Source organism: Triticum aestivum, chromosome 2A (assembly GCF_018294505.1).
Source record: "Triticum aestivum cultivar Chinese Spring chromosome 2A, IWGSC CS RefSeq v2.1, whole genome shotgun sequence".
Lineage (NCBI taxonomy): Eukaryota > Viridiplantae > Streptophyta > Magnoliopsida > Poales > Poaceae > Triticum > Triticum aestivum.
This window is the reverse complement of record NC_057797.1, coordinates 592,160,947-592,233,035: the sequence shown is the minus strand read 5'-3', so window position 1 is coordinate 592,233,035 and position 72,089 is coordinate 592,160,947. Positions and strand designations below refer to the sequence as shown.

The window sequence follows — 72,089 nt, the reverse complement described above, 5'->3', positions numbered from 1 at the left end:
ACTTGCAAACCATGCCTCATGGGCAAGATGACTAAAACGCCGTTCTCCGGAACAATGGAGCGAGCAACAGACTTGTTGGAAATCATACATACTGATGTATGTGGTCCGATGAATATTGAGGCTCGCGGCGAGTATCGTTATTTTCTCACCTTCACAGATGATTTGAGCAGACATGGGTATATCTACTTAATGAAACATAAGTCTGAAACATTTGAAAAGTTCGAAGAATTTCAGAGTGAAGTGGAAAATCATCGTAACAAGAAAATAAAGTTTCTACGATCTGATCGTGGAGGAGAATATTTGAGTTACGAGTTTGGTCTACATTTGAAACAATGCGGAATAGTTTCGCAACTCACGCCACCCGGAACACCACTACGTAATGGTGTGTCCAAACTTCGTAATCGTACTTTACTAGATATGGTGTGATCTATGATGTCTCTTACTGATTTACCGCTATCGTTTTGGGGTTATGCTTTAGAGACGGCTGCATTCACGTTAAATTGGGCACCATCTAAATCCGTTGAGACGACTCCTTATGAACCGTGGTTTGGCAAGAAACCAAAGTTGTCATTTCTTAAAGTTTGGGGCTACGATGCTTATGTGAAAAAGCTTCAACCTGATAAGCTCGAACCCAAGTCAAAAAAATGTGTCTTCATAGGATACCCAAAAGAAACAGTTGGGTACACCTTCTATCATAGATCCGAAGGCAAGACTTTTGTTGCTAAGAATGGATCCTTTCTAGAGAAGGAGTTTCTCTAGAAATAAGTGAGTGGGAGGAAAGTAGAACTTGATGAGGTAATAGTACCTGCTCCCTTATTGGAAAGTAGTTCATCACAGAAACCGGTTCCTGTGACACCTACACCAATAGTGAGGAAGCTAATGATGATGATCATGAAACTTTTGACCAAGTTACTACTGAACCTCGTAGGTCAACCAGAGTAAGATCCGCACCAGAGTGGTACGGCAATCCTATTCTGGAAGTCATGTTACTTGACCATGACGAACCTATGAACTATGAGGAAGTGATGATGAGCCCAGATTCCGCAAAATGGCTTGAGGCCATGAAATCTGAGATGGGATCCATGTATGAGAACAAAGTGTGGACTTTGGTTGACTTGCCCGATGATCGGCAAGCCATCAAGAATAAATGGATCTTCAAGAAGAAGACAGGCGTTGATGGTAATGTTACTGTCTACAAAGCTCGACTTGTTGCGAAAGGTTTTTGACAAGTTCAAGGAGTTGACTACGATGAGACCTTCTCACCCGTAGCGATGCTTAAGTCCGTCCAAACCATGTTAGCTATTGCCGCATTTTATGATTATGAAAATTGGCAAATGGATGTAAAGACTGCATTCCTGAATGGATTTTTGGAAGAAGAGTTGTATATGATGCAACCTGAAGGTTTTATCAATCCAAAAGGTGCTAACAAAGTGTGCAAGCTCCAGCGATCCATTTATGGACTGGTGCAAGCCTCTTGGAGTTGGAATAAACATTTTGATAGTGTGATCAAAGCATATGGTTTTATACAGACTTTTGGAGAAGCCTGTATTTACAAGAAAGTGAGTGGGAGCTCTATAGCATTTCTAATATTATATGTGGATGACATATTGTTGATTGGAAATGTTATAGAATTTTTGGATAGCATAAAAGGATACTTGAATAAGAGTTTTTCAATGAAAGACCTCGGTGAAGCTGCTTACATATTGGGCATCAAGATCTATAGAGATAGATCAAGACATTTAATTGGACTTTCACAAAGCACATACCTTGACAAAGTTTTAAAGAAGTTCAAAATGGATCAGGCAAAGAAAGGGTTCTTGCCTGTGTTACAAGGTGTGAAGTTGAGTAAGACTCAATGCCCGACCACTGTAGAAGATAGAGAGAAAATTAAAGATGTTCCCTATGCTTCAGCCATAGGCTCTATCATGTATGCAATGTTGTGTACCAAACCTGATGTGTGCCTTGCTATTAGTTTAGCAGGGAGGTACCAAAGTAATCCAGGAGTGGATCACTGGACAGCGGTCAAGAACATCCTGAAGTACCTGAAAAGGACTAAGGATATGTTTCTCATTTATGGAGGTGACAAAGAGCTCATTGTAAATGGTTACGTTGATGCAAGCTTTGACACTGATCCGGTCGATTCTAAATCGCAAACTGGATACATGTTTATATTGAACAGTGGAGCTCTCAGTTGGAGCAGTCCTAAACAGAGCTTCGTGGCGGGATCTACATGTGAAGCAGAGTACATTGCTGCTTCAGAAGTAGCAAATGAAGGAGTCTGGATGAAGGAGTTCATATCCGATCTAGGTGTCATACCTAGTGCATCGGGTCCAATGAAAATCTTTTGTGACAATACTGGTGCAATTGCCTTGGCAAAGGAATCCAGATTTCACGAGAGAACCAAGCACATCAAGAGACGCTTCAACTCCATCCGGTATCAAGTCCAGGTGGGAGACATAGAGATTTGCAAGATACATACGGATCTGAATGTTGCAGACCTGTTGACTAAGCCTCTTCCACGAGCAAAACATGATCAGCACCAAGGCTCCATGGGTGTTAGAATCATTACTGTGTAATCTAGATTATTGGCTCTAGTGCAAGTGGGAGACTGAAGGAAACATGCCCTAGAGGCAATAATAAAGTTATTATTTATTTCCTTATATCATGATAAATGTTTATTATTCATGCTAGAATTGTATTAACTGGAAACATAATACATGTGTGAATACATAGACAAACAGAGTGTCACTAGTATGCCTCTACTTGACTAGCTCGTTGATCAAATATGGTTATGTTTCCTAACCATAGACATGAGTTGTCATTTGATTAACGGGATCACATCAATAGGAGAATGATGTGATTGACTTGACTCATTCCGTTAGCTTAGCACTTGATCGTTTAGTATGTTGCTATTGCTTTCTTCATAACTTATACATGTTCCCATGACTATGAGATTATGCAACTCCCGTTTACCAGAGGAACACTTTGTGTGCTATCAAATGTCACAACGTAACTGGGTGATTATAAAGGTGCTCTACAGGTGTCCCTGAAGGTACTTGTTGAGTTGGCGTATTTCGAGATTAGGATTTGTCACTCCGAATGTCAGAGAGGTATCTCTGGGTCCACTCAGTAATGCACATCACTATAAGCCTTGCAAGCATTGCGACTAATGAGTTAGTTGCGGGATGATGTATTACGGAACGAGTAAAGAGACTTGCCGGTAAGGAGATTGAACTAGGTATTGAGATACCGACGATCAAATCTCAGGCAAGTAACATACAAATGACAAAGGGAACAACATATGTTGTTATGCGGTTTGACCGATAAAGATCTTCGTAGAATATGTGGAAGCCAATATGAGCATCCAGGTTCCGCTATTGGTTATTGACCGGAGACGTGTCTCGGTCATGTCTACATAGTTCTCGAACCCGTAGGGTCCGCACGCTTAAAGTTCAGTGACGATCGGTATTATGGGTTTTTATGTTTTGATGTACCGAAGGTAGTTTGGAGTCCCGGATATGATCACAGACATGACGAGGAGTCTCAAAATGGTCGAGATGTAAAGATCGTTATATTGGATGACTATGTTCGGACACCGGAAAGGTTCCAAAAGGTTTTGGACATATATCGGAGTACCGGGGGTTACCGGAACCCCCGGGGGGGCTTAATGGGCCTACATGGGCCTTAGTGGAAATAGAGGGCAGCAAGGGGAGTGTGGGGCACGCCCCCCAAGGCCCAAACCGAATTGGTTTAGGGCAAGGGGGCCATCCCCCTCTTTCCTTCTCCTCCTCTCCCTTTCCTTCCCCCTCTCCTACTCCTACTAGGAAAAGGAGGAGTCCTACTCCTAGTGGGAGTAGGACTCCCCCTCTTGGTGCGCCTCTCCCTGGCCGGCCGCCTCCTCCCCCTTGCTCCTTTATATACGGGGGGAGGGGGCACCCCATAGACACAACAATTGATCATTGATCTCTTAGCTGTGTGCGGTGCCCCCCTCCACCATAATCCACCTCGATCATATCGTAGCGGTGCTTAGGCGAAGCCCTGCGTCGGTAGCATCATCATCACCGCCACCACACCGTCGTGCTGACGAAACTCTCATGTGAAGCTTTGTTGGATCGGAGCTCGCGGGACGTCATCGAGTTGAACGTGTGCAGAACTCGGAGGTGCCGTGCGTTTGGTACTTGGATCGGTCGGATCGTGAAGACGTACGACTACATCAACCGTGTTGTGCTAACGCTTCCGCATTCGGTCTACGAGGGTACGTGGACACACTCTCCCCTCGTGTTGTTATGCATCACCATGATCCTGTGCGTGCGTAGGAATTTTTTTGAAATTACTACGTTCCCCAACACCCCTCCCCCGTATATAAAGGAGTGGAGGAGGGGGAGGAGTCCGACCTCCTAGGCGTGCCCAAAGGGGAGTCCTACTCCCACCGGGAGTAGGATTCCACCCCTTCCATGAGTAGGAGTAGGAGGGAAGGAAGGAGAAGAGAGGGGGAAGGAAAAAGGGGGATCACCTTTATAATCACCCAGTTACATTATGACGTTTGGTAGCACACAAAGTGATAAAATCACATCATTCTTTATGTCAATCTTTATGTCTCAACCATTTCGAGACTCGTCGTCATGCCCGTGATAAAATCCGGGACTCCGAACTATCTTCGGTACATCAAAACACATAAACTTGTAATACTGATCGTCACCGAACGTTAAGCGTGCGGACCCTACGGGTTCGAGAACTATGTAGACATGACCGAGACATGTCTCTGGTCAATAACCAATAGCGGAACCTGGATGCTCATATTGGCTCCTACATATTCTACGAAGATCTTTATCGGTCAACCCGCACAACGATATACGTTGTTCCCTTTGTCATCGGTATGTTACTTGCCCGAGATTCGATCGTCGGTATCTCAATACCTAGTTCAATCTCGTTACTGGCAAGTCTCTTTACTCGTTCCGTAATGCTACATCCCATAGCTAACTCATTAGCTACATTGCTTGCAAGGCTTATTGTGATGTACATTACTGAGAGGGCCCAGAGATACCTCTCCGACAATCGGAGTGACAAATCCTAATCTTGATCCATGCCAACTCAACAAACACCATCGGAGACACCTGTAGATCACCTTTATAATCACCCAGTTACATTGTGACGTTTGGTAGCACACAAAGTGTTCCTCCGGTATTCGAGAGTTGCATGATCTCATAGCCATAGGAACATGTATAGTTATGGAGAAAGCAATAGCAACAAACTAAACGATCAACATGCTAAGCTAACGGATGGGTCAAGTCAATCACATCATTCTCTAATGATGTGATCCCGTTAATCAAATGACAACTCATGTCTATGGTTAGGAAATATAACCATCATTGATTCAACGATCTAGTCAAGTAGAGGCAAACTAGTGACACTCTGTTTGTCTATGTATTCACACATGTACTAAGTTTTCGGTTAATACAATTCTAGCATGAATAATAAACATTGATCATGATATAAGGAAATATAAATAACAACTTTATTACTGCCTCTAGGGCATATTTCCTTCAATTGATGCTCCTCCGATGATGCGTGAGTAGTTTACCACAGACCTACGGGTCCGTAGGCAGTAGCTAGATGGCTTCTTCTCTTTTTTTGATTCTTAATAGAATGTTCTCCTCGATGTTCTTGAGATCTATTTGATGTAATGACTTTTTGCGGTGTGTTTGTTGGGATCCGATGAATTGAGAGTTTATGATCAAATCTATCTATGAATATTATTTGAGTCTTCTTTGATCTCTTATATGCATGATTATTATAGCCTTGTATCTCTTCTTCGAAATGTTGGTTTGGTTTGGCCAACACGATTGTTTTTTCTTGCAATGGGAATAGGTGCTTTGTGATGGCTTCGATCTTGCGGTGCTCAATCTCAGTGAAAGAAGGAGAAATGACATGCATGTATCATAGCCATTAAGGATAAAAGGATGGGGTTGCTATTGGGGAACGCAGTATTTCAAAATTTTCCTATGATCACGCAAGATCTATCTAGGAGATGCATAGCAATGAGAGGGGAGAGTGTATCTACGTACCCTCGTAGACCGAAAGCGGAAGCGTTAAGTAACGCGGTTGATGTAGTCGAACGTCTTCAAGATACAACCGATCAAGTACCGAACGCACGGCACCACCGCGATCTGCAGACGTTCAGCTCGGTGACGTCCCTCGTACTCTTGATCTAGCTGAGGCCGAGGGTGAGTTTCGTCAGCACAACGGTGTGTTGATGGTGATGATGAAGTTACCGATGCAGGGCTTCGCCTAAGCACTACGAAAATATGACTGAGGTGGAAAACTATGGAGGGGCACCGCACACGGCTAAAGATCAACTTGTGTGTCTATGGGGTGCCCCCTCCCCCATATATAAAGGAGGGGAGGAGGAGGCCGGCCGGCCACAAGGGGCGTGCCAAGGGGGGAGGAATCCTACTCCTAGTAGGAGTAGGTTTCCCCCTTTCCTAGTCCAAGAAGGAGAAGAAGGGAAAGAGGAGAGAAGAGAAGGGAGGGGGGCACCCCCCTTCCCCTTGTCTGATTCGGACTGGGTAAGGGGGGTGCCACCTCTGGCCGGCCCTCTCTCTTCTTCACTAAGGCCCATTGTGGCCCATAATCCCCCGGGGGGTTCCGGTAACCTCCCGGTACTCCGGAAAATACCCGATACACTCGGAACCATTCCGGTGTCCGAATATAACCTTCCAATATATCAATCTTTATGTCTCGACCATTGAGAGACTCCTCAGCATGTTCGTGATCTCATCCGGGAATCCGAACAACCTTTCGGTACATCAAATCACATAACTCATAATACATATCATCATCGAACGTTAAGCGTGCGGACCCTACGGGTTCGAGAACTATGTAGACATGACCAAGACATATCTCTGTTCAATAAACAATAGCGGAACCTGGATGCTCATATTGTTTCCTACATATTCTACGAAGATCTTTATCGGTCAAACCGCATAACAACATATGCTGTTCCCTTTGTCATCGGTATGTTACTTGCCCGAGATTCGATCGTCGGTATCATCATACCTAGTTCAATCTCGTCACCGGCAAGTCTCTTCACTCGTTCTGTAATGCATCATGCATCCCGTGACTAACTCATTGGTCACATTGCTTGCAAGGCTCATAGTGATGTGCATTACCGAGAGGTCCCAGAGATACCTCTCCGATACACGGAGTGACAAATCCTAATCTCGATCTATGCCAACTCAACAAACACCATTGCAGACACCTATAGAGCATCTTTATAATCACCCAATTACGTTGTGATGTTTGATAGCACACAAAGTGTTCCTCCGGTATTCGGGAGTTGCATAATCTCATAGTCATAGGAACATGTATAAGTCATGAAGAAAGCAATAGCAATAAACTAAATGATCATAGTGCTAAGCTAACAAATGGGTCTTGTCCATCACATCATTCTCTAATGATGTGATCCCGTTCATCAAATGATACTACGTCTTGCGCATGCGTTGGTTTTCCCTTGAAGAGGAAAGGGTGATGCAGCAAAGTAGCGTAAGTATTTCCCTCAGTTTTGAGAACCAAGGTATCAATCCAGTAGGAGACAACGCACAAGTCACCTAGTATCTGCACAAACAATCAAGATTCTTGCAACCAACGTGATAAAGGGGTTGCCAATCCCTTCACGGTCACTCACAAAAGTGAGATGTGATAAAGATAGTAAAGTAAATATTTTTGTTGTATAGATTGGAAAGTAAAGATTGCAAAATAGTAAACAAGATGCGATGTAAATAAAAGAGATGCAATATAATAAGAAAGAGATCCGGGGGCCATAGGTTTCACTAGTGGCTTCTCTCAAGATAGCATGTATTACGGTGGGTGAAAAAATTACTGCCGAGCAATTGATAGAAAAGCACATAGTTATGAGAATATCTAGGCAATGATCATGAATATAGGCTTCACGTCCATGTCAAGTAGATCGAAACGATTCTGCATCTACTACTATTACTCCACACATCGACCGCTATCTAGCATGCATCTAGAGTTTTAAGTTCATAAGAACAGAGTAATGCTTTAAGCAAGATGACATGATGTAGAGGGATAAATTCAAGCAATATGATATAAACCCCATATTTTTATCCTCGATGGCAATAATACAATATGTGCCTTGCTGCCCCTACTGTCACTGGGAAAGGACACCGCAAGATTGACCCCAAAGCTAAGCACTTCTCCCATTGCAAGAAATATCAATCTAGTAGGCCAAACTAAACCGATAATTCAAAGAGACTTGCAAAGATATCAAATCATGCATATAAGAATTCAGAGAAGAACCAAATAATATTCATAGATAATCTTGTTCATAAACCCACAATTCATCGGATCTCGGCAAACACACCGCAAAAGAGTATTACATTGAATACATCTCCAAGAACATCGAGGAGAACTTTGTATTGAGAATCAAAGAGAGAGAAGAAGCCATCTAGCTAATAGCTATGGACTCGAAGGTCTGTGGTAAACTACTCACGCTTCATCAGAGAGGCTATGGTGTTGATGTAGAAGCCCTCCGTGATAGATCCCCCTCCGGAAGATCGCCGGAAAAGGCCCCAAGATGGGATCTCAGGGATACAAAAGGTTGCGGCGGTGGAAAAGTGGTTTCGTGGCTCCCTGGGATCGATCTAGGGTATAAGAGTATATATAGGCGGAAGAAGTACGTCAGTGGAGCTACGAGGGGCCCATGAGGGTGGGGGCGCGCCTACCCCCCTAGGCGTGCCCTCCTGCCTCGTGGCCGCCTCGTGGCGTTCCAAACATCAACTCCAAGTCTTCTGGTTGCTTTCGGTCCAAGAAGATCATCATGAAGGTTTCATTCCATTTGGATTCCGTTTGGTATTCCTTTTCTACGAAACTCTAAAATAGGCAAAAAAAACAGAAACTGACACTGGGCCTTCGGTTAATAGGTTAGTCCCAAAAATAATATAAAAGAGCATATTAAATCCCATTAAACATCCAAAACAGATACTATAATAGCATGAAACAATCAAAAATTATAGATACGTTGGAGACGTATCAAGCATCCCCAAGCTTAATTCCTGCTCATCCTCGAGTAGGAAATGATAAAAACAGAATTTTTGATGTGGAATGCTACCTAACATAATTATCAATGTAATTTTCTTTATTGTGGCATGAATATTCAGATTCGAAAGATTCAAGACAAAAGTTTAATATTGACATAAAAATAATAATACTTCAAGCATACTAATAAAGTAATCATGTCTTCTCAAAATAACATGGCCAAAGAAAGCCATCCCTACAAAATCATATAATCTGGCTATGGTCTATCTTCATCACACAAAATATTTAAATCATGCACAACCCCGATGACAAGCCAAGCAATTGTTTCATACTTTTGATGTTCCCAAACTTTTTCAATCTTCACGCAATACATGAGCATGAGCCATGGACATAGCACTATAGGTGGAATAGAATGGTGGTTGTGGAGAAGACAAAAAGGAGAAGATAGTCTCACATCAACTAGACGTATCAACGGGCTATGGAGATGCCCATAAATAGATATCAATGTGAGTGAGTAGGGATTGCCATGCAATGGATGCACTAGAGCTATAAGTGTATGAAAGCTCAAAAAGAAACTAAGTGTGTGTGCATCCAACTCACTTGCTCACGAAGACCTAGGGCATTTTGAGGAAGCCCATCATTGGAATATACAAGCCAAGTTCTATAATGAAAAATCCCACTAGTATATGAAAGTGAAAAAATAGGAGACTCTCTATCATGAAAATCATGGTGCTACTTTGCAGCACAAGTGTGGAAAAAGGATAGTAGCATTGTCCCTTCTCTCTTTTTCTCTCATTTTTTTATTTGGGCCTTTCTCCATTTTTATGGCCTCTTTTTTCTCCATTTTTTATTTTTTATTTTCATCTGGAGTCTCATCCCGACTTGTGGGGGAATCATAGTATCCATCATCCTTTCCTCACTAGGACAATGCTCTAATGAAGATCATCACACTTTTATCTACTTACAACTCAAGAATTACAACTCGATACTTAGAACAAAATATGACTCTATGTGAATGCCTTCGGTGGTGTACCGGGATGTGCAATGAATCAAGAGTGACATGTATGAAAAATTATGAACAGTGGCTTTGCCACAAATACGATGTCAACTACATGATCATGCAAAGCAATATGACAATGATGAAGCATGTCATAATAAACGGAACGGTGGAAAGTTGCATGGCAATATATCTCAGAATGGCTATGGAAATGCCATAATAGGTAGGTATGGTGGCTGTTTTGAGGAAGGTAAATGGTGGGTTTACGGTACCGGCGAAAGTTGCGCGGTACTAGAGAGGCTAGCAACGGTGGAAGGGTGAGAGTGCGTATAATCCATGGACTCAACATTAGTCATAAAGAACTCACATACTTATTGCAAAAATCTATTAGTTATCGAAACGGAGTACTACGTGCATGCTCCTAGGGGGATAGATTGGTAGGAAAACACCATCGCTCATCCCCGACCGCCACTCATAAGGAAGACAATCAAAAAATAAATCATGCTCCGACTTCATCACATAATGGTTCACCATACGTACATGCTATGGGAATCACAAACTTTAACACAAGTATCTCTCAAATTCACAACTACTCAACTAGCATGACTCTAATATCACCATCTTCATATCTCAAAACAATCATAAAGAATCAAAATTCTCATAGTATTCAATGCACTTTTTATGAAAGTGTTTTATCATACCCATCTTGAATTCCTATCATATTAGGACTAATTTCATAACCAAAGCAAATTACCATGATGTTCTAAAAGACTCTCAAAATAATATAAGTGAAGCATGAGAGATCAATAATTTCTACAAAATAAAACCACCACCATGCTCTAAAAAGAAAATATAAGTGAAGCACTAGAGCAAAATTATCTAGCTCAAAGACTCTGTAAGTGCATCTAGTGCCCCTTAGTGATTTTGGTGTATTGAAGACTTATAGGTTAAGGGACTGATGCGTTTGTGAGTGTACATAGGTCTATAAGTCTATGAGGAGTTTGATATTTACAGAGAAAGTCGACCCCTAAAAATGAAGTTCTTCGACTGAATACTTTGGATTTCTGAAGACTTTGAAAGTGAAGAAATTGGTGTGACCATGAAGTCTTGGTATTCATTCGAGGAACATGAAGTGTGAAGACTTTTGTTTTCTTAGTTTCTTTTTCTCTTTCTTGAGTCATAGGAAACACCATACTGTTAACGGGGGTCGGGGAAATACCAAGGAAAATTTTCCAAGTGATGCTCAACTCAAAATCCTACACCTACGAATCCCTTCGAGTGAAGCCATTGGAAATATCATGTAGTTCAGTCAATTTCTTCAGTGACAGAGATAGAGCTCTTCTGGTCTCTGAGGAATTTGTTCTGACTGAGGAGTTAGGAATTCGCCAGTGTGGATTGCCTACAAGTGAGGAACATGATAGCCCTGAGGAATTTGATAGTCAAATTTCCGATCGTTGCTGTGCTACCCGCCACTTGTCCCAAAATATCTTCCCACCTAACAGTCATATCATTGAAGGGCATTTATGTCTTATCATGACGGGTTGCTCCCTAGGCTATAAATAGCCGCCCCCTACAACCACTAGCTGGTTGGCTGCTCCGAGAGAAACTGACACTTGTCATTTGAGAGCATCCCATCCTCCGAGGGCTTTGAGCGAAAATCATCAAGTGAGGAAAACCCAAACCCAAACACCTACAAACCCAAAGTGATTGAGCATCACTGAAGAGATTGATCCTATGTGGATCCGACGCTTGTTACCTTTTAAGTTTGTGCATCTTCCAGATGGTTAGGCGTCATGGTCTAGAGCATCCAAGAGGAAATTGTGGATCGCCGAGTGACCGAGTTTGTGAAGGTTTGGAAGTCACTTGAAGACTTACCACGAGTGATTGGGCGAGGTCTGTGTGACCTTAGCTCAAGGGGAATACGGTGAGGACTAAGTGTCCTGAACTGCGTCTTCAGGACTGGGTGTCCAGGATTGTGTGTCCTCAAGTTTGAATACCTAGCCGCCCTAACCAGACATATGACTGTCACAGCAGTTGGAACTGGTCTACCAAATCATTGTCTTCACCAAGCCTACTGGTTCTATTTCCTCAACCCTTCCATTTCCTCATTTCTGTGTTGTGTGCTTGTTCATATCTGTTCGAAGACTTTGACTAAAGACTTTCTCAATTTCCTCAGTTCAATTTCTTCAGTCCGTTTGTCTTCAGTCCGTTTTATCCTATGTTTATGCTTTCTGTACTCTGTGTTTGTTTTCATTTCATCATGATATCCATGTTTATGTTATGTCATGTATGCATCTGAGTACTTACTCCGCTGCAAGTAGTTCTTCGCTTAGGAATTTTCTCACCCTGAAATTCCTCAGTGAAGAATTTATAAAAATCGCCTATTCACCCCCTCTAGTCGACTTAATGCACTTTCAATTGGTATCAGAGCAAGGTACTCCCTTGTTCTATGTGATTTTGGTTTAACCGGAGTTTTAGTTATGTCAACCACGGGAATGAAGACTGTGACATGCCCCATCTTTGACGGTCATGATTATCCCAAGTGGAAGGCCATGATGAAGAAGCGCCTCATGGCGATGAACAGCGAACTCTGGACCGTCACCGAGATTGGTCTTACTGACCTATGCAAGATGGCGGAGGCTGATGATATTCGCAAGTACACGCTACTCAACCTCATGGCGAAGGATATCATTTGCTCCGGCTTGTCACCAAATCAGTTCAGGAATGTTATGCATCTCAGCCATGTGAAGCTCATCTGGGACCGACTCTCTGAGGTCTATGAAAGTCATATATCTCACCATGAACCCTGGTTCGAGGACCTCATGGAATCACGCAAGGCTATGACTTTCAATCCAGAATCATCATCCTCTGCACCCTGCCTTATGGCAACAGGTGCCAAGGTAACTGAATGCTACTTATCTGAGTCTAGTGATGATGAATCTGGTGATGAATTTGGACCCAGTTACGTCAAACTTGCTTCCCTTGCCACTAAACAACAAAGAGCTTTGGAAAAAGTTCAAAACATGCTAGATGAGAGCGACGATATGTTGGGTGAAGAAATGGGTCGTTCTAAAGCTTTGGCTGAAAGTCTTCAGGGACTCTAATCCAAGTTTGATAATCTTTAGAGTCATCATAACACTCTCTTGTCTGATCATGAGAAGCTTTCTTATGAATTTCTTCAAAGAAAGAAAGATCTTGAGCAGTTAAGAGTGAGTTATGAAGATCTTTAGAAGGAGCATGATTCATTACTTGCTCAACAAATCAGCGCTACTCAGGAAGAATTTATTCCTCCATGTTTGAAGTGCATTGAACATGAATCTGCTAATTCTTCACCTGAATGCTCAAATGCTTCCATTGCTGCAAGTTCTTCAACTGTCTCTGCTATCACTAATTTCTCATCTGAGGACATTGCTAGTATCGATGCAGGGCTGAAGGAATTGTATATGACAGGCATGTACAAAAGCCTCAAAGGGCATCAGGCTGTTTGTGATGTGCTTAAAAAGCAGATCCTCAACAGGAACCCTAGGAAAGAGGGTATTGCCTTTGAGAGGAAACTCAATGCTGATGGGACCTACTGGAAACCTGAGCAGTATCCCAAAACCTCATGGGTTGCTGCAAAGGGACCTTCAGTGGATCCATTTACTTTATCTCGCTTTACATGTGAATCTTCATATCCCTTCTAATGAGTCATTTGACTCCAACTATAAACTGTTCAAAAATCAGAATGGTGAAGTATTTGCTAGATATGTTGGCACTAACTGCAGGAACGGTCCTCCTATGAAGAAAATATGGGTTCCCAAAAAGTGCCTTGAAAATCTTCAGGTGAATGTCATCATGACACCACATGTGAAGAATAGGAACCCCATATCAAATGTGAGTTGTATTCAAGCTCGCCCTTAGACCGAGTCAAGCGCGTGAAGAAGAGCGATGCCCGTGAAATTGAGAGTTTTTATCAGCACCTAAGACCGGGTTGTGGGATGTCTTTTGATATTCTAAACTAAGAAAAATGCAATTGGATTGTCAGAGAACTCCGAGGGTTGCAGGGGTTATTACAGGAGGTTTGTACCGGGGTATGGAGCTATCAGCAGGCCTTTAACTGAGTTGTTAAAGAACGCCCTTGTTGACGATTCTTTACTGCGACAACATCTAGGGTTCCTCGAATAATGCGATATCTCACACCGGGTAAATCCTTAACCCTTCCTCCTGTTGTCCATCGACTACGCCTTTCGGCCTAATCTTAGGCCCTGACTCACCCTCCATGGACGAACCTTGCGGAGGAAACCTTGGGTTTTCGGGGCATTGGATTCTCACCAATGTTTTCGTTACTCAAGCCGACATTCTCGCTTCCGCTTCGTCGACCCCCGCAACTTATGAGCAAGAATTGCTCTATCAATCACCATCTACATTAGATATATCTTCTAAAAACGTTTTCTTGCTGGGTCGGTTTGTTTTTGGGGGGTGGGGCAATAAGCTTGCTTCTTCACAAGCTTATCCCCGCCCCCTTTCCTGTCCGTCCCGACCGGCAGCAGTTGGGTCTCCCTATCTCTCCTCAACTTCCCCGGTCTGCCTGAGCTTCCAAGGATAAAGGTAGATGAACAGCCATTTGATCTCCATCAAAGTCCCCATTGAAACCCTTACACACTAATGGGTGTAAAGATAACGAACACTCATTCCTATCTATTGATAGAAAAGAAAGATCTTCCCCCTCAGAACATATGGATCTACCCGATCCATAAAGAAAAGAACCATCGCTTTTAGGAAATTTTGACAACTCTCTTTCACTTGCATTTTCTTTCGTGAACCCGGGGCCCCCTCTGGGGAACTGTTTGAGTTTTAGCATCGACCCCATTTCCTTTTGATCATATTACGCTTGACTCGCTGCAAAACATTTCGCTTTCTGCGCCACGCTCGTACGTGGTTTACACTCCTAGCCTTTCATCTGACTTTGCCAAGACTAGCGTTAGGAAGGACAAAGGAGACAGACAGAATTTACATCAGAAAAAAAGGACTTTTTGAAGTTTGAGTGAGGATAATTGTCTTAAATTTCGGAGAATCGGCTGAAAAAATGCAGAATTGTCTTCTTCGGCCAAAGACTCCTGATATCGCTTGTTGGGCCCTTGATTCCGAAGTACCAGTACCGAAGGCAGACTTGAATGCATTAGGTTGGGAAGCGGCCTAGAAGGTGCTTAAAGATAGGTGACAGTTGTGAAAGTTTAGTCGACTTGTCGGCAGCAACTGACCTTTCTTTCATCAAAAGTAGGAATGAAAGCTGGCATGCAGATAAGGAAATCTCTTTTCAGAGTGAACATTATTTAACAAGTTCACGAAGTGACTTTTTTCAACCACACCAGACGGTGCACCCTTATACTTTTTGACATCTTTACCCCCTTTGACCTCCAAGAAGTAGCTTTTAGGAGCAGTAAAAATCGCACGCCTAATAAGGTCGTGTTCTAGCTTAAACTTACCAAGCTCTCTATCTGATATCATAGATTCGGGAAGAGGATTCTCTAAAACTACAGAGTCTGTGTCCGTATAGAGGCAGTCATCCTGTGACACAAATTGGTCCATATATATATGGGCGTAACTCGTAATGCATGCTGATCTGCCGTGCTTAGGCCCCTTCTTCCCTTCCCTAATCCAAAAATGAGTCCACCGCCTGCCTGGCACTGTATGGGTATAGGTATGGCGTGCAGGCCAGCCTCCCTTCGAGGGCACTGACTGACTGCATCAATCATCGCTCAGTTAGCTATTAATTGCCACCAATAGCGCTTCGCTTGCATGCAAGGCGGCTAATAAAAGAAGAGGCTCAGGTTTTAGCCCTCCGTTTTACCCCGGAAGTCGTTGTTCGTCTTTCGATATGAGAGGATGGCAAGTGTCCGCAATGACTTAGCGACTTAGCCAAGCAGAATGAAGGACGCCATGGAGGCGGCTATTCCGACTTATTTATACCTTTGAGAGGTCCACTTAGACTATTATGATTTTCTCTTTAGCTACGTAGGTTATATAAGATTCAATTCAATCTAACAAGCGGACTGGACTACCTTCGGCTACTACAAGATATTTAGAAACCTAAGAAGCTGAGCCTACTTTACGCACTTAAGGCAGCAGCAGATGATGAAGAAATGGGCGGCAGATGATAATGAGAAAGGGCGCCCCTTGGCATTTCCTGTGGGGGAGTCTAATTGATCCAATCACAACGAATGATGTCAACCCCTCTTTTGCGCCTAACTTGACTCTGAGCAATTCTGCATGAATATGGATAGAGGAAGGAAATAATGAAAAAAAAATCTAGTGCACTCCTGTATCCGTGTATACAGTATACAGAGATATATCGAAAAGGAACTTGTATCTGATATCTTTCTAGAGGCTAATAAATCTTTTTAACATAAGTAAATGTGCATAAAAGAAATACAACTGCTCAGTCAAATCTCTATGCGCCAATACATGGAAAGATCAAAGCCTCGGGAAAGCTTCGTTTTCCTAACCCAACCTAAGCATAATGAGCTGGTTATTTGAGTATCGAAGCTGTCGAGTGTTCCATTCTTTCGTATGTAGACCCCAGCGAAGAAGGAGAATCAGAAATGGAACTAGTCGAACACGCATAATAAGATACCGGTTTTAGGCATAACCCCGGGTGCCGATTCTACCTAGACATGGCTCAAAATGAAGGGGTAAGGCCAAGTGTTCTTAAAACAAAACTCGAAGTGCACACTTCGGAGCACGGTCTTCCGAGCAGTCGAATTTGTGACTACGTCAAAGGCTCGTTTCACTCGAATTTAAAGGCTGTAACTCCTACTTATTTCTATTAATTAAAGCTTGCCCATGGCTGCACTCTGAAAAGAATTGAATGAAACTCTCTTGTTTCGTCAACTTTGATATCATTAGATGTCTCTGTAGCTGGCTCTCATGAGCAATGATACCGCGCCGGACGAAGTACCTATCCCCGGGGACCACGCTTTTTTACTTGTTCTTTTCTCTGAGAATTAAGGAAAACAAACTAACCTTGTTTGTCTATGTTCACCTTGACATGAAAGACTCTGGTTGTTTTCTGGAAATTTCAGTAGAAGTGAAGCCCTGTAGGAGCTCCCTAAGGACTCTAGCTAAGACCTTTTTGAGACCCTGGGTGACTCGCATGGACTTATCCCCTCTCGGTAAGCCGAAGACCATATCATCTGCGTAGCGTGCGTAATAGAAAGTGCATCTGGAACCGCTCCCAGTGCTGATTTAGATGTTGTAGGAACGAACAAAGATTGTGGTGCTGAAACAAATGGACAACAGGAGCTAAAGACCAATTCCTTCCTTTTAGGTGGTCTAGGTGGCTGGGATACTATGCCCTTCTTTTTAGAGGCTCAAAGACGAGTTCTTTGAAGGCCCTCAATATCGCAAGTTTCTTACCTCCAAACAAAATATTTACTTGTTACTAATAAAAAATCAAAAAGTTTAGCCTACATTCTTCCTTAGATCCCTTCTTTTACTCCGATAGTATTGCGGATCACAATTGATGCAAATAAAATGAATGCATTTCCATACTATAATAAAAAGGTAAGTGTAATAAATAGAGAACTGGATCATGTCACCACCCACCCGGGTTTATTAATTTGCAAATTCTTCCTCAGCTAGTTAAAAAAATGAAATTGGTTGATATCATGACGATATTAGGTAGTATAGCCTGGAAGCCTTGCTTCTCCACTGGGGGCTAATTCCATAAACAAGTTGTTCTATCTCAAAAATCATTTTAGGAATGAATAGGATAAGATCCGTTGAGTTCTCTTCGCATTCCTTTGTGAAAGAGTAGCGGAGGAAATAGTAATAAAAAGAAAAAGGCTTATGCTCCTTTATCTTAAAAGAACGGTTATGGCGCGATAAAGAGCTTGCTTCAATGCCCGGATTCAGGTAGAAAGTAAGAGCAGCATAAATTTGGAAATGAGCACGAAATGTCTATAAATGAATTTTCTCATTATTCATTATTTCCAGGTCTTTTCGTTGCTCATATCTCCCTTCTCACCTCTAGGAGGGGGAAACTAGCACTTTCGCACTAGATGGTTAACTCTAAGTCCGAAAGCAATAGGAATGGGAAAGCGGAGCGGGCAATAGGTTTATGACTGAACACTAGAGGGCTTTGTTGTCTTGGGGAGCGTTGAAGCTTGCTTCTTTTCCATACTTTTCTTGGTCATCAATACGGCCCGCAGCCCTATTCTAGAAATTAGGCTGGCTACGTTACTTATAACCGCAGATGCAAGCTTTTTCTTTCCATAGCCGGCCAAATGACTACCGAATCATCGGTCTACTCTACCTCAATTCACCACTTCAAACTTTATACAGAAGGCACTTCTGCGCAAGCTATTTCCGAACCTGCCTGCCTTCGGGGAGATGGGTTGGGTCATACGCGGGACCTACCCCGAGGAAGGAGGCTTGAGGCGCGCTAGTTCGGTACAACGTGTGTCTCCAAAACCCAATGTCGTAGGTTCAAATCCTACAGAGCATGATTCTGTTCTTGTTATGTCGAATCCAAAAAAAGAACTTATATAAATATAAGAAAATGAGACAGTAATGAGGTCCATATCGTCTGGCAAATGAAAATTGGAACTAGCGCAATTCGCAGAGTTACAAGCCTTTGCACAATTCGCCTCTGCTCTCGATAAAACAAGTGAGAATCCACGATTTTATTAATCTCGACGCGTATCCTGGAAGCAAGGATTACCCCTGCATTCTGTGGATCGTTCGGATTGATAATAATCTCATCAAGGAGCTTGAGCATCCTATCCCTATGCGCTTCATTGGTGAGAGGATTGACTTTTATTTCGTTCTCAAGCCCTTCTAAGCGAAGAATAGCGGAGAGAAATGGTAATGTAATAAGGGAAAGGGAGCTAGCTGCTTCCATATCGCCCCCAAAAAAGAACCAAAAATTTAGGTATCGGTAATAGGATTCCCACTATGATTTGCAGAAAAAGATAGATTCTATAATAATCCATAAATAATATATAGAATCAAGGAGCACTATGTAAAAGAGGGAATCTTTTTGGCTCCCAAGTCATACTGCATACATGCATTACATGAAGATAAGGAAGAAATAATCATGAAGTGCGAGTAGACTTGTCATATAGAAAGGAAAGAGATAAGCGGAGGGAGGATGGTTTGATGATAGCCAAGATCTCCATCTCATTTGTTACTCTCGTACTCAAGGAATCCTCTGGAATTCCAGTCATGATGATCAGGTACCCGGAGTACATCACCCTCATCAGGAAGAAAAGAGAGAGAAGTGGAGTAAAATGGATTCAAATGCCGCATTGCAAGTGAACAAAAGAAACCAGTGGAAATAGAAAGAGAATGAACAAGTGTATCAATTCATGAGTTAAGGAATACTATTGGGCCGCATCCACTTCCTTCTATCAATTAGTGGAATCCCCAAAAGCGGAAGAAGTTCTTTGCGCTAAATACCTTCTTTGCACGGTCCGATTAGTAGAAGGTGAGTGAGTAAGACGAGGCCCCCGACCATTCCCCCTCTTTTATATATTTAGAATGCTTTTAGGGCTAGTGGAATGAGGCTGGAACCCATCAATATCGCTAAACCGGGAGAGTTGCTTGTGTTGGGTTCAAAGTTTCGCTCTACCAAGGCAAGATATAATAGAAGACAAACCAACACTTATACGAATCGCTAGAGCTCTTGGGTGGGATCAACTAGCTTAGGAAGTCCAACCACTGTTGGAACTATCTCCACCGTTTGAACTACCACCACCCCATATAAAATGGTGGATTATACCATGATCGTCGTGCTTAGGTGCACTAGTTTTCACATTTGGATTCGTTCCATCATTAGTGGAACTAGAACCATCAAGAGAGAAGAAAAACATGTTGCTTGCTATTTTTGGTTGAAGAGCTATTTTTTCCTATCGAACAGGAATTCCGAGGGATGTTTTTTGTTGTCGATTTGTAGCAATAGAAAGATAATGGAAGTGATTGAATAAGTTGGGCCATGAGAATGGAAGTTGGGTCATGTTGATACTAGATCCATGTCTTGATTATTCGACTTTTCCATTCCAATGCACAATACTATGCATTCCATTCCAAAGAGCGGTTACCGGAGGAAGAGTGGCCTTGAGTTTCTCGCCCCTTTGCCTTAGGATTCGTTAATTCTCTTTCTTGATGGGACGGGGAAGGGATATAACTCAGCGGATTGCCAGGTTGGTCCGCACAGGTGCATATCTGTAGGTTTCAGCACGGGATTCCAGATCATTGGTACCCGATGTTCAGTTCATGGGAATGGGAATGTAGGAAACTCTCTCTTCCGCCCGGAACATATAGATAGATTGATTGTTGTAGCAGCAAGTCAACTAGATCCAGTGAGGAATGAGAACCTTTCCGGGGGCAAGGGGGGGCGAAGCTACTAGCTACTATTACTATTGGCTATGGATGTCCTAACACGAACGGAGTCTATACGAGCAGAGGAAAGCGGCGCATCCTCTTGCGGGATGAAAATCTGCCATAGCACACTCCGCGCCTTTGAAGGAACATTTGCTCGATGATGGTCCTACCCTACGCGGTCTTACTAACGATGGCCAAGCACGCAGTCATTCCCGTTCTATTTGATAGGGGAAGCAAGCTAGTCAAAGAAGAAGGAAGCATGGGTATAGGTAAGTCTAGACATATTGACACGGGCGTATACTGAAATAGGCATAAGGCCGCTAACAATTTTATCATGGTGTTGGATCCCAAGTTTTTATGGATTCCTTTTTTGTTACTGGGGTCGACCCCCCGAAGGGCCCGGCATGCACAATCCTATCCTATCCGAGCCCGTCATTGCATGCACTGATCCGGAGAAACTCGATAGATTCGAAAACTACGAATACTTCTGGCATCACCGGAGGGATCAGAACCACATTCATAGGCCGACAATTTTTCTGGATAGGTCGAACTATTGGAAGCAAATGGAAAAGGAACACGCCACGCCAGAGTGACTTCCGAAGCGCTACGGATGGGGCCCTTCTCCAGAGTAGAGTTTCGAACAAGAGTGCGGAGCGATGCGTTTCATCAAGAGTGCGAATCGAATGGAAGTTGACCATGTTCTTGAAATCGATCCTCGGATGTGAAATGAAAAGAGAAGCAAGTCCCGATGCAAGGAAATCGATCTTGATTCCGTGGGTCAGGGAGCCTGTTATGAGTTGGCTTTGGGACAAGCCCTGTTTCATTAGACGAATCTGCCCTAGAACTCACTTTTGAAACCATATCACCCACTTCTTACAATCCGATCTGAACCTTTGGGTAGGCTCCGCAGGATCAACAACCATAGCTTTTTGCTCCCCATTTCGTTGGAACAGAGGCCTCTGTCTACCGGCCCGAAAGGAGGGTCTCATGCTTGTAAACTAGCATATACCTTGCACAGAATGAACCTTCCTTCAGTCACAACGAGAAGCACTACTCCACCCCCAGCCTACCTACTAGCATGTATTAAGCGAATAGCTTGTATGGTAGTTGTTAAAGAAAAGATGTATGTAGTCCCGGAAGAGAAGCAATTGTCGTCCGTGGGACGGGACCTTCAGTCTAGACTTTGTTCGGGTATGGGACCGACCTGGGATTCTTCCATCCGAGTGAGTACCGCCCTTCTGATTTGGTTTGAGTACGGGACCGGCGCAATAACAACATTGCCATTCGGGGTTACGCGAGTCGGAGTATTAAATAAATGGAATATTCCAGCAGGAGCAACCGAACCATCTTCTCGTTGTCCTTCCATTCTTCTGACCAATAAAATAGCTCTTGGTCAAAAGAATCCAGCCAGAGTTCGAAATCGGAGATAAGAATTGAATCGATTTCAGGCACTTCCCTCAAGCCGAAACCGGAACAGGAAACTTGTAACTTCTAGCCGAGAAGGATAAGAGAGGTTTGTCTTGCTTTGTCTTATAGTGATTGTGTGCTAGGGGTCAGCGAAGAGACGGGACTCTATTGTCCCGGACTACTTGGACTAGTCTACTAGGACTCGGGGGAAGAGACTTGTTTGTGATAGGACGAGGGATCAAGTATAGTGTTCGGTTCAAACTAGGCAACCTCTTCGTTATAAGACCGAGTAGACAAAGAGCCCCCAGTTTCGCCAAAAGACCTCTGCGTGTTGTCATTCAACTCCACACAAGCCTGTCGTTGGGCTACTTGCGTCTTCGGCAGATACAAAGGAGAAGTGACGGTCGGTGAAATAGCCCTCCAACTCGTAGCTCTTCTTGCTTAACGTGAAAACTCTCCTTTCTGATGAAAACGAGAAAGAAAGATGTTAACTACTAAATGTGCTGCTTTGTGAATTTGATACTAGGTAGCATAGATCCGGAGATTCCCAAATAGGTCAACCTTTTAAACTGCCTGCTGAATCCATGAGCAGGCAAGAGACAACCTGGCGAACTGAAACATCTTAGTAGCCAGAGGAAAAGAAAGCAAAAGCGATTCCCGTGCACAAATAGATGGAATAGCAGCAAATAGCATATTTCTATCCTTCATATCCGTAGAAAGAAATCTCATCTCCAGGTAACTCCATCTTTTTCAGCTCTGCTCGCTCACTTTTGAAAGGAAAGGAGACTGATCTTGACGTCGGTGTGGGTTCTACCAACGAAACGAATCCGTTTTGGATTGAGATTTCACATAAGCATTGCACAATGATCCGCATTAGGCGGGGAGCAGCAATCTAACCCACTCTTCCTTCCCCCTACCTACCCATAAGGTAAGTAGGGGCCTCGGCATCTCTATTTCCTGAGAAACCTACTAAAACTACTTCGAGAAACCTACCAATTCGAGGAAAGCTTGCTTGAGTACCTTACTTGAAAACAAACCGCTTGAGCTGTAACCAAAACAGAAAGGTTTGATGAGCCGCTGCTTGCTCTCTAACTGCTCTTACCGCTCTATTTCGCTATGGGCCAAAACTAGTGTTTTTTCGGATTTCTAGTCTAGTTTAAGTGCAGGGCTAGAGAGTTCTCTTCAAGGATTCTTAGCTGACTGTCTGCTTGCTTGACTCGAACAAATAGCTTTTGTTTCCACAAGGCAGATCCCATGCCTTTTAGAAGCGAGCATTTCCGCAGCTTCTATTTTTCCTAAAGCTAATGAACCGAATGGAAGAGAAAAACTTGGAATAAATAATAAAGAAGGAACCAACAAGAAAATAAAGAATTGTTCCAACCTCGGCTCGGGGTCTGTCTGGAAATGGAAAATAGTTCCACTGGCAGTTTCGGGCTTAATATCGATATTTTAGCAACAAGGAACAATAACAAAGGCATCAGGTTGAGCTTGCGGGTCTTTGGCCTACTGGTACAGTAGAGTGTTTTCCTCTCCCTAAATAGGAAGAGGCTACCGTCCAGTAAAACGGAAGAATTATAAATTTCTAAAATGATAGATAGGAATATAGCGAATAAAGCCATTGCGATCCCCATAAAAGGAGTAGTCCCCCAACCCGGGATGGGGGTGGTCCACAGGGTTCATAACTACCCCTCTTACTACGGGGCGTTTACCTAGCCAACACTTAGATCCGGCTCTTTCAATGATTATAGATCCAAAGGATCGTTATTGATAGGAAACTGCCAGTAGCCCTTGACTTCGAACGGGAAGTGGTGTTTCCAGTGGCGAACGGGTGAGTAACGCGTAAGAACCTGCCCTTGGGAGGGGAACAACAACTGGAAAAAAGAAGTAGATCGGTTTTTTTCATTCTTCAAGAACTTCATATCTTGCCGAGATCTTCATCCCTAAAGATACTTGACAATAGTATTATTGGAGTGAAACTTGTGTCAAGAGGGGTGTAGAAAGGAGAAAAAGCATAGTTCAAACTAGCCTCATCACAAAAAAAGCCCATGATCAAATGTCTTCTTTGAGGTGGCATAAAGACGAAAAGCTTAGATGAAGAAAGAGCTTCTGAGCGAAGGCTTGTTGGCTTTGGTTGTTGGCGTGGATTATCTTGTTAAGCTCTGCGAAGATGGTGAGTGTGAAGAAAGGACACTACCATCAAAGAAAGACAGCTCTTACACAGCTGTCCCCAAGGATGTCCATTCCATTCGGCAGGGACTCCATCTCGCATTCGATCTCCCTCCTTTCCCTGAAAGAGTCGAGGTCTCTCTGGACTTCTCTTTTGCCTCTCTCCCAGATTCGGAAAAAGGGAGGAAGAGGGGCGAGGAGAAGTTCATTCCTATAGAGAAGAGAGGGGATCCTATTTCCTTTCCCCCTTTCCCAGTATGGCAACCTTATCTTCCAGCATGAAAGTTGGTATCAGAATGAAACAATACAATCCATACTTGTGGAGTGCTCAGTTCAGTTCACGCGTGAGCGGATCGAGCTATTATATAATAAGTAACGGCTGAAAAAGCTATTCTTGGTAGATCCACTTGTCAAGGCGCGGAAAGCCGTGTTCCTTCTCAGCTCACGCTTTCCTGATTGATTTGAAAGACCCTACACACCACCGTATCCTTGGCTTTCTTCCCACTTTCAAAGAACTTGCTATCATTCTTTTGATTCTATCTCCTCGCTTTAGGTCTTATGCTTCTTATTAAAGGGGTTATGCCACTCCCGAGCCGAGTATCTTGTTAGAGTAGTAGATTCCGCGCTCGAGATGATGTGTGTAACCGGGCAGGAGATTCTTTTACTCCAAAGCCGTTGCGTAGGTTTGTGTGTGACAACTATCATTATTCTATTTATTCTGACCTCCGTACTTCGATCGAGATATTGGACATAGAATGCCACTCTTTAAAAAGGAAAAAAGGAGTAATCAGTTGTGACACGAAAAAAACGAATCCTTTTGTAGCTCACTTCCTAGCACTTCCTATCATTTAATATCCATCCCTTTGGTCTTATTGACATAAGAGATGTCATTTATAGTCTATCTCTTTCTATATATGGAAAGTCAAGAAATTCTCATCGAATTGAAGTAGTAGTTCATTCAGCACCCGATTAGGTATATGGAAATAGTTCCTTAGCTCTTTTCTAGTTCGCTAATGACCTCAGCAGTTGATCTTTGGGCTTTGATCACCGAGGAATAGAGACTTTACAAATAAAAGCAGGGGATTGGGATTCCATTGCTGTCATTTTATATGTATATGGTTACAATTATTTACGCTCCCAATGTGCTTATGATGTAGCACCCGGTGGATCTTTAGCTAGCGTGTATAGAATTCCTATATGGAAATTCATTTGCGGAAGACCTCCATTCAAACATGAGAAAAGCTTCTGGGCCCGTCCAAGATGGGATGGGAGAAAAAAAGCTAAAAAATCTGGATTGTGCATTGGTCGGGATCTCCGTAACAAGTAGGTGAACGGTGATGATCAAAACCAGGAGAAAGATCTGAAAAAAGGGGACTTGGATAGGATTTTGACCATGATCAAAAGATAGGAGGGGTTCTCTTTCTTTCATCACCGTCAAAAGCAATTTTTTTATCTTCCTGTAGACCTTCAGAATAATTTTTTGGTTGTGCGAACCAAAAGGAATGGTGTTTTTGGGTTGTACCAAGTCTGAAACCGAGTGGCTCCAACAGAGCAAAGTTGTACAAAAAGAAGTATGCATATGGTCGGTCCCCTTCGAGGCGTACACTCTGAAAAGAATTGAATGAAACTCTCTTGTTTCGTCAACTTTGATATCATTAGCTTTCTCTGTAGCTGGCTCTCATGTCTGCTTCCGTAAAATAATAAAATGTGCTTTCGCCAGAAGAAGAAAAAAGACCGCTTGCAGAATCAAATCCAGTTCCACAAGATCCTATATCAGCTATACATCCTCCTTGCATTTATGCCGGAGATGTCGCCAGTGCTATGGGCTTTGGGTTATGTAGATCAAAAATGATGAATGGGATTGTGGCACTCCACTCGCTGCCTGACCGTAGTGATGTTAATTGTGGTTACATTCATAAGTAGCTTGGTCCATCTTTATTCCATTTCATATATGTCTGAGGATCCGCATAGCCCTCGATTTATGTGTTATTTATCCATTTTTACTTTTTTTATGCTAACGAAGCGCCTGTAATAGCCGGCCAAACCTAAGAAGCTGCGGACTTCTTTGACTGATTGCGGAGAAGACCAGTTGGCAATGTTATTCATGGAGCGACCGTAGAAAACACTCTATTTGAGGACGGTGATGGTGCAAATACCTTCCGTGCTTTTAACCCAACTCAAGCTGAAGAAACTTATTCAATGGTCACTGCTAACCGCTTTTGGGCAGAAGTTTTTACTGGTTCTCCAGGAAAGTATGTTGCTCTTGCGGAAACTATTAGGGGATTTCAACTAATCCTTTCCGGAGAATTAGACGGCCTACCTGAACAGGTGACGTCAAAGTACCAGTGAGCATGGAGGTTTGGTTGAAATTGGTTACGACGACGTCGAGTTGGCGGCGGAGGAAGACTCGGCATGAAGGCCAGAAAATGGTATGGAACGTAGTGGTAATAGTACGCGCCCCGCTACAAAAGCCGGCTAACGGGGGTATTCCTGCATATGAGAACATTGTAATGGAGAAGGTCATAGCCGATCACGCAGACTCACCCTCCTCTAAAGGAAGAGGAGTGCCTAATTCGTTTGGCAAACTCCTTGCAAATCTATTTTTGCCGGGCACAATAGACATTTCTGCTCAGTCACAACATAAGGAACCCCAAATGTTCCTCAAAGCCTACCCAGCCTGACAGCTTTAGTTGAATGATCTGATCCCTGCCAAAGCTTCTGCTGTAGTGTAGCACCAGGGTTCAGCCTTCTCCTTGCCGAGGTCCACTTAGACTATTATGATTTTCTCTTTAGCTACGTAGGTTATATAAGATTCAATTCAATCTAACAAGCGGACTGGACTACCTTCGGCTACTACAAGATATTTAGAAACCTAAGAAGTTGAGCCTCAGTAAAACGGAAGAATTATAAATTTCTAAAATGATAGATAGGAATATAGCGAAAAAGGCGTCGAGCGGGTGCAAGCTCGAGGAGCTGTTTTTTCTTAACTCTTTCCAGGCCTCAGTTTGACTGGACTTCATCAGCTCTTGTCGTTCAGCTTCCCTCTGTGTGGTGAACGCTCGAATGTAGCTAACATCAGTTTTGTCCTCGCGTGGTTGAAGGAGATGTTGCTGCTGGATGGAATGCTTCCGGGGCGCCATGATCCTTCTATCAGGAATAGAATAATCGAGGGCACTGACTGACTGCATCAATCATCGCTCAGTGAGCTATTAATTGCCGCCAATAGCGCTTCTCTTGCATGCAAGGCGGCTAATAAAAGCGCCAAGTAGACGCGTGGAGATGCATTTTGAGTACTGGTTTCTTCATATGGATCCAAGTCCTCATATGGACCAAATTCCTCACGAGGATCAAATTCCTCAAAAGGATCAAAGTCCTCATATGAACATCATTGTGCTAACCCTTCTATTTTACGGGGAAGATCTAAGGATTATGGATATGTGCATTATTCTTCAAATCATTATGTTCATAAGTCCTCAAAGAATTTATCTGCTTACTCTTATGCTTACCCTAACCCTTCTTATGTGAAACGAAGTGGATTGGCATCTATACCACCTTTCTCTTATGGAGCTTGCAGAATGATGAACTCTTTGCCACCCCTTCAGATGTGGGTGGTGAAGAAAAAGAATTGATCTCATATGCAGGGTCAGGTCTCCAAACAAACTTAAACGTCTGAAGATTTTGCTGGAGACCTGAATATGCTTGAAAGGACGCAAGATAATCATGAAGAAATGAATTCTCATTCTCACATCCTCATACTGCTTTATCTGTTCTATTGCTTGATGAAATTGATATCATATTCTTCACTAATGAAGTATATGAGTTCATAAGCTGCACTGATTCATCTGTAGGATGATCAACCCAAAGCCACTGAGTGGGTCCTCGATAGTGGATGTACAAATCACATGACTGGTGACAAGAATCTATTGATGGACGCTCCCTTATCTCCATCGCATCTGAAGCATATCACCTACACTGACAAAGGCAAAAGCAAGGTATTGGGTCTAGGTAAGGTTGCAATCTCAGAGGATCGACACATGGACAAAGTCATGCTTGTCGAGTCCTTAGGGTTCAACCTCATGTCTGTCTCAATGCTTTGTGATCTTGATATGGTTATTGTCTTTGGCAAGTATCGTTGTATTGTGATCATGGAAGCTGACAATTCCAAAGTCTTCAAAGGCTTTAGGAGAGGAGATTTGTATATTGTTGATTTCTCTACAGGACCACAACCTGCTACATGTCTACTTGCAAAAACTTCTGAAGGCTGGCTATGGCATCGACGACTTGGTCATGCTGGGATGAGGAACTTGCACACGCTCGCGAAGAAGAAGCATGTCATTGGCATCGAGGGTGTCAAATTTCTCAAGGACCATTTGTGTGGAGCTTGTGAAGACGGAAAGATGACCAAGGCCAAGCATCCCTCAAAGACCATCATGACTACCACTCGTCCATTTGAATTGCTTCACATGGATCTCTTTGTCCCTACTCACTATGCCATATTTACTAATGTTGCATCTTTATATGGCTTTGTCATTGTTGATGATTATTCTCGATATACATGGGTGCATATCATCACTTACAAAACTGAAGTGCACAAAGTCTTCAAACGATTTTCCTCGAGGGCTTCAACCAACTTTGGTGTGAAGATCAAGCACATCAGAAGTGACAATGGAACTAAGTTCAAGAACACTGGTCTTGATGACTATCTTGATGAACTTGGTATCACTCATGAGTTATCTGCTCCATATACTCCTCAGCAGAATGGCCTTGTGGAGCACAAGAACAAGACTCTTGTTGAGATGGCTTGCATTATGCTTGATCAGTACAAGACACCTACTCGCTTCTGGCCTGAGGCAATTGATACTGCGTGCCACATCATCAACAGGGTATATCTTCATAAATTCTTCAAGAAGAATTCATATGAACTCCTCACTGACAAGAAACCCAATGTGAGTCATTTCAAAGTCTTCGGTGCTAAATGCTGGATTAGAGATCCTCATCACAGTTCTAAATTTGCACCGAAAGCACATGAAGGTTTTATGCTTGGTTATGGTAAGGACTCGCACACCTACAGAGTCTTCAACACCTATCACCACAAGGTTGTTCAAACTATAGATGTGTGATTCGATGAAACTAATGGCTCACAAAAAGAGCACCTACCTCCTGTGACAGATGAAATACCTCCTGAGGAATCTATTAAGTTCAAGGCTACTAAGGATGTCATTCCTACCAAAGAATCTGCTGAAGAAGTCGTTCCAAAACGTGAAGAACGTCATGCTGATGCACCTGAGGAAAATGCTGATCAAATTCCTGAACGACAACCAGCTCATCCTCGCATTGTAAATGAAGTGCAGATTGAGAAAATCATCAGCGACATCAACATTCTAGGTCCTCTCACACGCTCAAGAGTTTCAAATTTATCTAACTTTTGTGGGCACTTTGCTTTCGTTTCTATCACAGAGCCCACTAAGGTAGATGAAGCATTTCTGGAATCTGAGTGGATTCAAGCTATGCAAGAGAAATTACATCAATTTGAGCTCAACAACGTCTGAAAATTGGTCAAACATCCAGATCCTCGCAAGCACAATATCATTGGCACAAATTGGATCTACCGCAACAAGCAAGATGAAAATGGCCTTGTGGTGAGGAATAAGGCACGACTTGTAGCTCAAGGCTACACACAGGTTGAAGAATAGATTTCGATGAAACTTTTGCACCTATTCCTAGACTTGAGGCTATTCGCATATTACTTGCTTATGCTAAGCATCATGATATCATCTTATATCAAATGGATGTGAAAAGTTCATTCCTCAATGGTAAGCTTGAGGAAGAAGTATATGTTGCTCAACCCCCAGGTTTTGAAGATCCAAAGCATCCTGACAAAGTCTTCAGACTCAATAAGGCCCTCTATGGCCTCAAGCAGGCCCCTCGGGCGTGGTATGATACTTTGAAGGAATTCCTCATGAAGAAAGGCTTCAAACCCGGTTCACTTGACCCAACTCTTTTCACTAAATCTTATGATGATGAATTGTCTGTATGCCAAATATATGTTAACGATATCATTTTCAGCTGTACTGACCAACGTTATAGTGATGAATTTGCCTATATGATGAGTAAAGAATATCAAATGTCTATGATGGGAGAATTGAAATTCTTCTTAGGTCTTCAGATTCGTCAACAGTGCAATGGCATATTCATATCTCAGGAGAAATACCTCAAGGATGTACTGGGGAAATTTGGCATGCAAGATTGCAAAGGAGTCAAAATCCCTATGTCCAGAAATGGCCATCTATGCACTGATGAAAATGGTATTGACTTCAATCAAAAGGTATACCGCTCCATGATTGGTTCTTTATTGTATTTATGTGCATTTAGGCCAGATATTATGCTTAGTGTTTGAATGTGTGCCCGATTTCAAGCTACACCGAAGGAATCACACCATAAGGCTATGAAGCATATTCTTCGATATCTAGCTCACACACCAACACTTGGATTATGGTATCCCAAGGGTTCGGCTTTTGATCTCATTGGATATTCAGATTCTGACTATGTTGGTGATCGTGTGGACCACAAGTCAACATCAGGCACATGCCATTTCCTCGGACGATCCTTGGTCTGTTGGTCCTCGAAGAAAAAGAACTGCGTATCACTGTCTACTGTTGAAGCTGAGTACATTGCTGTTGGTTCTTGTTGTGCTCAATTTATGTGGATGAAGCAAACCCTCAAGGACTACGGCATCAACATGAATAATGTTCCTCTCTACTGTGACAATGAGAGTGCCATCAAGATTGCTCATAACCCAGTTCAGCACTCGAAGACAAAGCACATTCAAATTCGTTATCATTTTCTTTGTGATCATGTGTTGAAAGGCGACATCACTATTGAGCATGTGAAGACTGAAGAACAGCTAGCCGATATCTTCACAAAGCCCTTGGATGAGAAGAGATTTAGCAAGTTGAGGTGTGAGCTAAATATTTTAGAATCTTCGATTGTCCTTTGAAAAGGACACACATCCTAACACTTATTCAAAATTGATGACTTAGATGTGCAACACACGAAGTAACGTTTTTCTTCAATCAATGAAGACTAACCCTCTAAGTGTGAAGAAATTAACGAAGAATTTGATTCTCAGAACCCTACGACAATTACACATGGTGTCTGAAATCATTATTCTTATACGATGGGTCACGCCACCACCAAAAGTTGAAAATCTTCAATTTGAGCTTTTGAAATTCCTCAGTTATTCATTTTCTTCAACTTTGCATGTCTTCACTCTCTCCGTTGTTGTTCTTCATTGGCAATATAGATATATATGAGTTTATGTCCTCTATAGTATTCATTTATTGCTATTTCTTCAAGTTGCTTGTTCTGCTAAGTGAATGTGATCGGACCCTTCCCCCTCTATGATAAACTTAACACAATCTATTCACAAATTCTTCATATGCATTCTATTTGAAACTCGTTCAAAATCTTCACTGTGTCCTTGTCAGCTGAAGAATTTGCGAACGGAATCTTAAACTTATCTTACCTGAATTTTTGGCTTTTGCCGCTCAAACCGTTCTACCTTTTCGTGATATATTATTCTATTCACCCACGATCGCACACGATCGTCACCTCTCTGTACATGGGTGACACATGTCACGCGAATGAGAAGAGTCAGGGGCACGTTCGTCCAATTTCCTCGGGCAAGTAGTTTTTCACTTCGGCTATAAATAACTCCCTCCCTTCCTCACTTCGTTTTTACTCCGCTCGACCTCACTCCCTCGCTCGAGCTCTCAAACCCTAGCGCCGCCGCTACTTTCATCATCGCAGGTGAGGAAGAGCTTCACTGCCTCGACCTCATGTACACGCCGCGCTAGCCACCCCGATTGACTCAATCAAGTTGACGAGCAACAACGGGCAACCTAGAAAAACACACAGCAACGACAAAACTTAAAACCAGTTCACGGAATTTTCCAAAAATCTTTTGTTCCTTTTACTGGTTCTTTTCTTTCTTTGGTTTTTTATTTCCTTTTCTTTTCTTCTCTTTTTTTCGAAAAAATCATATTTTTTTAAAATTTTGTTCATGTTTCGAAAAAAGTTCATTTTTTGAAAAAAATGTTCTCAAAATTCAAAAATTGTTCTCATTGCACGAAAAAGTTCAAAACTTGCGAAATTCAGAATATGTACCGGATTTCAATTTTTTGTTCACATATTCAAAAAATGTTTGCGCTTGCAAATTTGTTCAGGTTTTTCAAAATTGTTCTCCATTTCAAATTTGTTCTCAAGATTAAAAAATGTCCGTGCTTTAAAAAATTGTTCGCGCTTCCAAATTTGTTTGGAATTTTTCAAAATTGTACTACATTTCAAAAAAAATCTCAATATTTCAAAAATGTTCGTGCTTTAAAAAATTGTTCACAAATTCCAAAATTGTACATTTTTTCGATTTGTTTGTTGATAAATTTTAAAAAAGTAGTTTTCATAAATTTTATTCGCATTTTTGAAAAAAAAACGTACGTTCAAAATTTGGAATAAAATTGGGTTTTGTCAAACAATGTTAAATCCGGAACTGTACTTAGTTTCATTTAGAGTTCCGGTGTACTTCAGTCGTAATGTCCGTTCTATCGCAGTGGCTGACAACGAGGTCGCGCAAGCAAACAGTCGCGTGTTCAATTCCTAGCGATCGCGTTCTACTTTTATTTTTTGCGATTTTTCTCACTCGCAGCGCCCTGAATGGGCCAGCCCAGTTGGCGCCCCCTGTGCGACGCAGCGTGTTTTTGCCGCAAAACGCGGCAAATAGGAGGTCCCCCCAAAGCCGTCGGTGATCCAGCGCGCCGCACATTTGGGCCGGCTCCAGCCAGCACCTTGCCGGATCAGACGGCCCCTTGGGCCTTAGCCGCCTCCTGTGATGCTTACAGTAGTCTTCTGCTGTAAGCGTCGTAGATTTTTCCTCTCTTTTTTTAGGAAGATTTATTATATAAATTTATTAATCATGATGCAATTATGAATTTTCTAATAAATGGTCGAGATTTTCCGTGGGCAACAATGTAAATATCGTATATGTACTCAACGGTTCACACGATATTCGACAGATCACAGTCAAATGTCCGTATGTTACCAGCGTAATGCTGCCAGCTACTGTATCTACGAATAAATGGCACCCATTTATTTCCTGCCAGTGTAGCGAATTCGACGATCGGAAACGAATCAATCGAAATCGCATTTCTATAGTAAGCATTAATGCGCAAGATTGAATACTTTCCATAGTAGAGACGACGGCCCGCTCCCCTCCTCCAGATACGCGTGATCGTCGCTATATATAGTCGCGCTCCCCGACTGTCACAACCACAGCAACAATTCCACCACCACCACTCCCAAAGCTTCTTGCCATGGCGACTCCTCTCTCGCCAACCGCCGTGGTGATGGCACTGCTGCTGGCCTCGCTGGTCGCGCTCTCCTCGGCGCACGACGACCACCACCACGCGCCGGCTCAAGCGCCCAGCCCCGCTCACCATCTTGCCCCCGCGCCGAGCGCTCATCATCATCACGCTCCTGCCCCGTCGCCGAGCCACCACCACTATCACCACGCTCCGGCCCCGTCCCCGAGCCACCACCACCATCACCACGCTCCGGCCCCGTCCCCGAGCCACCACCACCATCACCACGCTCCGGCCCCGTCCCCGAGCCACCACCACCATCACCACGCTCCGGCCCCGTCCCCGAGCCACCACCACCATCACCACGCTCCGGCCCCGTCCCCGAGCCGCCACCACCATCACCACGCCCCGGCCCCGTCGCCGAGCCACCACCACCATCACCACGCCCCGGCCCCGTCGCCGAGCCACCACCACCATCACCACGCCCCCGCCCCGTCGCCGAGCCACCACCATCATCACCACGCTCCGGCCCCGTCACCGAGCCACCACCATCATCACCAAGCTCCGGCGCCGTCGCCGAGCCACCACCATCATCACCACGCTCCGGCCCCGTCGCCGACCCACCACATCGACGCCGACGAGCTGGACACTGCTACAATCACGGATGTCGACGAGCTGCACAAGGCACCAAGCCCGCATCACCACGGCCACCACGCTACAGCACCGGCGCCGGCTCACCACCACCACCATCGCCATCATCATCATCACCACCACCACGCTCCGGCGCACTCTCCGTCCTCGAAGACATCCGGCCCCAACCATACCGAGCGGCTTGGCAGCGCACAAGTTGCAGCGGCGGCTCACGCGCCCACTCAGCACTCCCCTGCGCCGTCACCACATCATCACGCGCCCGCCCCAGCGCCTGGTCCGGCAAGCTCCTCTTCCCGTCACGCCGTCACCGGTGGAGTTGGTCTGCTCGGCGCGGTCGCCGTGTCCGCTGTTTTGTTCTTTCTTTAGGTGATCGTCCTGTCAGCTTTGTAATAAGATGTGCATGCGCGGTAGTAGGTTGTTGCAATAGGTCAATGTCTGCTCTGTTAAATTATCAATGCAAATGGTGAAAATAGGCATGCGTTCTCTGAATATGTTTGACATGCAAGATGTTTCCGTAGCATATATGGAAACCGATATATAAAATTTAAGTTTGTTCATTGTTAAATCGAATTTGTTCTACCTCTAGAAGCAAAAAAAAAAAAAGGTCGAGCACACATAAGCGTGCAATAAAAGGCAAAACAATCGGCACGCATCCACGTAACGAAATCTGAATGGAGGATGCGTCCACTACTACCACCATTCGTTGTCACCAAATGATGAGTGTGAAACTTTGCTTGGCCCGTGTCGTTTTTTCCCTCGAGATTATGGAAATTGTGTATCATATTTGTATTGTTATGCAACCCATGCCACAAGACACCACACCACTCTCATGAAATGTCGTAAACACTGCTACAGCGGCCCTCTAGGTCTGGAGTTCACGAATGTGGTTCACAAGAGCCGGGATGAGTCCATATTCCCGAAGACCGTATTCCATGTTTCCGAACGGTCCAAGCAATGCGTATGAGATAGAGTTGAATCCCTTCTTCGATCTTCGGTAGGGGCTTTCTAGATCTCAACCACCACTCAATGCAGTCGTCGGGATGGTCACTTGGATTAGCAACTATAGCCGGACTCTCCAAATTAACTGGGTGGACGCATGACTACTGACCGGACAGGAAAGAAGAAAATTTTGACCCAACCGAACTCCTCAAAACCTTCGTAAACGTTCAGACTGTCCGGCACTCATACTTCAGCCAGTGATCCTGCGTCTGCGACATAGGATTTGACCCACCACAGACCATCTTTATTGTCTCTCTTGTCTTCCTCTCTCCATCTCCACCAATCTCATACATGTGACTGGACGTATAGGGAAAAAATTAAGGACATGAATGTGTGCACATATAAATAGAGACTCAAAACGGACACACCCGGACGACGTGTCCACAAACGTTTGAGGGGACAAATTTGCTTAGTTCGACTGTAGCCCTTAGTTCCATGAAGCATTTGTGCCAAGACTTCTCGCATAAATACAGTGCATGAGGATGTGATCAACTGTGCCCTCCTGGTAGGAAATAAAGCATGGAGAGGTGGTCTATTGTAGGTCATGGCGATGACGAGGACCGGAGGTCCATACCTAGTATTAGACGACTAGCCAGATGAAGATTTTGCGTTTCGGAGGTGCTCAACTCTTCCAAATGCAAGGAGCAGTGGGAGACCTAGGCATGCCTTGGCACAACATTTTGTGGGTGGAATACGCCGAGTATTGACCCAATGTTATCCATCTCCAAAAAAAAAAGCATCAGGGATGTCGCTGTTGAGGGAAACGAGAAAGACTGCCGTCCATAAGGCTGCGGGGTAATCGCGTAGTTGTTAATGCTTCAGCTTTACCCTCATGATCAGTAATTACCTCATCAGGGACAATGATAGAAGGAATGAAAATCTTTGCACGAGGACCGTTGGCCATGACAATAAATGGCTTCGTGTTAGCATCTCTAGCTTGTAACCATCGGATCCGCGAATGATGTCTGGCAATCATGTACTCGAGAGAGGGAAGCCCTAAGATTGTGTGCTTGAGAGTTTGTCACAACCACAACACCAAATCTGAAAAGGATTCACGTCTTCTAGGGTATAAGAGCATTATTAGTAGAACCCTCAAACTCTTGAACCCTCACTAGCGTTTTAAGGGTTTAAAAATAAAAATTTTGTGCACTTTTACAGGTTAAAAAATAGGGGTAAAGATTAGAACCCTTAAACCCAACCCTTATAACGGAATATTTTCCATGAACGGCGTTGTCGTTGCGCGCGGGAGGTCGACGGGGCGGCCGCCGGCGACGGGGGCGACTAGTAGCGGCGGTCGCGGGCATGGGTGCGGGAGTTGGGAGGATTTTTCCCTCCCGCGCGAGTATAACCGCTAAATGAGGTTGGGGTAGGTTTTGCTCCCCAACCCTTACTTTTGAGGATTGGGAAAGGGTTTGAGGGTTGGACCTTTAAAAAAATTTGAGGGTTTGAGAGTTAAGGGGTTCTAGTCTACGGCTTTTTTTCAACAAAAACTGTAAAAAAAAGCATTTATTATTAGGGGTTTGAGGGTTTGAGAGCTCTACTAGTAGTGCTCTAAGAATTGCATGATGTAGGGAGTACCTTGCAACTGTAGGGGCAGATTTTGTAAGGGGCGGCGGGAAAAGCCAAAGAAGCACGTCTCTGCTGCGCGTGAGGCGCACCTTTGACAGAATATACCTTGCTTATAAGCCTAACCAAAACATGCGAGCTACGTAACCCACACTTCACAGGAAAGGCGAGAGCGGTCAGCCGGGCCACCTGCCAGCAAAGAGGGGAACTCTTTTCACGGAACGAACAGAAGGAGAAAGGGGATGTGGTGCGCGTCGTGCCTGGCGTCCGCCTGCGCGGGCTGCGCCTGCAACCTCTGCTCGTCGGCGGCGGCGTCCGTCACTCGCCGCTCAGCCCGCCTCGCGTACTGCGGCCTTTTCGCGGCCTCCCTCATCCTCTCCTTCCTCCTCCGCCAGTTCGCCGCGCCCCTCCTCCAGCACATCCCATGTATTGTTTCCTTACCTTTTGTTCTTTTAATCGCTGATGAGACCACCCTTGTTGCGATTAGTATCCTGGTATACTTCTGGCTCTCGGTAGTTGCAGCACCGGCTGCGAGATCGAGCTGAAATTTTGGAGGGTTTGGTTGCTTAGCTGTGATGGTCTGTGGGATTTTGGGATACCTACGAATTAGTGCTCTGGTTTATCCATTTCGCGTTCCTCAGCACGCACATGTGTGAACGGTATATCAAATTAGAGGAAATTTGGGACATCGGTGTCTATAAAGTTAATAGTAATACTGTCCCTGCTTGCGGAATTGCATATGACATTATAATGTAAAGTTACTCCTTGTGCGAACTGTGGTACAGTATGGCGATGATATTGCATTTATAATTATTATTTTGATGAAGAAGGTGAAGGTTGGCATGTCGAAGTTGTGTTTCTTAGTTTTTGGTACTCTATTCACTTCTATATAGTAAGTTCATAACTATTAACTAGTCCATGGTTTTCATCGTTGTTAGATAAAGAAAGGGGTTCACTTATAAAGGGGTTAAATTATATACAAGGTTTTCACTGTCAGTCCTGAGCATTTGCAGAAATAATCATACATGTTAAAACTTCATTATTCGTACTCTTGTGTTGTGCTTATGTGTGTGGAATTGAGGCTTAGGCGTAACATGACTAAGATTCAGCATGATAATTTATAGGAATCATGTTTCTCAATTCCCCCCCCCCCCCCCCCCCTAAGAATCATAAAGCTTGAGAAAGTTATGTGTCAATATGATGTTTTTTTCTTTTGTTTCCAGACAAAGAAACGTGTCCACTTGTAGATGCTTTTATAGTTACGTTGAAGGAATTCTTGGTGTTTGCGTGGACAGGAGAAAGCCAAAAATTGTCATGTTTCTAGTTGATTATTCACCATGCCTGTTTTATGCTTATGTTTGTGCTCTGGGCTCTTAGGCTTAGATGGATAGCCATAAACAAGCCATACAGAAATGTGTTGAAGAATGATGGTATTGGTAGTAGGATCATGTAGTAATGGTCCTCTTCACTAAAATGTGAAGATCATAGTTGAGTTACAAATTTTTAAAGCGTTTCCAGATGATTTATGGAACTTTAGATTGCCTAGGATTTGTATTATGTGTATGTAATACTGGTAAACACCATGTTGCAGTCTTGTATCCACCACCCAGAATTTGTGTTTCTACGTGCATATGATAATCCTCCCGTTTTACAGTTATGTACTCCCTCTGACTCCAAAGGTAGGCATAGTTTGACTGTCTAAATTTGTGCTTTGACCATCAATTAGTCAAATTATATGTGCTTTATGTTACGCAGAATAGACACCATTAAATCCGTAATCAAAAGCATTCCGCATGATTATGATTTTGTAACCATTGAATAAATATTGTTAGAGAGATTGACGGTCAAAGCATGAATTTGGACAGTCAAACTACACCTTTTGGAGTTTGTGGGAGTACCATCTAAGACAGGCAAACAATGCAACCAACCAGTTAACAGATTATGTTCATGTATAAGCTTATGTGATCAGTAGGTAAGTCATACCTGTGTAGTATACTGTTATGACCGGCATATTAGGTGGGCTGTGGCCCGAGTTATCTTATCGTTATTAGGGGCTTAGCCCAATTATCTTATCGGTATTAGGGTCGTTTGCTTAGGAGTCAAGTAAACCTCTCTATATAAGGAGAGGAGATGTATCAATCTAATCAAGCAAGAAGCAATCAGTATTTGCTCGGCTTCCCTTAGGGAGCCGGGAGACCTAACTCTAGCCGCCTCTTGCGCCGCGGCCGCCTCTTCTCCACCACGCAAGGACGGCGCCCAGCCGTCGGCCGCCGTGCCCTCGACCTCGTCTTCTTCGATCTTTCCTCTACAATCTCCGCCCTAGAACCGGCAAAACCCTAACTCCTAAGACCTTGGTATCAGGTAGCTCTGTTCCGATCATGTCTTCACCGCCGCCCATCCCGTTGCTTCCGCTGCCAACCGTCACCACCGTGCCGCTGCCCTCCTCGTCCGTGCTGCTGGTCGCATCCTCCGGCGCCGCCACCACCCAGATGACGGCGCCCTCCACCGCACTACCGGCCGCCGTCTACTCCCCGGTGGAGATCACCGGGGTCCTCAACGATCTCGTCACCGCCTTCCAGGGGATACGGCTATACCTAGCCGGCCCCTATGGGCCGCCGGCCGCCGCAACCGGGCCAGCCGCCCTGTCGTGGTATTCGGCCCCCGCGCGGCGACCGGGCCTCTACACCACCACTGGCCGCTTCAGCCGCCGCCCGCCGCCGCGCCCCAATGGCCGCAGTGGCCGGCGCCGGCTCTCGCCGCGTCACCCACGCCACCCGGGTCCTCGCCGCCACCGCCCTGGCAGCCCTGGCAGCCGCTGTACCCCGGGGCCACCGCGACGCTGGTCGGGCCGTTGCAGCCCTCGCTGCAGCTACAGCCAGCCCCCGCCACCGCCCCAATCTAGCCACAATGGCCGGTCGCGGCCATCGCCGTGCCCGCCGCCTCCGCCGTTTCCAGGCAGCAGCAGCTGCCGCTGCCGGAGCCTCCGCCGCTGCCGGAGCCTCCGCCGCCCAGCACCGGGCTGACTACAATCGCGCTGGCGGGCGTGCCGATTCAGCAAGTGCGGTTCCCGCCCTCGCCGTCCCAGCTTCCGGCCTGGTTGGCCGGGACGTCACCGCTGCCAGTCTACACCATGGCCGCGGACCAGCCGACGCCCTCCCTGTCGTACGACGGGCCCTCCGGCTCCGCGGGTTTCCACGCTGGCTTCGACGGGCCACCGCTTTCCTGCGGACCACCTGTGCACACCGGACCAACGCCATCCTCTTCGCTGCTCCGTACCGCCGAGCCGTACACTCACGACGGTCATGCTCAGACACCGCCGCGCTTCGCCAAGCTCGCCTTCGCCACCTACGACGGCGCCGAGGACCCCCTCAACTGGCTCAACCAGTGCGAGCAGTTCTTCCGGGGGCAACGGACACTCGCGTCGGACCGCACCTGGCTCGCCTCTTATCACCTCCGCGGCGCCGCACAGACGTGGTACTATGCCCTCGAGCAGGACGAGGGCGGCATGCCCCCATGGGAGGGTTTTCGCGAGTTCTGCCTCCTTTGATTCGGACTACCGATACGTGGGAGCCAGCTGGCGGAGTTGGGCCGCCTTCCCTTCACCTCTACGGTGCAGGACTACACCGACCGCTTTCAGGCCCCGGCGTGCCACGCGTCCGGCGTGACGGCTCACCAGCGGGTCGAACTCTTCGTCGGCGGTCTGCCAGATCATATCCGCGTGGACGTCGAGCTGCAGGGACCCTAGGACCTCCAGACGGTCATGTACTACGCCGCGCGTTCGAGCGCCGGGCGGTGGCCATCCAGCAGGCATCACCGTCCCGGGCCGCTGGGCCGCCACCCTGGCCGGATGTTCCCGCGCAGGGTCGGCCTGCTCAGGCTTCCGCGGCACCCCTTGCCGCGACCGCGGCACGCCCGTTCCGCCGGCTCACCTCGGCCGAGCTACTCGAGCGTCGCCGCCAAGGATTGTGCTTCAACTGCGACGAGACCTACATCCCTGCCCACGTCTGCCCCCGACTCTTCTACCTGGAGGCTGCAGACTACATTGAGGAGGACGCCGTCGCCGCCGGGCTCGGCGACCTGGCCGCCCCAGCGGTCGCGGAGGTGTTTGACGCTGGCTGATCACCTCGAGGAGTTCAGCAAGCGCTTCCCTGCCTTACAGCTCGAGGACGAGCTGTTTGTGCAGGCGGGGAGAAGTGTTATGACCGGCATATTAGGTGGGCTGTGGCCCGAGTTATCTTATCGTTATTAGGGGCTTAGCCCAATTATCTTATCGGTATTAGGGTCGTTTGCTTAGGAGTCAAGTAAACCTCTCTATATAAGGAGAGGAGATGTATCAATCTAATCAAGCAAGAAGCAATCAGTATTTGCTCGGCTTCCCTTAGGGAGCCGGGAGACCTAACTCTAGCCGCCTCTTGCGCCGCCGCCGCCTCTTCTCCACCAGGCAAGGACGGCGCCCAGCCGCCGGCCGCCGCGCCCTCGACCTCGTCTTCCTCCATCTTTCCTCTACAGTCTCTGCCCTAGAACCGGCAGAACCCTAACTCCTAACATATACACTGAAAAGGTCCAATGTGTGATGTGTCCGTCCATTAAACATCCAAGGTCGAAACCATCTTAGATCTGTTCAAAGTTCTCTGTTCTGTTACCGAGTGCAATCCCTTCATTTTGTTCCGAACTTATTTATACCATTGGCAACCAAAGTTCTTGATGTTTGTTGTTTATTCATTTGCTGGGGTACCCTGAACTTCGTTGTTATGATGCCCTTGTTAAGTAGGTGTTTTGGGGCTAAACCTACTGGTGCAGACCTAGCAGCAGCGTTCACATCCCATGTGGCAGTTGGCTAGACCAAGTAGTCAATGCTTAGTTCTAAACTCCAATAACCCGACTAGTTAGGATACAATTCAGCAGAGGCCCTGATACTATGTATCAATTGAGCAATGTATTCTCTAGTCGTCAGGTTAATATTCTACTTCAAGTCGTATTCTAGGATGACTGTTTACTATAAAAGGAGGGGCAGCGTGTACTAGGAAATCATCAAGAAATAAACAGATTAGCCTCCCCTGTAAAACAAAAACAGATTAGTTCCCAAATTCCAAGTTGCTCGGAGCATTGTATAACGGCTGGGAATAGCCCCTCTGTTCGCACAATGTGGAACGTTTCTGTTTGGCAAGGGGAATGTGTGGTGAAGGATCTGTACACTTGGTGCATGTAGTAGTTCACCTACCGCATAAGAAATATATGCTGTCACAGACATGGAAAGGGTTACATTGGATATGTATAATGAATCAAACACTGGTGGGATCCATGGGTTGCTGCATACAAGGGCTACAAGAAGTATAACAGAAAGGGACCATTGAGACGGTAGTTTCAAGATCGTATAAGCGCCCTAGTCTATACTGATATGAAAGACACGGATTTTGTGGATCTAGAGCATCTTGCCCATCATCTAATTGGAGGGGAAGTTAGGCCATAATTGTGCTTAAATCCATCAGTTGGCCTAATCAATCCTCATAACAGCTGTTTCCTTCTGCACAGAATTTGTGCCATTTGAATGCTCAACACTCATCAACCTGTTGTATACCTGTTTATTGAGTACAATTTTATTGTCTTGTGAATTTGGTATTTGCAGGGATAAATACGTTTGATGATACACCGCCAGAAGAATGGTTTCAAATGAATGCTGTTCTTCGTCTCAGCTTGGGCAATTTCTTGTTTTTTGCAATATTTGCTCTCATGATGATTGGTGTCAAAGACCAGAACGATAGGCGAGACGCATGGCACCATGGTGGCTGGATTGCAAAGTTTGCTATCTGGGTCGTTCTTGTTGTTCTTATGTTCTTTGTCCCGAACATCGTAATTAGTGTTTATGGTAAGCTCTTTTTTGCTGTTCATATCATATATTGTTAAGTTTATTTGCATAGCAATCTTGATCATGTTTATGCTTTCACCCCTTTTTTTTCTGTTGATATGTGTTTCCCCCTTGGTCGGTTGGGGGCGTGCTCTAGAGACCAATAACTAATTTCAACTTGGCAACAATATACTTTGAACTTTAGAGTCTACACATGATGAAGATTCTATCATGGATGATGATTCAGTAATCTTATCAAGCTTCAGCAACTGCAAGTTTCATACATGAACTGCAAATCTGAGGGTATAAACATATTGTAATTGGAGCTTTTGTTTATTGCGTAGTTGTTACCATAGACTGGGGATCTTCATAGGCTGTGGACGACTGAAAATTCTATGGGCTGTAACTGCCTCTTAATGGCCTTACCGGTGACTCTGGGTGAATTAGGTTAAATTTTCATTTCAGAAACCAGCTCACATATGCTATTGGGATAACTTCACCGCAAATACTAAGACTGTAACTCAAATGGTATCTTTAGTCCTCTAACCACGTGACTTCAACCATACAATCAAAGAATTTTCCTAAAAGTCCATGGGTGTGGGACAAGCTAATGTGACTTATGTTAACATGCCCAGATGCCCTGCATCCTGTAATTCTCAGAGAACTTTCTTATACACAGGTTTGGAGGAACTAGGGGCATATCATACCACATGCAGATCTCTAAAATTCTCCTTCTCGGTTTGATAATTGACCACTGACTGAATTTTGATAGACTTCAAAACCACGATGAGGACTACCACCTCTCTCTTTTTGTTTGTGTGTGTGTGTGTGTGTGGGGGGGGGGGGGGGTATGTCGAAATCAAAGAGGTTTTGATGATTGCGGCAGCTAATTGACAGTTTGCGCTATATACACCGTATATTTCCAAATCCCTGATGAATCGGTTACATATAGCATGTTTCTTGAGGTTCTGGTCTTTGTCATTGCAGAGATATTGTCAAAGTTTGGATCTGGCTTGTTCCTTCTGGTACAAGTCGTGATGCTTTTAGACTTCACAAATAATTGGAATGACTCTTGGGTTGAGAAGGATGAGCAAAAGTGGTGAGTGGGGCACGCATCAGCTAGTATTGCTTGAACCCAAGTTTGTGTTGTCCCTATCACTGATTCTGTCATCTTATGTAATGTTCAGGGAAATAGCTTTGCTGGTGGTGACTGTGATTTGCTATCTCGCCACGTTTGCCTTCTCCGGTGTGCTCTTCATGTGGTTCAATCCCTCTGATCATGATTGTGGTCTCAATGTGTTCTTTATTGTCTTGACAATGATTCTTGCTTTTGTATTTGCAATAATTGCTTTGCACCCCCAGGTGACATACCACTTTCACCCACTTCAGTATATGTACCTTTCCCTCTGGACATAACCGACTGGTGGAGTTCGGGATGAAAATTAAGGGAGGGTTGTTGATGCATAAATTGGTCCATTTAGGTGTGGCCAGTTTGAAGCTTAATAAGTAACATATAAATACTAGTCAATGAAATTGCACAAGTAGTTTAGAAATCATTGTTGCTTGATATTTTCTCGTGGTCTGGAAATCTTCATTGTGTAGTACCAGAAAATGAAACTGAATTTTGTTGTTCCATGTTTATGCCATCTGCATGCATGTAGACATCATTCTTTTGTGTATGTTAGCAAGGCAGACTAAAAAAGGGGGGATGGTAACACCTCTGAAAATGTCTTGTAATTCTCCCATTGAACACAAAATGTGCTTCCTACCGTATGTTTGCTCTCCACATTTGAGCCAGAGCTAGTGTCACATATTCAGTTTAGTGTTCGTACTTGAAGAAATAAGTTAATAACGTAATTTTCTGTTCATATGTAATATTGTTTCTTTGTCCAGGTCAATGGGAGCGTTATGCCTGCTTCGGTCATTTCTGTTTACTGTGCATACCTGTGTTACACTAGTCTCTCGAGTGAACCATATGACTATGCGTGCAACGGGCTTCACATGCACCCAAAGCAGGTCTCAATGAGCGCCCTTGTGCTTGGGATGCTCACCACCGTGCTCTCTGTAGTGTACTCTGCCGTTCGCGCTGGATCTTCCACTACTTTCCTTTCGCCGCCGTCGTCTCCTAGATCTGGTAAGAATGTACCAGCTACAGTATGCGAAACACACACTGCCTCGTGCTTGTCTGACATTTTTCACTCATGCTGATCGACGATGCAACAGGTGCGAGGAACCCTTTGCTTGCTGACTCCAATGTGGAGGAGGGGAAGGGCAGCAGCGAGGGAAGTGAGCCGCGGCCTGTGAGCTATTCTTACACCTTCTTCCACCTTATATTCGCCCTCGCGAGCATGTACTCGGCCATGCTTCTGACGGGCTGGACGAGCGCCACTTCAGATAGGTCGGAGCTGATGGATGTCGGATGGACGACCGTCTGGGTGCGCATCTGCACGGAGTGGTCCACCGCAGCGCTGTACATCTGGACCCTTGTTGCTCCGCTGCTCTTTCCTGACCGGGACTTCTCATGAGCATGTCCGTTGCAGTTCATACAGAGATTGGTGTGCTTTGAAAGAGCTAGCAGAATATCTATGTATATATGTCCAACATGCTTGTTGCCTCTGAAAGTACTACCTAGGTTGTAATTGTGAAATCGGTGCAGTAGTAGCTATGCATGTATATGTAAGTGATACTTTGAAGTTAGCATTGGTCGCTGACTCACTGTCAATCTGTCATGATGTATGCAATGGGGATATCATCTGAATGGAACTGTTTCGGGGCATCCAGCTTTGCTCATGTTATTTGCTGAAGAGGGAGCATATAGACCTATATATGGTAAGGCGCGTCGATATAGGTCCATTTGGCACAGACGAATTTACATGGTCGTGGTCACGGCGATGACGTTCAGCAGGATCTTGGTCGCCTTCCCAGTCATCGACTTGTCCGTCGAACATGTTCACTGCGGAATCGACTGGAGGGCTCGCATCGCAGCGCGGGCTCAACGCCTTCACTGGGACGACCTTTTCTGCAGCTTTGATCGCCTGACGCAGTTTGAATCACTAGTCACTAGACATCTCCTCCCACCGGCTCCCCCGAGTGATACTGGTGGAGGCGGTACTGAACATGCCAGAGAGTGACACACACTATAAATCTACGTGCAGGTACGGCTGCTATCAGGCTACGGAAGTTGACTATGGAACAGCTACTCTAGTTAACAAGGGAGTTGTTGGCTTTTGCACTTTATATTATGAAATGAAATGATAGCCTTTTTGCTTGTGTCAGCCACAAAACCCTGCTGCCCTCGTGCAACAAAAGGCGCCGGATTGGGCGGTGCATCCGCATCTGCTTCTGCTTCTAGAAGGGGAACCAGCTGCTTTTGCTAGACTCACTCCACGATCTCAGGCTCTCAGCCCACGTAGGGCCAGTTTTTTTGAGCAATTCTCCGAGAATTGACCCCCTCCCCAGCTTCTCCCAGAATTGTCACTTCATCTTTTTTTACAATTTCTAGCTAGTTAAGATCTAGTTAGCTAGGAATTGTAAAAAAATATAGAGTGGCAATTCTGGGAGAAGCTGGGGAGGGGGTCAATTCTCGGAGAATTGCCCAAAAGAACTGGCCCCTACTCTAAGAGCATCTCCAACAGCCGCGGTAAAAAGCGCGCGCGCGGTAAACCGAGTCTTTTGGGCGCGCGGGACGTTTTGGCGCGCTTCAGCGGTGGAGGGAAAATCGCGCGCGCGGGAACGGTTTGCGCGCGCGTGAAAAGGCGGCAGGTCATGCGCTTTTTTTGCCGCACCGCTTCCAGCGCGCCTATAAAATGCGGCGCGTGCCACACGCCTATTGCATACGCTTCTCTTTCTCTTCCGTTGCCACACGCTCCTCCACCGCTTCCTCGGTTGCTTCCGCTGCCACCCGTGCCACCGCTCCAGCGCCCCGCCACCATGCCGCCGCGCCGCCGAGGAGTGTCGGGCTACCGCGGCGTCCGCCAGCGCCCCAACGGCGGGTTCTACTCGAAGATACGGTCCGGCCAACTCCGGCTCGGCCTCGGCACCTTCGAGACGGCGCATGAGGCCGCCCGCGCGTACGACGCGGCGGCGTGGCGCCTAGGCAGGCCGCGCCAGCAGATGAACTTCCACGATGTCCACACGCTGCAGCAGGCGCTGGACGTCGCCCCGCCGCCTCGTCTTCGCACGGCACAAGACCGTGCGGAGCACGTTGAGCGGCAGAACCGCCTCCTCGTCGCCCATGAGGACGAGCGGGTCATGGCGGAGTGGTGCCAACAACACCCGGAGGACGTATCCTACGAGCAAGCCTACTGGGCAAGGCGCCGCGAGGAGGAGACGCAAAGGCGCCGCGCTGAGCGGTTGGACAGGCGTCGGCGGAAGGCCCTGGCGCTATCCCAGTGCGATGTAGTTGAGAATGGTGGTGAGACGATCTTTACATCTGATGATGATCGCTGGGAAGACATGTGGCTCGATTCCTCGGATCAGACCAGCGAGGATGGCGACGATGACGATGACAACGACGACTGGGAGTAGGCTGTAGCTACACTAGTAGTTTTTATCTATGTCCTTGCACTATCTAAATAATTTTTATCTATCTATGCTATGGAACTATGTAAAATATCTATGTATCGTTTTTTCTATCTATGAATTTTATTAAAAAATGTACGCATTGTTTAGCGCGCGCTGCATTTTAGCGCGGCCGCTGGAGCTACGCGCGCGCGTTCAATTTTAACGCGTCTGTTAGAGCCACCGCTGCCGGCCACGTCAAACCAGGCGAACGGCGCGCGACAAATGACTTTTTTGCGCGCGGCGCGTTGCGTGGCTGTTGGAGATGCTCTAATCAATCCCCTCCGCTCCCGTCAAGGTCTCGCACTGCACGCGCGACTTGGTCGCTCCTTTCTTTTCCTTTTTTTGTTGTTGAAAATGGCCGCTCCTGCTTTCTTGGCAGACAAGGGAGCGTGGAGACTGGGGCGGTGGACTGACGGTGGAAGAAACTGCAGGGCCGCAAAGGGCAAACGCACGTACGCTGCCTCTCGCCGTGTTCACATCGAAACGGGAGATGCGCGCGTCTCTCCATCTGCTCCTGTCCACCGACAAGCGTCAGGGAAGAGGAATCTTGACGGCCCGGCACGAAACGGAAGAGAGGGAAAAGAAATGCGCATCTTCGTGCCGAGGTCGAGGGTATTTCATTGCAGTACGCGCATTTTCTCTCTTTTCTTCCTCTTCTTCTTCTTCTTTTCTTTTTGATTTGACTTGGAGGGTTTTCTCTGGTAGTAGTAAAAGAGGAATTCGAGCGAGGGAAAGGGACATTTTCTGTTGGAACGACGAAGCTTCAACCAAGCAAAAGTAGCACCCGGGAAGCTCTCAAAAAAAAAGTAGCACCCGGGAAACAGTCTGAGACCAAAAACTCCTTTCCTTCCTCAAAAAAAAATCACTCCATTCCGATCCGGTTCGAATTCGTATCCCGGTTTAGTTTTAGGTTTTGCTTGGTTGATGAAAATACTGTCGATTCTCAAAAAAAGAAATGGTGTGAGTTGTGGACTGCGAGAAAGTGCCTGTGAATTGGGAACTGAGGAGAAGTTGAAAATCGATGTGGTTCCAGATTCCGCGGTTAAAATGTTTAGTGTTTTCCCCGCAAAAATGAATAAGAAATGTTTAGAGTTTAGGGCTTAGGGTTCGGCTTCTTGACTTGCCCCAAGCATCATGGCCATGGAGAGTCTAGAGGCACATCCATCTGGCTTGGCACATGTGGCGATAGCTCCCTGATGCGTTGGTGCGGGGGCACCGGGATTAGTGTCTGGAATGAAAACGCTCGCGGAGTTAGCTTGATGGGCGGCAAGGGTAGAGCATGTAGCTCCACATCGGCCGTCGCGCTGATATCTGTGCATGGATCTTATAGTGTGTTCAGATCCGCTTGCTCAGTCTGCGTGCGTGGTCTCTTTTCTGTGAGATCTAGTAAGTGAACACAATTGCATCCAAGAAGGCATTGTAGGGGAAAGGATACTGGTTTGTATTAACTCGTGTCTTGTAATATACAATGGTAAACAACTACCGAGCGGGGCCTAAGGGCATCTTCAATGGTGTCACACACTCCTCCCCTACTTGTTCAAATCGAACAGTCCAGATAAAAAGGTCATCCAACATTGTCCCCCACTTCTCCCGTAATTTTCTAGATTGTCCGAAATCCTCTACTTTGGTATCAAATCAAGGCAGGAGTAGGGGATGTCTGGGTTGTCCGCCACTAGGCATGAACACCATGACCCCACCAACCCTCCTCGTCAGCTACTTCACCCCTCTACTCCACTATATCTGCTTGAACCCAGTCCCGGACGCTCCCCCCCCCACACACACACTAGCACTACCTCAACCTCCGCCTGGGCCCTGTTGGAAATATGAGCAAATTACTACGAGATTTAATCCGAATAAATAGGAAATAGATCATGACAGCAATAGCAGAGATTAAACTAATCATGCGAACTAGCATAGTAGATGAACATATCACATCTAGGGCACATACTAAAAACATGAATTCTACCACGATCTCGAATAGGAAGGATAGAATCACATACGATGCAGCGGAAGGAGCACCGCCGGCGTTGACGTTGTCGCCCATGTCGTCGAGGATGAGGTTGCCGAGGTCGGGGAAGAAGTCGTCGTTCGCGAAGTCGTCGCTGCCAGCAGTCACGCGAGTGCGCTCACCAAAAACCTGATCGCCCCTCTCCCGTACAGGATCACGAGAGGCGGGTTCCGGAGGCCTGCTGTCCCTTCTCCTGGTGCACGCCGAAAGGAGGGATGGAGAAGACTTGCTTGGCGGCGCAATGATCTGGAACGGTGGTGAGAAACCATACGAAGCGGCGGCGGCTAGGGTAGATGTCTGCCTGACTATATAGTGCGGGCTGGGTAGGTCGTGGGAGTAAACCCCACGTCCGAGTCGTCACGATCCAAAAGAATCGGAAACGATTCAGTAATTAAGGCGTCCGTTAATTATTAATTAATGACTCATTAATTTTTCCCGAGCAGCAAAAATATAGACAACGTGCATAGCTCTGTCCTCAGCTCGGCTCAATCTCGCGTTGTGACGAGGCGTGGCGTGGCGAGGCGAGCGAGGAGGAGGAGCGCGCGTCTAGGTCTCCTCTTCTCATGCTCATACAAGTGGTAGAAGAGCTCACCTTATAAAGAGGTGCAACTCTCTCTCAACTTACGGGGTGGGACTAAACTTTAGTCTCACTCACTCCACTCACATGTGTGCATGAATGGGCCAAGAGAATTTCAGAATTTTTAGTTGGGCTTTGGGCCAAAGGCCTACTAGCAAAATTCCAACAATCCCCCACAAAGTCTCATTGGCACATCTCATCATTTAGTTCCAAAACATTGTTTATATACCGATGCTTAGTGGAGACTGTGAAGTTGAACTTCCACTTAGAGATTTATGCTACACTAGATCACAACTTGAATAGTGGACTATGCCTTGAACTGCAAGTTTTCTGCGAGACTAGTTTCACACAAATTCTTGACCGATACTGGGCTGCCGCAAGGCTTCCCCGCGGGTGGAGCGTATACGTCATACTCTAGGGCCTTTTCATGAATTTATTAGAGAACACCCAATTCTCACAGACTGCGATGTTAATAGTCAAATTCATATAGGTGTGTTCCTCAGAAGATGTTCTGCAGGACAACATCTCTGCTTACCCGAATAAGCCACTTGGAACACATTAAGGTAAGTATCAACCTGCCATGCAGATCAGGAGAGTATTGCATCTTCATGGAGTGGGATAGGTAATATAGGGATACTCTCCTCCCAGCTGACCAACAGCTTGTCTCCCACTTCTACTTCACGGGATCTCCGATCACATAGAGTGGGTTACCACTATGGACAACTCATGCGGTGGGTCTCAGACCCATCTCCATCGATGCATTATCTATCACATTACATGATAGACCCTTTGTGAAGGGATCTCCCAAATTTTTCGATGTTTGGATATAATCCAACGTAATAACTCCTGAGTTCCTCAATTTTCTGACAGATTTCAGTCTCCTCTTCACATGCCTTGAGGACTTCATATTGTCCTTTGAACTATTTATTTTGACGATCACAGTTTGATTATCACAGTTCATCAGGATAGGGGGTATTGGTTTTTCAACCATAGATAAGTCCATCAAGAGTTCACGAAGCCACTCTGCTTCAACAGTGGCAGTGTCTAATGCTGTGAGTTCTGCTTCCATAGTTGACCTCGTTAAGATGGTCTGCTTGCAAGACTTTCAGGAAACAGTGCCACCACCAAGTATGAAAACATAACCACTTGTGGCCTTAATCTCATCAGCATCAGATATCCAGTTTGAGTCACTATAACCCTCCAGTACCCTTGGATACCCGGTGTAGTGAATCCCATAGCTCGCGGTGCCTTTCAAATAGCGCATAACTCTCTCAAGCGCATGCCAATGATCATCTCCCGGTTTTGACACAAACTGACTCAGCTTGCTCACAGCAAAAGAGATGTCAGGCCTCGTGGCACTCACCAAATACATAAGCGAGCCAATAATCTAAGAATACCTCAGTTGATCTCCAGCAATCCGTCAGCTCTTTCGAAGCAACACACTAGCATCATATGGAGTTGGAGAAGGCGTGCAGTCGCTATACCCAAAACGACTCAAGACCTTTTCCACATAGTGAGACTGAAGCAGTGTGATCCCACCATTCCCATCTCTCAACAGTTTGATGTTTAAGATAACATCAGCTACTCCTAGATCCTTCATCTCAAAACAGCGAGATAAGAAATCCTTAACCTCCTTGATTAAATCAATTTTGGTTCCAAAGATCAGTATGTCGTCGACATACAGACAAAGAATAACTCCTTCGCCCCCACCATAGCGATAGTACACGCACTTGTCACCATCGTTTACTACAAAGCCGGCAGCAGTTAATGTTCTTTTGAACTTCTCATGCCACTCTTTAGGAGCTTGTTTAAGGCCATATAAAGACTTTAATAACTTGCACACCTTTCCTTCCTGACCAGGTACTACAAAACCATCTGGCTGATCCATGTAAATTTCCTCCTTCAACTCTCCATTGAGGAAAGCTGTCTTAACGTCCATTTGATGAACGAGAAGACCATGTGAGGCAGCCAGTGATAGTAGCACCCGAATTATGGTCAGTCTAGCCACGGGTGAGTAAGTGTCAAAGAAGTCTTCACCTTCTTTCTGGGTATAACCCTTGGCCACAAGCCGTGCCTTGTACTTTTCAATCGTACCATCAGGTCTAAGCTTCTTCTTGAACACCCACTTACATCCTACATGTTTGCACCCATCAGGACGGTATGTGATCTCCCAGGTAACGTTAGCTAAGATGGAATCCATCTCTCTACGTACAGCTTCCTTCCAGTAGTCAGAATCAGGAGATGCATAGGCTTCTGAAATAGTCCTGGGTGTGTCATCCACGAGGTGCACAATGAAATCATCACCAAAGGACTTTGTAGTCCTCAGTCTCTTACTCCTCACAGGAGTTTCGTTGTCACCCTCAACAGGATTCTCAACGTGTTCCATCGCAATGGTGGGTTCAGGAATTACAGTGAATTCCTCACTAGATGGAGCAGGTATCTCCTGATTTGATGAACTCGACATATCCTTCATAGGAAATATGTCCTAAAAGAAAGTTGCATCATTCGACTCCATGATCGTACCAACATGTATGTCGGATACCTTGATACATCTCCAACGTATCTATAATTTTTGATTGCTCCATGCTATATTATCTACTGTTTGGACTATATTGGGCTTTATTTTCCACTTTTATATTATTTTTGGGACTAACCTATTAACCGAAGGCCCAACCCAGAATTGTTGTTTTTGCCTATTACAGTGTTTCGAAGAAACAGAATATCAAACGGAATAAAACCTTCGGGAACGTGATTTTCTCACTGAACGTGATCCAGGAGACTTGGACCCTGCTCCAAGGAACAAAAGAGGCAGTCACGAGGGTGGGGGCACCCCCCCCCCCCTAGGGCGCGCCCCCTGCCTCGTGGGCCCCTTGGTGCTCCTCCGCCGTACTCCTTCCTCCTATATATACCTACGTAGCCCCAAACGATCAGAACAGGAGCCAAAAACCTAATTCCACCGCCGCAACTTTCTGTATCCACTACATCCCATCTTGGGGCCTGTTCCGGAGCTCCGCCGGAAGAGGGCCGTCATCATAGAGGGCTTCTACATCATCATAGCCTCTCCGATGAAGTGAGTAGTTTACCTCAGACCTTCGGGTCCATAGTTAGTAGCTAGATGGCTTCTTCTCTCTCTTTGAATCTCAATACAAAGTTCTCCCCCTCTCTTGTGGAGATCTATTCGATGTAATCTTCTTTTTGCGGTGTGTTTGTTGAGATCGATGAATTGTGGGTTCATGATCAAGTCTATCTATGAATAATATTTGAATCTTCTCTGAATTCTTTTATGTATGATTGGTTATCTTTGCAAGTCTCTTCGAATTATCTGTTTGGTTTGGCCAACTAGATTGGTAGTTCTTGCCATGGGAGAAGTGCTTAGCTTTGGGTTCGATCTTGCGGTGTCGTTTCCCAGTGACAGAAGGGGCAGCAAGGCACGTATTGCATCGTTGCCATCGAGGATAACAAGATGGGGTTTATTTCATATTGCATGAATTTATCTCTCTACATCATGTCATCTAGCTTAAGGCGTTACTCTGTTTTTAACTTAATACTCTAGATGCATGCTGGATAGCGGTCGATGAGTGGAGTAATAATAGTAGATGCAGAATCGTTTCGGTCTACTTGTCACGGACGTGATGCCTATATACATGATCATGCCTAGATATTCTCATAACTATGCTCAATTCTGTCAATTGCTCAACAGTAATTTGTTCACCCACCGTAGAATACTTATGCTCTTGAGAGAAGCCACTAGTGAAACCTATGGCCCCCGGGTCTATTCTCATCATATCAATCTCCATTACTTTAATCTTGCTTTGCTTTTTTACTTTGCTTTTACTTTTTACTTTGCATCTTTATACCAAAAATACCAAAAACATTATATCTATCAGATCTCACTCTCGTAAGTGACCGTGAAGGGATTGACAACCCCTAATCGCGTTGGTTGCGAGTAGCTATCGTTTTGTGCAGGTACGAGGGACTTGAGCGTGGCCTCCTACTGGATTGATACCTTGGTTCTCAAAAACTGAGGGAAATACTTACGCTACTCTGCTGCATCATCCCTTCCTCTTCGGGGAAAACCAACGCAAGCTCAAGACATAGCAAGAAGGATTTCTGGCGCCGTTGCCGGGGAATCTACGCAAAAAGTCAACATACCAAGTACCCATCACAATCCCTATCTCTCGCATTACATTATTTACCATTTGCCTCTCGTTTTCCTCTCCCCCCAATTCACCCTTGCCGTTTTATTCGCCCTCTCTCTCTCTATATACTCCCTCTCTATTTGCCTCTTTTGCCCGCTTGCCTTTTTTTGCTCGTGTGTTAGATTGCTTGTTTGTCGCGATGGCTCAACCGAGATTTGGTGATCTCCACCTCAAAAGGTTAGAGGAGATCGAAACCAACGTTAGGAAGTTTATGGTTTTGCAATTTGAGCATAATAATTTCTTTAGAAACGAGCTTAAGGAACAAAAAAAAATTATGAGTTATACGAATAAAGAGCTAGATGATATGTCTAAAGAATTTGATGGTATAAGATACCAAATTGCTCGTCTAGAAAAGATGACTGCTAAAATTTCGGATATGCAAGCCACCTTAGTCAATAAGATGGCCGCTAAACCGAATGCCTATGAAAATCAAGATGAAGATCTAAAAGTTATTGATGTGTCCCCTATTAAATCTTTGTGTTGCAATATGAATCTTGATGAAACTGAATATGATCTTCCTTTACCTAGAAGGCGTTCTAAAAAATCGGAGTATTTAGATCTTAATGATGAAATTGATGAAAGTGGGATTGAAAGAAATAAAAATCTAGATGTTGCTAAACCCACTATATTGGATTTCAAGGAATTTAATTATGAAAGTTGCTCTTTAATTTATTGTATTTCCTTGTTGCAATCCGTGCTAAATTCTCCACATGCTTATAGTCAAAATAAAGCCTTCACTGAACATATTGTTAATGCCTTGATGCAATCTTATGAAGAAAAACTTGAGTTGAAAGTTTCTATCCCTAGAAAACTCTATGATGAGTGGGAACCAACTATTAAAATTAAAATTAAAGATCATGAGTTTTATGCTTTGTGTGATTTGGGTGCTAGTGTCTCTACTATTTCCAAGACTTTGTGTGATTTACTAGATTTTCGTAATTTTGATGATTGCTCTCTAAACTTGCATCTTGCGGATTCCACTATTAAGAAACCTATGGGAAGAATTAATGATGTTCTTATTGTTGCAAATATTAATTATGTGCTCGTAGATTTCATTGTTCTTGATATAGATTGCAATCCTTCTTGCCCTATTATTCTTGGTAGACCTTTCCTTAGAACGGTTAGTGTGATTATTGATATGAAGGAAGGGAATATTAGATTTCAATTTCCATTAAAAAAGGGCATGGAACACTTTCCTAGAAAGAAAATAAAATTACCATATGAAACTATCATGAGAGCCACTTATGAATTGCCTACCAAAGATGGCAATACCTAGATCTATCCTCGCTTTTATGCCTAGCTAGGGGCGTTAAATGATAGTGCTTGTTGGGAGGCAACCCAATTTTATTTTTATTACTTGATTTTTGCTCCTGTTTAGTAATAAATAAATTATTTAGCCTCTTTTTTGGTTGTGTTTTTTGTGTTTAATTAGTGTTTGTGCCAAGTAGAACCGTTGGGAAGACTTGGGGAAAGTCTTGTTGAACTTGCTGTAAAAAACAGAAAATTTAGCGCTCACGAGAACTGCTGTAATTTTTATTTGAAGAGTGCTATTTAGTTAATTCTTTTTGAAGATGATTAGTAGATAAATTCCTCAAGTCCATCAATTTATTTTAGAATTTTTGGGGTTCCATATCTTGCGCTAGCTACAGATTACTACAGACTGTTCTTTTTTGACAGATTCTGTTTTTCGTGTGTTGTTTGCTTATTTTGATGAATCTATGGTTAGTAAAATAGTTTATAATCCATAGAGAAGTTGGAATACATTAGGTTTAACACAAATATAAATAAATAATGAGTTCATTACAGTACCTTGAAGTGGTATTTTGTTTTCTTTCGCTAACGGAGCTCACGAGTTTTCTATTTTGAGTTTTGTGTTGTGAAGTTTTCAAGTTTTGGGTGAATTCTTTTGATGGATCATGGAACAAGGAGTGGCAAGAGCCTAAGCTTGGGGATGCCCATGGCACCTGTCGGTGTCAAAACCGGCGGATCTCGGGTAGGGGGTCCTGAACTGTGCGTCTAGGCCGGATGGTAACAGGAGGCAAGGGACACGAAGTTTTACCCAGGTTCGGGCCCTCTCGATGGAGGTAAAACCCTACGTCATGCTTGATTAATATTGATGATATGGGTAGTACAAGAGTAGATCTACCACGAGATCGGAGAGGCTAAACCCTAGAAGCTAGCCTATGGTATGATTGTTGTTGTGTATGTTCTTCTACGGACTAAAACCCTCCGGTTTATATAGACACCGGAGAGGGTTAGGGTTACACAAAGTCGGTTACAATGGTAGGAGATCTACATATCTGTATCGCCAAGCTTGCCTTCCACGCCAAGGTAAGTCCCTTCCGGACACGGGACGGAGTCTTCAATCTTGTATCTTCATAGTCCAGGAGTCTGGCTGAAGGTATAGTCCGGCCATCCGGACACCCCCTAATCCAGGACTCCCTCAGTAGCCCCTGAACCAGGCTTCAATGACGATGTGTCCGGCGCGCAGATTGTCTTCGGCATTGCAAGGCGGGTTCTCCTCCAAATTCCGTGTACCTGTTGAATAAAGTCCGGTTTCTTGTAGATGTTGCGCTCCTTGGCTTCTACGCCCAATAATGGCCGCTTCCCACGTGTCAAACGAATATGAAAAGTCTGAGTGTTTTTACATTCACACCCCTAGCCGCGTAAATGAGCTAACCTATTTAAGGGGACAAGGATTTAGATCCAAACCACATCTTCCCCCCTTCGTGAGTGTTCATCAGAGCGCATCCGACAAAGGTCCATTCCACCATGGCCAGCCGTCGCGACTCCTCTCGCCCTTCCAGCCCTCAGCCTGGATATTGGGAGAGATGCTCCATCCCGCATAGCGAGCTAGTGACGCTCCAGACCAAGGGATTTCTCCCCCCAGCCTATATGGTCCCAGTTCAAGCCGGCCTTGCCATCTATAATGGCGGAGAGCAAGCGGAGAGTGCCCCTGGTCCCTCCAAAGGAGAGCGGGTGTGCCTCGTCCCTTATTTAATAAGGGGGCTCGGATTTCCAATCCATCCATTTCTCCGGGGGCTCCTGGAGTTCTATGGCCTCCAGCTACACAATCTCACGCCTGCCTCCGTATTGCATATCGCGGGCTTCGTAGCCCTCTGCGAGCTGTTTTTGGGTATCGAGGCTCATTTCGGGCTATGGAAAAGGTTATTCTGCCTTGTGCCCCGCTCTAAGGAGGGGTCAATGTATCAAGTGTGCGGAGCCGAAGTGTGGCGCATCGCCGGGACCGGATATCTGTCCGGGACCCCAAAGAAGGCGTCCGAAGACTGGCCCTCGGAATGGTTTTATATAGAAGACGTCCCGCTGTCGGATCCTGTCTGGATCGGCCTCCCTGAATTCGATAGTGCTCCCTTAAAGAAGTGCCTAAGCTGGCGTCCATGGAGCCCTTAGAGGGAAAGTGACAGGGACATCATTTACCTGATGGGCCGAATAAGATTGTTAGCCCATTCCAGACTAACCATGATCGGGGTTATGGCCGAATGCATTATGCGGGGGGTGCAACCGCTTCAGTATAGAAGCCACCCCATGTGGGACTTCAACGGGGAGGACGACGCCACCCGCTACGGCCGTAAGGGGCCGGATTCAGCTGCCGCTCTACTAAAGATCTTGTCCATTTTGTATAAGGGAGAAGAGGAGGAATTTCTCCGCGTCAACCCACATGGTGGATTCTTTATGCACAATCCCCCAAGCTGGGTAAGCGGTCGTATTTACTTGCCCATCCGTTTTGTATTCCCATTGTTAAATATTCAGTCTGACGACTTCAACGCAGGAACTGCGCTGGGCTGTTAAGGAAATAAGCAGCCCTCCTCCACAACCCGAGGACCCAGGACGGTCCCTCGACCCGGCCTCTCAAGAGGATCCGGACATATCTGTGGAGCTGATTGATGGAGTGTTCCATCAATTGAGCAAGGACAACGCCTTGGTGCCCATTACGGCCGGTTACCCAGGGCTAATCCCGGCCTCCCAAGTAACTGAGATCGAAGTCCCAGTACCCCGAATAGGTGTCCGCCCTCTCGTGTTTTCAGTTTCCTGATTACAACCGAACTTTGCAGGGGGGGGGGGGTTAAGGCGGAAGGCCGAACCTGCGGCGACAAGCCAACGAGGGGCCGCAGGGCCCCGTGGGCAGAAAAGAAGTGCAGTCCGGACCGAGGCATCAGCGCAAAGGTATGGCGCGCCCCCTTATCCCAGGTGTTATACCTTTGAGGCACATTGACACTCATGCTCTCTTCAGGACAAAGAGACCTCACCGGACTATATTCGGAGAGGCTGCCAATCGCGCCTCCACCAGCCAGGCTCCAAAGCCTGGTCCGGAGGCGGAGGCGAACGCAAGGCGCGCGCCAGACGCTCCTCCGACGGAGGATGTGGACGGGTTGTCTGCCACCAAATTTGAGGTGGAGAGTGCCATGAACCACAGGCGTCGCCCGACAATTCTTCGCGACGCTTGTTTCTCCCAAGGGGCATTAGATGCCTTCAACTCGGGAGATGCGTACCTCCGTGCCCCTCAAAATGGTCTAGCCGGAGCCACGGAGCAATATGTAAAAGACATACGGGTAAGAAAATTTTGGTAATTATATATATATATATATATATATATATATATATATATATATCAGTAGCCCCCGAGACTTGAAATAGTTAGAATAACTGATTTAAGGATCATTTGTTATGCAGGTTCTTACAGAAAAGAATTCCCTACTGTCCAAGGAGCTGGAAGAGTGCAAAGCCCAACTTGAGGCCGCACTAGCCGCGGCAGGGGAGCCCAAGGAGACCCCCTCTGGTAATATACACTTCGAAAGATAAGTATTTTGTGAAGCACGACATGGGTGCGAATCTGACAAATGAAATTGCATATGGCGCCGGATTGAATCCGGAAAGGCAACATCTCCTACGCCAGCTAAAGGCTGGTGAGAAGGTGCTGACAAAGGTGAGGCGGGAGAAGAACGATCTCCAAGATGTCAACACCAAAATGACTATGTAATTTAATTGACATTTATAATGCCTTCTAGCCGGATTGTAGATCATTTGTCATGGCCGACCTTTTCGCTTCAGCCTCGGGACCTAACGGTCCGGAGTGTGTCCGAATTTCCATGCGGTTATATAGGAACCGGGGAATGCATGGAGACCAGGTGTAGGGGTCATTAGTGCGTGAACAGACAAGTGCCCGACTAGTTATGTTATATTACATGGTTAGTAAGAAACATCTTCCAGGGAGAATAGTTCCGTTAGGGGTTCCTTTCCCTGGGAGGCATGCCCTAAGGTGCATGTCCATGCTGCGAAAAGAAACGCAGGAAAAACATCTAGGGGAATAAAAAATAAAAAAGATCATCTTTAGTTCACCGACCGAATATTCCCTTAAGAACGCTAGCTTTCGGCTTCACCCAGTCCGAGGTACACGTCCGGCTAACCCGACAGTAACAATCACAGAGGTGCTCCCTTTACCACCTAGCTGAACAATCGGGAACGTAGGGGTAAGCACAGGAGCCAGGCAACCCAGCTTGGCCAAAACTTAAGTCATATCGATGCATATAATGGTGAATAAAAGGTACATGCGGAAGTGTGACACATGTGTTGGGCATGAAGCCCGTATGAATAAGCTTCTGTTCAAAGAAGCCCCCAGGTTTAATGAGCGCGGATAGCGCGTCACTTATGAGCCTTTAAAGGCTATAAGAGAGAGAGAGAAGAAGAAGAGAAATGTAAGACAAAAAATATATAAAAAATGGACAGAGGAAGGAGACGAACACAGAGTCCGGCGCTAGGCGTAGAATCTTCGGAGACGGGCTGCATTCCATGGGTTCGGCTCAAGTCGGTTATCCGATGCATCCCGTAGGCGGTACGCTCCACCAGTCAGGACTTGGTCAATTATGAAGGGACCTTCCCACTTGGGCTTGAGTTTGTCCTTTTTCTTGTCCGACAGTCGTAAAACTAATTCGCCAACGTTGTAATTTTTGGCCCGTACTTCTCTGCTTTGGTATCTTCGAGCCTGCTGTTGATAGAATGCGGAACGGGCTTTTGCCACGTCACGCTCCTCCTCCAATGCGTCCAAGCTGTCCTGTCGATTGAGCTCGGCTTCTCTTTCTTCGTACATGCGCACTCGAGGTGAGTCATGAATTATGTCGCAAGGCAAAACTGCCTCTGCGCCGTACACCATAAAGAATGGTGTGTATCCGGTGGTGCGATTCGGCGTGGTCCGCAGCCCCCAGAGTACGGAGTCGAGCTCCTCTACCCAGTGTGTGTTAGATTCCTTGAGGGACCGCACTAATCTGGGTTTGATGCCGCTCATGATAAGACCATTTGCACGTTCGACCTGGCCGTTAGTTTGTGGGTGATAGACGGAAGCATAATCGAGCTTGATGCCCATGTTTTTGCACCAGAGTTTTACCTCGTCGGCCGTGAAGTTCGTGCCGTTATCAGTGATGATGCTGTGGGGGACGCCGTAATGGTGTACAACCCCGGATATAAAGTCTATCACCGGTCCGGGTTCGGCCGTCTTAACAGGCTTGGCTTCTATCCATTTGGTGAACTTATCCACCATGACCAGTAAGTATTTTTGCTTGTGGGTTCCGCCTTTAAGGGGTCCAACCATGTCAAGCCCCCAGACCGTGAAGGGACAAGTAATGGGGATAGTTTGGAGGGCGGTGGGTGGCATATGGCTTTGGTTTGCAAAGAGTTGGCAACCGGTGCATCGTTGGACTAAGTCCTGAGCGTCTGTCCGGGCCGTCGGCCAATAAAAGCCCGTACGGAAGGCCTTGCTTACAAGGGACTGAGCTGCAGCGTGATGACCGCCGAGTCTGGCATGAATTTCAGCCAGGAGGTTCCGCCCCTCCTCTTCGGAGATGCACCTTTGAAGGACTCCGGTAGTGCTTTTCTTATAAAGCTCTCCCTCGTGGACTCTGTAGGCTTTGGATCACCGCACTATGCAGCGTGCCTCATTTTGGTCCTCAGGGAGTTCGTGCCTAGTAAGGTAGGCGAGGAATGGTTCTGTCCACGGGGCGATGACGGCCATTATTACATGGGATGAAGGTGTTATTTCATTGGCAGAGCCTTCGATTGTGTCAGGATGTTCAGTGTCGGGCAGTGCGGTTGGGTCCGGGCTGTTATTGTTCGGCTCCCCTTCCCATACTACGGATGGCTTGAACAGCCTTTCCAAGAAGATGTTGGGGGGACTACATCGCGTTTTGCGCCGATGCGTGCCAGGAAATCTGCCGCCTGATTATTTTCCCGGGCTATATGGTGAAATTCAAGCCCCTCGAACTGAGCTGACATTTTTAGGACGGTGTTGCAGTAAGCTGCCATTTTTGGATCCTTGGCATCGAAGTCTCCATTTATTTGGGATATTGCGAGGTTCGAGTCCCCGCGCACCTCTAGGCGTTGAATGCCCATGGATACTGCCATCCGGAGACCATGTAAAAGGGCCTCATATTCGGCTGCATTGTTGGAGTCCGTGTACATAATCTGGAGTACGTATTGAACTATGTCTCCTGTGGGGGACGTCAAAACGACGCCGGCCCCCAGTCCGGCCAACATCTTGGAGCCGTCGAAATGCATGATCCAATTTGAATATGTGTCGTACTCTTTAGGGAGTTCGGCCTCCATCCATTCTGCGACGAAGTCGGCCAAGACTTGCGACTTAATGGCTAGATGTGGCTTATAAGTTATGTCGAACGGGAGGAGCTCAATGGCCCATTTTGCAATCCGTCCCGTTGCGTCACGGTTGTTTATAATATCGTTAAGTGGTACTTCCGAGGCTACTGTTATTGAACACTCTTGAAAGTAGTGTCGTAGCTTCCGGGATGCCATGAATACCGCGTACACAATCTTTTGATAATGTGGGTACCGTGATTTGCAGGGAGAGAGGACAGTGGACACATAATAGACCGGCTTTTGAAGGGGGAATTTGTGTCCGTCCGCTTCTCGTTCGACGACGAGCACTGCGCTTGCAACCTGATGTGTTGCTGCAATGTATAATAGCATTGGTTCGCCAATGTTTGGCGCGGCCAGGACTGGGTTTGTTGCCAGTATGGCTTTTATTTCGTCGAGTCCGGCCGTGGCTGCATCCGTCCATTTGAAGTGTTCGGTGTGCCGAAGGAGGCGGTAAAGGGGTAGGGCCTTTTCTCCCAAGCGGGAGATAAAGCGGCTTAGAGCCACCACGCATCCGGTTAACTTTTGTATTTGTTTGAGGTCCTTTGGGATATCTAGTTGCGACAGAGCTCGGATCTTGGCTGGATTTGCTTCAATTCCTCTACCGGATACAATGAAGCCCAAGAGCTTTCCGGCTGGAACGCCGAAAACGCATTTTTCCGGGTTGAGCTTGATGTCGTATGTTCGGAGGTTATCAAATGTGAGCCTCAAGTCGTCTACTAGAGATTCAACATGTCTTGTTTTGACGACCACATCATCTACATATGCCTCCACTGTTTTGCCGATCTGGCTTGCCAGACATGTCTGAATCATGCGATGATATGTTGCGCCGGCGTTTTTGAGCCCGAAGGGCATCGTGTTGAAGCAGAATGGGCCGTATGGTGTGATAAGTGTCGTTGCGGCTTGGTCTGGTTCTGCCATCTTGATTTGATGGTAGCCAGAATATGCATCGAGGAAACACAACGAATCGTGTCTTGTGGTAGCGTCGATAATTTGATCGATGCGGGGGGGGGGGGAAGGGATCCTTTGGACAAGCCTTGTTAAGGTCTTTAAAATCAACACACAGGCGGCAGGATTTGTCCTTCTTTGCTACCATCACCAAGTCTGCTAGCCAGTCCGGATGTTTTATATCTCTAATGAATCCGGCCTCCAATAGCTTTGCTGGCTCCTCCCCCATGGCCTGTCTCTTAGGTTCGGAAAAACACCGAAGAGTCTGTTTGACAGGTTTGAATCCTGTTTGGATATTTAAGCTGTGCTCGGCCAGCCTGCGTGGGATTCCTGGCATGTCTGAAGGGTGCCAGGCAAAAATGTCCCAGTTCTCTCGTAGGAACTCTCGTAGTGCGGCGTCTACATCATGGTTTAACTGTGCCCCGATGGAAGCTGTCTTATTGGGGTCCATTGGATGGACTTGGAATTTGACTATTTTGTCCGCCGGTTTAAAGGAGGTGGACTTGGATCTTTTGTCGAGTACCACATCGTCCCTATTCACCGTAGAGCGCAGCGCAGTCAGTTCCTCAGCCGCTAGGGCTTCGGATAGTGCCTCGGGGGCCAGTGCGGCTGTCTTGTTTTAAGCGCGGAGTGCTATGTCCGGATCACTAGCGAGAGTGATGATCCCGTTAGGCCCGGGAATCTTGAGCTTCATGTACCCGTAATGGGGTATTGCTTGGAAGATTGTAAACGCTTCCCGCCCTAGCAGAGCATGATAACCGCTGCTGAACGGAGCCACATGGAACGTGACCTCTTCGGACCTGTAATTATTCGGCATGCCGAACACCACATCTAGTGTGATTTTTCCTGTACAGCGCGCTTCCCGACTGGGGATTATTCCTCTAAAGGTTGTGCTGCTTCGCTCAATGCAGTTCCAGTCTATTTCCATTTTTTGAAGGGTTTCCTCATAAATGAGGTTCAATCCGTTGCCGCCGTCCATGGGGACCTTGGTAAGACGAAAGCCGTCCACTATTGGACTGAGGACCAATGCGTTTGGTGCTCGGGCTGTTCGGAATTTAGGTTCATCACTAGCGTTAAAGGTAATAGCCGTGTCACTCCATCGGTTTATTGTTGCTACTTGGTAGACTTCGGCAAGGCTGCGGAGTGTCCTTTTTCGCATATTATTTGATGCGAAAGTCTCGAAGACTGTTAATACCGTATTGGTGTCTCTGGGGTGGCTTTCTGTGGCCTCCGGAATTAGGAGATTTTCGCCAATTTTGGCCACCTGCTGGAGTATCCAACATGCTCTGAGGCTGTGAGTTGGTGTGGCGTCCTCTGTACTGTGAATTTTACAGGGTCCATTGAGCCATCCTTCCAGTACGGTTCCATGCCCTGTAGAGGGTTTTTGCTTTTTAGTGCTTGACCAGGGTGTCTGGTGATGATGCACCCTTTTATTTTGGACTGGGTTTGTATTCAGGGCCGGATTGTCCCAAAATTTGATTTCGGTTTTCCAGGCGCTTTTCATCGCACAGTACTTTCGCACAATGGACGCCAAGTCAGCGAAGTGTGTAATATCACGGCGACTTATGGCATTGAGTATTCCCTTGTCCGTGCAATTATTGCAGAAGATTGAGATTGCGTCTTCCTCGCGGCAGTCCCTTAGCCTGTTCTTAACCAGGAGGAATCTGGCCCAGTAATGATGTACTGTTTCATCGGGCTCTTGCCTGATTTTGGATAGATCGCTTATGTTGGGGTGGGTGGGTGGAATTAAATTCGAAGCCTCACCCCATCTAAGGCTCAGAGGCCGAGGAATTTCTGAACTCAAAAATTTGGATTCCTGGATGTTGTCCAATGAATCCAGCCCGTCACCTGACTCTAAGTTCAGGTCTTGAGTGATATCCTCCCCTCCACGGGTATCCGGCTTGGAGGGATCGGGAATCCGGACATAGCAAGTCCTTAAGATAGATGAAGGGTCGCCGCACTGTCCCTCTACCATGGCAACGTGATGGGTGACTTGGGGAGAGTTAATCTCTCTCAGATCGGGTTTAGGCCCAATCTGGTCATAATCCGTAGCGACTCCCAGGGCGGCGAAGCGATCCATGAACTCGTTTATGGAGGAGAGATCCATTGGATCTAACTGCTCGGCGAGTTCCGAGCTGACATGAAGATTGTTTTCGATGGCTCGAGAGGTCATCGTCGGCGCAGAAGCCGAACATGCAGTCATAAGAAAACCACCTAGCCGGAGGGTTTGGCCGACAGCCAAAGCTCCCTTAGCAACGGTGCCGTCTTTAAAGACAGGGCGAGGCATCCTTCTTGATGGCGACGACACAGAGGAACTCTCAATGAAAGCACCAATGTCGGTGTCAAAACCGGCGGATCTCGGGTAGGGGGTCCCGAACTGTGCGTCTAGGCCGGATGGTAACAGGAGGCAAGGGACACGAAGTTTTACTAAGGTTCGGGCCCTCTCGATGGAGGTAAAACCCTACGCCCTGCTTGATTAATATTGATGATATGGGTAGTACAAGAGTATATCTACCACGAGATCGGAGAGGCTAAACCCTAGAAGCTAGCCTATGGTATGATTGTTGTGTTGTAAATATGCCCTAGAGGCAATAATAAATTGATTATTATTATATTTCCTTGTTCATGATAATTGTTTATTATCCATGCTAGAATTGTATTGATAGGAAACTCAGATACATGTGTGGATACATAGACAACACCATGTCCCTAGTAAGCCTCTAGTTGACTAGCTCGTTGATCAATAGATGGTTACGGTTTCCTGACCATGGACATTGGATGTCATTGATAACGGGATCACATCATTAGGAGAATGATGTGATGGACAAGACCCAATCCTAAGCATAACACTAGATCGTGTAGTTCGTATGCTAAAGCTTTTCTAATGTCAAGTATCATTTCCTTAGACCATGCGATTATGCAACTCCCGGATACCGTAGGAATGCTTTGGGTGTGCCAAACGTCACAACGTAACTGGGTGGCTATAAAGGTACACTACAGGTATCTCCGAAAGTGTCTGTTGGGTTGGCACGAATCGAGACTGGGATTTGTCACTCCGTGTGACGGAGAGGTATCTCTGGGCCCACTCGGTAGGACATCATCATAATGTGCACAATGTGATCAAGGAGTTGATCACGGGATGATGTGTTACGGAGCGAGTAAAGAGACTTGCCGGTAACGTGATTGAACAAGGTATCGGGATACCGGCGATCGAATCTCGGGCAAGTATCGTACCGATAGACAAAGGGAATTGTATATAGGATTGATTAAGTCCTTGACATCGTGGTTCATCCGATGAGATCATCGTGGAACATGTGGGAGCCAACATGGGTATCCAGATCCCGCTGTTGGTTATTGATTGGAGAACATGTCGGTCATGTCTGCAGGTCTCCCGAACCCGTAAGGTCTACACACTTAAGGTTCGATGACGCTAGGGTTATAAAGGAAGTTTGTATGTGGTTACCGAATGTTGTTCGGAGTCCCGGATGAGATCCCGGACATCACAAGGAGTTCCGGAATGGTCTGGAGGTAAAGATTTATATATGGGAAGTCCTGTTTTGGTCACCGGAAAAGTTTCGGGGTTTATCGGTAACGTACCGGGACCACCAGGAGGGTCCCGGGGGTCCACCAAGTGGGGCCACCAGTCCCGGAGGCTTGCATGGGCCAAGTGTGGTGAGGGACCAGCCCCTGAGTGGGCTGGTGCTCCTCCCACAAGGCCCAAGGCGCAGCAAAGGAGGAGAAGGGGAAACCCTAGGCTTAGATGGGCCCTAAGGCCCACCCTAGGGGGCACCCCCCCTCTCCCCCTCTTGGCCGCCACCCCAAGACCCATCTAGGGCTGCCGCCCCTCTAGGGGTGGGAACCCTAGAGGGGGCGCACCCTCCTCCCCTTCTCCTATATATATGAGGCCTAGGGGCTGCCCAATATACGCGATTTGATCTCTCCATGTTGGTGCAACCCTCCCTCTCTTTCTCCTCATATCTCCTGTGGTGCTTGGCGAAGCCCTGCAGGATTGCCACGCTCCTCCACCACCACCACGCCGTTGTGCTGCAGCTGGATGGAGTCTTCCTCAACCTCTTCCTCTCTCCTTGCTGGATCAAGGCGTGGGAGACACCGTCGGGCTGTACGTGTGTTGAACGCGGAGGTGCCGTCCGTTCGACACTAGGATCTCCGGTGATTTGGATCACGACGAGTACGACTCCATCAACCCCGTTCTCTTGAACGCTTTCACATAGCGATCTACAAGGGTATGTAGATGCACTCTCCTTCCCCTCGTTGCTAGTCTCTCCATAGATAGATCTTGGTGACACGTAGGAAAATTTTGAATTTCTGCTACGTTCCCCAACAGTGGTATCAGAGCTAGGTCTATGCGTAGTTTCTATGCACGAGTAGAACACAAAGTAGTTGTGGGCGTTGATTTTGTTCAATATGCTTGCCGTTACTAGTCTTATCTTGATTCGGCGGCATCGTGGGATGAAGCGGCCCGGACCAACCTTACACGTATGCTTACGTGAGACCGGTTCCACCGACTGACATGCACTAGTTGCATTAGGTGGCTGGCGGGTGTCTGTCTCTCCCACTTTAGTCGGATCGGATTCGATGAAAAGGGTCCTTATGAAGGGTAAATAGCAATTGGCATATCACGTTGTGGTTTTTGCGTAGGTAAGAAACGTTCTTGCTAGAAACCCATAGCAGCCACGTAAAACATGCAAACAACAATTAGAGGACGTCTAACTTGTTTTTGCAGGGTATGCCATGTGATGTGATATGGCCAAAAGGATGTGATGAATGATATATGTGATGTATGAGATTGATCATGTTCTTGTAATAGGAATCACGACTTGCATGTCGATGAGTATGACAACCGGCAGGAGCCATAGGAGTTGTCTTAATTTATTTATGACCTGCGTGTCAACATAAACGTCATGTAATTACTTTACTTTATTGCTAACCGTTAGCTGTAGTAGTAGAAGTAATAGATGACGTGACAACTTCATGGAGACACGATGATGGAGATCATGGTGTCATGCCAGTGACGAGATGATCATGGAGCCCCAAGATGGAGATCAAAGGAGCTATATGATATTGGCCATATCATGTCACTATTATTTGATTACATGTGATGTTTATCATGTTTATACATCTTATTTGCTTAGAACGACGGTAGTAAATAAGATGATCCCTCGTTAAAATTTCAAGAAGGTGTTCCCCCTAACTGTGCACCGTTGCGACAGTTCGTTGTTTCAAAGCACCACGTGATAATCGGGTGTTTGATTCCAACGTTCACATACAATGGGTGTAAGACAGATTTACACATGCAAACACTTAGGTTGACTTGACGAGCCTAGCATGTGTACAGACATGGCCTCAGAACACAGAAGACCGAAAGGTCGAGCATGAGTTGTATAGAAGATACGATCAACATGAAGATGTTCACCGACGTTGACTAGTCCGTCTCACGTGATGATCGGACACGGCCTAGTTGACTCGGATCATGTAATCACTTAGATGACTAGAGAGATGTCTATCTGAGTGGGAGTTCATAAGATGAACTTGTTTATCCTGAACATAGTCAAAAGGATTTCACAAATTATGTCGTAGCTCGCGCTTTAGTTCTACTGTTTAGATATGTTCCTAGAGAAAAATTTAGTTGAAAGTTGATAGTAGCAATTATGCGGACTAGGTCCGTAAACTGAGGATTGTCCTCATTTGCTTCATGGAAGGCTTATGTCCTTAATGCACCACTCAGTGTGCTGAACCTCGAACGTCGTCTGTGGATGTTGCGAATATCTGACATACACATTTTGATAACTACGTGATAGTTCAGTTAAACGGTTTAGAGTTGAGGCACCGAAGACGGTTTTGAAACATCGCGAAACATATGAGATGTTTCAAGGACTGAAATTAGGATTTCAGGCTCGTGCCCACGTCAAGAGGTATAAGACCTCCGACGATTTTCTTAGCCTACAAACTAAGGAGAAAAGCTCAATTGTTGTGCTTGTGCTCAGATTGTCTGAGTGCAACAATCACTTGAATCTAGTGGGAGTTGATCTTCCAGATGAGATAGTGATGTTTCTCCGAAGTCATTACCACCAAGCTGCTAGAGCTTCGTGATGAACTATAATGTATCTGGGACATATATGATGATCCTTGAAATATTTGCGATGTTTGACACCGCGAAAGTAGAAATCAAGAAGGAGCATCAATTGTTGATGGTTGGTGAAACCACTAGTTTCAAGAAGGGCAAGGGCAAGAAGGGATACTTCATGAAACGGCAATTCGGCTGCTGCTCTAGTGAAGAAACCCAAGGTTGAACCCAAACCCGAGACTAAGTGCTTATGTAATAAGGGGAACAACCACTGGAGCAGAATTACCCTAGATACTTGGTAGATGAGAAGGCTGGCAAGGTCGATAGAAGTATATTGGATATACATTGTGTTGATGTGTACTTTACTAGTACTCCTAGTAGCACCAGGGTATTAGATACCGGTTCAGTTGCTAAGTGTTAGTAACTCGAAATAAAAGCTACGGAATAAATGGAGACTAGCTAAAAGATGAGCTGACGATATGTGTTGGAAGTATTTCCAAGGTTGATCAAATATCGTACGCTCCCTCTACCATCAAGATTGGTGTTTGCATTGAGCGTAGACATGATTGGATCATGCCTATCGCAATACGGTTATTCATTTAAGGAGAATAATGGTTACTCTGTTTATTTGAATAATACCCTCAATGGTCTTACACCTAAAATGAATGGTTTATTGAATCTCGATCGTAGTGATACACATGTACATGCCAAAAATATAAGATAGTAATGATAGTACCACCTACTTGTGGCACTGCCACGTAAGTCATATCGGTATAAAACGCATGAAGAAGCTCCATGCTGATGGATCTTTGGGCTCACTCGTTTTTGAAAAGTTTGAGACATGCAAACCATGTCTATTGGTATATATGCATGAAGAAACTCCATGCAAATGGACCGTTTGGACTCACTTGATTTTGGAATCACTTGAGACATGCAAATCATACCACATGGGCAAGATGACTGAAAGCCTCGTTTTCAGTAAAATGGAACTAGAAAGCAACTTGTTGGAAGCAATACATTTTGATGTCTGCAGTCCAATGAGTGCTGAGGTGTGTAGTGGATTTCGTTATGTTCTTACTTCATAGATGATTTGAGTAGATGTTGAGTATATTTACTTGATGAATCACGAGTCTGAGTTATTGAAAGGTTCAAGTAATTTCAGGGTGAAGTTGGAAGATCATCGTGACAAGAGGATAAAAGATCTATGATATGATCATAGAGATGAATATCTGAATTACGAGTTTGGCACAGAATTAAGACATTGTGGAAATTGTTTCACAACTAATATAGCCTGGAACACCATAGTGTGATGGTGTGTCCGAACATCATAACTGCACCCTATTGGATATGATGCATACCATGATGTCTCTTATCGAATTACCACGATAGTTTATGGGTTAGGCATTAGGGACAACCACATTTACTTTAAATAGGGCACCACGTAATTCCGATGAGATGACACCGTATGAACTATGGTTTAGAGAAACCTAAGTTGTCATTTCTTAAAAGTTTGGGGCTGCGACGCTTATGTGAAAAAGTTTCAGGCTGATAAGCTCGAACCCAAAGCGGATAAATGCATCTTCATAGGACACCCAAAACAGTTGGGTATACCTCCTGTCTCAGATTCGAAAGCAATAAGGGATTGTTTCTAGAATCGGGTCCTTTCTCGAGAAAAAGTTTCTCTCAAAGGAATTGAGTGGGAGGATGGTGGAGACTTGATGAGGTTATTGAACCGTCACTTCAACTAGTGTATAGCAGGGCACAAAGAGTTGTTCCTGTGGCTCATACACCAATAGAAGTGGAAGCTTATGATATTGATCATGAGACTTTGGATCAAGTCACTCCCAAACCTCGTAGGATGACAAGGATGCGTACTACTTCAGAGTGGTACGTAATCCTGTCTTGGAAGTTATGTTGCTAGACAACAATGAACCTACGAGCTATGGAGAAGCGATGGTGGGCCCGGATTCCAATAAATGGCTCGAGGCCATAAAATCCGAGAGAGGATCCATGTATGAAAACAAAGTGTAGACTTTGGCAGAACGGCTCGATGGTCGTAAGGCTATTGAGTACAGATGGATTTTAAAAGGAAGACAGACAATGATGGTAAGTATCACCATTAAGAAAGCTCGACTTGTCGTTGAGATGTTTTCCGACAAGTTCAAGGAGTTGACTACGGTGAGACTTTCTCACTCGTAGCGATGCTAAGAGTCTGTTGGAATTATATTAGCGATTACTGCATTATCTTGCAGATAGGATGTCAAAACATTGTTTCCTCGACGATTTTCTTCAGGAAAGGTTGTATGTGATACAACCGGAAGGTTTTGTCAATTCTGAAAGATGCTAATAAGTATGCAAAGCTCCAGCAATCCTTCTGAGGACTGGAGTAAGCATCTCGGAGTTGGAATGTACGCTTTGATGAGATGATCAAAGATTTTGGGTTTATATAAAGTTTATGAGAAACTTGTATTTCCAAAGAAGTGAGTGGGAGCACTATAGAATTTCTAATGAGTATATGTTGTTGACATATTGTTGATCAGAAATGATGTAGAATTTCTAGAAAGCATATAGGGTTATTTGGAAAGTGTTTTTCAATGGAAAGCCTGGATTAAGCTACTTGAACATTGAGCATCAAGATCTATAAGGATAGATCAAAACGCTTAATGGTACTTTCAAATGAGCACATACCTTGACATGATCTTGAAGGTGTTCAAGATGGATCAGTCAAAGAAGGAGTTCTTGCCTAAGTTGTAAGGTATGAAGTTAAGACTTAAAGCTCGACCACGGCAGAATAGAGAGAAAGGACGAAGGTCGTCCCCTATGCTTAAGACATAGGCTCTACAGTATGCTATGCTGTGTACCGCACCTAAAGTGTGCCTTGCCATGAGTCAGTCAAGGGGTACAAGAGTGATCCAAGAATGGATCACAGGACAACGGTCAAAGTTATCCTTAGTAACTAGTGGACTAAGGAATTTTCTCGATTATGGAGGTGGTAAAAGAGTTCGTCGTAAAGGGTTACGTCGATGCAAGCTTAACACCTATCCGGATAGCTCTGAGTAGAGATACCGGATACATATAATGGAGCAACAATTTAGAATAGCTCCAAGTAGAACAGTTATTTGGAATAGCTCCAAATAGAGCATGGTAGCTGCATCTAGGAGATGACATAAAGATTTCTAAAGCACACACGGATCTGAAAGGTTTAGACCCGTTGACTAAAACCTCTCTCACAAGCAACATGATCAAACCCAGAACTCATTGAGTGTAAATCACATAGTGATGTGAACTAGATTATTGACTCTAGTAAACTCTTTGGATGTTGGTTACATGGCGATGTGACCTGTGAGTGTTAATCACATGGCGATGTGAACTAGATTATTGACTCTAGTGCAAGTGGGAGACTGTTGGAAATATGCCTTAGAGGCAATAATAAATTGATTATTATTATATTTCCTTGTTCATGATAATCGTTTATTATCCATGCTAGAATTGTATTGATAGGAAACTCAGATACATGTGTGGATACATAGACAACACCATGTCCCTAGTAAGCCTCTAGTTGACTAGCTCGTTGATCAATAGATGGTTATGGTTTCCTGACCATGGACATTGGATGTCATTGATAACGGGATCACATCATTAGGAGA

At 45.5% G+C, this 72,089-nt stretch overlaps 1 protein-coding gene and 1 long non-coding RNA gene across 2 annotated transcripts; both read left to right on the top strand.

Moving 5' to 3' along the window:
- The first annotated feature begins 22,344 nt into the window (after positions 1–22,344).
- LOC123185648 (uncharacterized) lies at positions 22,345–31,813 on the top strand. The gene is made up of 3 exons (XR_006493452.1): positions 22,345–22,482; positions 23,709–23,715; positions 31,804–31,813. It is a non-coding gene; the product is annotated as an uncharacterized lncRNA (long non-coding RNA).
- Positions 31,814–36,687: 4,874 nt separating this feature from the next.
- LOC123189623 (probable serine incorporator) lies at positions 36,688–45,228 on the top strand. Its single transcript, XM_044602080.1, has 6 exons — positions 36,688–36,984; positions 42,185–42,424; positions 43,391–43,502; positions 43,591–43,765; positions 44,297–44,537; positions 44,627–45,228. Exons 1-6 carry the CDS (start codon positions 36,801–36,803, stop codon positions 44,926–44,928), a joined length of 1,254 nt encoding a protein of 417 aa, XP_044458015.1. The 5' UTR covers positions 36,688–36,800; the 3' UTR covers positions 44,929–45,228.
- The last annotated feature ends 26,861 nt before the right edge of the window (positions 45,229–72,089 follow it).

Excerpts from the sequence above, each read along its gene's own strand:
- LOC123189623 (XM_044602080.1), top strand. The coding sequence starts at position 36,801 with ATGTGGTGCGCGTCGTGCCTGGCGTCCGCCTGCGCGGGCTGCGCCTGC. Across the intron at positions 42,425-43,390 it reads CATCGTAATTAGTGTTTATG|AGATATTGTCAAAGTTTGGA; the intron begins GTAAGCTCTTTT and ends TTGTCATTGCAG. Across the intron at positions 43,503-43,590 it reads GAGAAGGATGAGCAAAAGTG|GGAAATAGCTTTGCTGGTGG; the intron begins GTGAGTGGGGCA and ends TGTAATGTTCAG.